This window comes from Eucalyptus grandis, chromosome 6 (assembly GCF_016545825.1).
Source record: "Eucalyptus grandis isolate ANBG69807.140 chromosome 6, ASM1654582v1, whole genome shotgun sequence".
Taxonomy (NCBI): Eukaryota; Viridiplantae; Streptophyta; class Magnoliopsida; order Myrtales; family Myrtaceae; genus Eucalyptus; species Eucalyptus grandis.
Window position 1 is genome coordinate 30,010,343 of NC_052617.1, and position 72,089 is coordinate 30,082,431.

General features: G+C 39.3%; 3 protein-coding genes, 1 long non-coding RNA gene, 1 other non-coding gene and 1 pseudogene across 5 annotated transcripts; 2 read left to right on the forward strand and 4 right to left on the reverse strand.

Annotated features, from left to right (window-relative positions):
• Positions 1-9,052: 9,052 nt before the first annotated feature.
• LOC104442156 (mitochondrial adenine nucleotide transporter ADNT1) lies at positions 9,053-13,801 on the forward strand. Its single transcript, XM_010055488.3, has 8 exons — positions 9,053-9,469; positions 10,600-10,648; positions 10,735-10,898; positions 11,201-11,238; positions 11,982-12,094; positions 12,304-12,417; positions 12,935-13,279; positions 13,446-13,801. Exons 1-8 carry the CDS (start codon positions 9,312-9,314, stop codon positions 13,527-13,529), a joined length of 1,065 nt encoding a protein of 354 aa, XP_010053790.2. The 5' UTR covers positions 9,053-9,311; the 3' UTR covers positions 13,530-13,801.
• A 477-nt stretch (positions 13,802-14,278) lies between these two features.
• LOC104442157 lies at positions 14,279-16,880 on the reverse strand. Its single transcript, XR_001986750.2, has 2 exons — positions 14,919-16,880; positions 14,279-14,430 (listed from the first exon to the last, which is right to left on the reverse strand). It is a non-coding gene; the product is annotated as a probable serine/threonine protein kinase IRE3 (transcript).
• Positions 16,881-27,334: 10,454 nt separating this feature from the next.
• On the reverse strand, positions 27,335-32,688 carry LOC120294419 (mitochondrial carrier protein MTM1-like). The gene is made up of 11 exons (XM_039314490.1): positions 32,227-32,688; positions 31,740-31,865; positions 31,239-31,313; positions 30,995-31,120; positions 30,154-30,213; positions 29,899-30,069; positions 29,517-29,616; positions 29,219-29,314; positions 28,973-29,121; positions 28,704-28,762; positions 27,335-27,953 (listed from the first exon to the last, which is right to left on the reverse strand). Exons 1-11 carry the CDS (start codon positions 32,686-32,688, stop codon positions 27,809-27,811), a joined length of 1,569 nt encoding a protein of 522 aa, XP_039170424.1. The 3' UTR covers positions 27,335-27,808.
• Positions 32,689-33,766: 1,078 nt separating this feature from the next.
• On the reverse strand, positions 33,767-35,369 carry LOC120294717. The gene is made up of 2 exons (XM_039315150.1): positions 34,955-35,369; positions 33,767-34,446 (listed from the first exon to the last, which is right to left on the reverse strand). The coding sequence occupies exons 1-2, from the start codon at positions 35,105-35,107 to the stop codon at positions 33,955-33,957; spliced, it is 645 nt and encodes a 214-aa protein (XP_039171084.1). The 5' UTR covers positions 35,108-35,369; the 3' UTR covers positions 33,767-33,954.
• A 12,484-nt stretch (positions 35,370-47,853) lies between these two features.
• On the reverse strand, positions 47,854-49,150 carry LOC120294745. The gene is made up of 2 exons (XR_005552037.1): positions 49,069-49,150; positions 47,854-48,209 (listed from the first exon to the last, which is right to left on the reverse strand). It is a non-coding gene; the product is annotated as an uncharacterized LOC120294745 (long non-coding RNA).
• Positions 49,151-65,991: 16,841 nt separating this feature from the next.
• LOC120294420 lies at positions 65,992-68,894 on the forward strand (annotated as a pseudogene).
• Positions 68,895-72,089: the final 3,195 nt, after the last annotated feature.

Genomic DNA, 72,089 nt, shown 5'->3' on the forward strand with positions numbered 1-72,089 from the left:
ATGCATAATTCATATACACGATGATGCACCCGACATCAAATCCTTGTTCTAAAAATTCCAAGAACCGCCCATAGAAAATGAGAAACAAAGAGAATGTAAAACTAGCAGAGATAATGAAGAAAGAAAGTATTTTTTTTTTTTTTTTAATGTTGTTTTTGGTCTAACGGATGACGAAAAACAGGTTGATACTGAAACATTGGTTGACCGAAAGCTAGAAATGTCGGGTTACGGTAGAGAATTAATGTAAACGCGATGAACAATCTGCATATTAACTATCAGAACAGCAAGTTTGACTGAGGGTCAAGATATGAGGTAAGCTCAGTACATTTTTCTTCTTGTTGTTGATTTTAGCGAACCCATTAATCAAGCGAACGAGAAAAAGTTTCTCCAATAATGTGGTATAAGGAAAAATAAGTTCTCAAAATACTTTATTGCAAAACTCCTTCAATTTTAATAAAAATTTTGATGAAAGGAGAACCGGAAATAGCCAACCAAAAAACAAAGTAAATGAGGAAGTGAAGTAATTATTACCTTGATTAAAATTGTATCTTTAGGCTTCATTTATTTCACGAAAAATATGATCCTTCTAAAAAATGTTTCCTGAAAAGTCATTTTTCAGGAAAATGATAATATTTTCTTGTGTTTGGCTAAATTCTAAAAATGAAATGGAAAACATTTTTGTCATTTGGTAAAAAAAAATTATTTTATTTCCTTTACTCATTCCATTGCTTTCTTGTACGCTTAAATACTCCAAACCAAAACTCATCAAAACTCCAGACCCAAAGCTCGATGCTAGCAAAATAGTTGTTTGTATTTACATGGATTGAAGAACGAAGCTCACGTACATAAGAACCATATATGCGCCCTTCACGCTGAGAACGATGCCATTACAGAATTTCCATCATCAATTGCCAACCATCACGTATACATGACCAAAGTCAATATGAGAGCTCATAATATAAAAGTGGAAAGGGAATCAAAGCAAAGAGAAATCATAGCAAATTCGAATATCGAAACTAACAATTTGGACACTGTTCAGGAGATTCTGCAAGCTATGATACACAAATTTTATATCCTACATTTAGTCAACAAATGGCATGAATCATCAAATTTATTCAGGCAATGAGAGACTATAATCCAAAGGTGTGAATCAACTAAATCGAATGATAAACTTAAACTTGCCCAATCGATTGCTTCAACACTACAAATGAGGAGCAAGAAGGTAGGGGAGAAGGAGAAACTCTAGAGTTAAAGAGAGATGAAAATCAAGTAGGCAAAGAGGAGGAGGAGTTCTGGAGACGAAGAGGCGGAGGAGGAGGAAGAGAACTCTGGAGGTCGACAGAGATGAGGAGCAAGTAGGCGAGACGAGGAAGACGAAGGAGCAATGACTTGCACAATACGAATGAGAATTTGCTAGGTTTTGCGTGAAAGAAAGCGGAAAGAAAATGATTTATTTCTTCTTCTTCTTCTCTCTCTCTAAAATGATTTCTTTCTTCTTCTTTTCTCTCTCTCTCTCTCTTTTCTTTTCTCGAAAAGAGTCATTTTTCCCATTTTGATGGTATTTTTTTCATTGATCAAAAATACATTTTTAACAAATTTATTTTCTACTCACCAAACATAAAAAAATCTAGAAAACATTTTTCAGAAAATTATTTTCCACAAACAGATGAAAGCTCAATCTCTCACGAATCTCAACCTAAATGTTCTGGAAGGGTTTGATGCATGAGAAGACATATATCTATATCCATGACGGTGGTACCTAATGTCGAATCATAACCTAATGCATTTGCATACTACCTCACATCATGGGGATTCAAGAGAGGAGCTCAAATCGGAGCCCTAAAATATTTGAGGCCATTAATAGGTTTAGACAAACTCGATTTCACCCCCAAAGTGAACAACTAAACATGTAAGTCCAAATCACTTAAGTTAATTTAATATGAAATTGTTGTCTCCCTAATAACAATAGGTCCAAGAGTTAGAAAAAGAAAGGGACGGATTGATGAATATGTGTGTAGCACTCATTATAATTCACAACACATGGTTTTCTTCTATGCTAGAGCACAACAACAATAAAGACACGCAAAACAGACTATGTAACCATTTGTTTATGGGATGAGACGAAAGGACGTGTCTGTCGCGCCGCTTCGCCAATCATGGATCAGTAGCCTCGCCAGCCAGATTCGGTCGGCCTCATCTTTCTGTTGTCGCCATGGCTCTAGATCTGGTTTGCGAGATTAGAAAGGAAGGGCAGGGAAGGAACTCACCGTCGGGTGCGGCGGCCACGGTGGGGCAATGGGCTTAAGGATGGAGATTGTGGCTACTTGGGTGGTGGAGACGATCAAGCTATATTCTCGAGTCAATGGATGGCTGCACGGGGTGGCGGCCGCGGAAGGCGGAAGAGGAAGAGAGAAAAACCAAAATTTTAATTTCTTTTATTTTAAGTCAATTTCCCTATGTCAAGGTGTAATGTGATATAAGTAAGTAAACGCTTGTCAGCCGATGTGGTACTATGAACCATGAAATACACAAGCGCTTCGGAAATGGCTGGCTTAATTTTGTCAAACCTATATAAGCTAAGATGAATAGGTTATCATATTCATAAAATCATAATGCAACTCGTGCTTACAAATGTTTCATTTGAAATCTAGTAGAGTCGAGCTGAATATGAACCTACAAAATGAATTGTGAAGATAGACAAGGACAATGGACGATGCATCCCTAACTTAATGTGATTGATCAGGTCTGTTCAGCTAATCGCTTCGGACACGTTTCCCTTGCAAAATCAACCCGCTCAGCAAGTCATTCGGGCTAGATCCATTTGAGGATTCGGGCTGGAAACGTTCAATGCATTTGAATGGCAAACTGTTGCGCGACAAACTCGTGCGCCATGCATGCTTAGGCAGGTGCGCACACACACGGTTTCGAAACAAGTGCACAAATTATTAGCGGAGTTGCGATGTCCTGCTGCTCGTGGTCCTAGCGTTCCATCCATCACATTTTGAGATAGTTGAATCGATTTTTTTCGTCCAGAATTGGGACGGATAGAAAGAAAAGGATCGAGAGTGATTCGATTGATTAAAAGGGAGAGATATCGATTAGATTTCTATTTGATTATCGAAGTCTAGATACATGCGAATATATCATAAAACAATGTCATCCGAATAATACCCATGTAATAATGGTTTGTGTTAACACCTGGGCACATGCATAATTCATACACGCGATAATGCAGCCGACGTCATATCCTTGTTCCGAAAATTCCAAGCCCCGAAGATAGAAAATGAGAATCGAAGAGAGATGCAAAATCAGCAAAGAGAACGAGAGAATGGGTTCTTTTCTATCTTGTTTTTGGTGTAATATAATGACGAAGAACAAGCAAACCGTTGATCGAAAGCCAGAAATATTGGGCTATGGCTGAGAACTGACATAAAAGCGACAAATAATCAACATATTAACTATCTAAATAGCTAGTTTGACTAAGAGTCAAATTATGAAAAAACGTGCCTAAGCCCAACACATTTTTCTTGTTGTTACCGGTTAGTAGAGCGAACAAGAGAGAGAGTTTCTCGAGTAATGTGAGATAAGGTCAAACAAGTTTTTTGAAATACTTTCTTGCAAAACTCCTCTTATTCTAATGAGGAAGTGGGGGTAATTATTACAATGATTTCAATTGTATTTGCAATGTCTCAAGAATCTCAACCTAAATATTCTAAAAATGACATATTTGATATATATAAGAGATAGATATCAGTATCTATAAATGCCGTATTTAATACTGAATCGTAATTTAAACGCACTCATATATTTCCTCACATCATGAAAATTCGGGAGAGGAGTTCAAATTGGAGCCCTAATAAATTCAAGGCCATTAACAAGTTGAGTCGAACTCGATTTCACCCGCAAAATTCTAATTTGTCGGTGTGAAACAGCTAAACATGCGCGTAAAATGGAGGTTATGGCCACTTGGGCAGTGGACACGGCCGAGCTGGATTATCGAGTTAATGGATGGCCGAGCGAGCCATGGCTGTGGAAGGAGGAGGAAAGAGAGAGAAGCCAAAATTTTAATCTCTTCTATTTCAAAGTCAATATCCATATGTCTAGCTGCAATGCGCCACGAGTGTAAATAACGGCCCGTCACATCAGCTACTGACATGATATTATAAACAATGAAACATTTTCACATTTCGAAAAGCACTTCCTCGATGTCATCAAACTATCTAAGGTGAAACTCTCATCTCTAGTCGGGCTATAAACACTTTAATCTCGGAGACTCGGGTTCGAGATGTAAATGAGTTCGGCAACGCACGAGCTATTAAAACTAATTCTTAAACTAGTTTAGCTGGATTCTTTTCTTTTACTTGTTAGAAGATGAGTTTTAGATATTATGAAGGTTTTATTGATGCATTATTCACCTTGTGACTTAGCCAGATATTTGGCATATTATGTGTATCTTATACATGGTTCGATTTGTATCTAAATTTGCGATATGGTATTTTAGACTGTATTTTTTCTGGTTCGATTTGAGCCTTATGAAATGGCCGTAGTTGTACTATCAAAATTAAGCAAATCCAATCGTACATTCCTCTCATTTTCTCAATTAGATCGAAATTAAAGGTCTACTTTTCTTTTCTTTTCTTTTCTTTTTCATTAATATCGAGGTGATTTTGAACTAAGAGAGTACTAGATGAGAATGAAAGAGCACGCTTAATACTTTTGTGGCAACTTGCAAACTTAATAAAGTGAATCGATTATAAATAATAACACAACTCGTGCTTAAATTTAATATTAGTTTGAGAATTACAAAAAAGTTTCATTTGAAATCTTAATAGAGTCGAGATGAATATGAACCAATAAAAGGGATAATGACACGAATAATCCATGTATGTTGATTTAATATGCAATGTGATATCTGAATTTTCAATTTATTTAATGTGCTCCTTAGACTTTTTGTACATATTTAATTTAGTTCATGAAGTATATGAAAATATTTAATATCGTCAAGCACATTATACATTCCACACTGTACATTGGGCCTAAATTCAGTAATTATTTACGTTATTTTGTCCCCACAAAATGAGTCTTGCAGATAGACGCGGAACTTAATATGGTCGGATCGGGTCTACTCACCTAATCTCTCCAGCCCCATTTCTCTTACAAAAGCAACCTGCCGACCAAGTTATTCGGGCTTGACCCATTTGACTATCCGGACCGGAAATGTTCAATGCATCTGCTTTTAAGCTGGCCCATCATAACTTTAGCCGAAAATTGAATGTGAAAAGATTGCACGGCAGCCGCGTGCGCCATCACAAAATATCACGTGCATACATAGTCATACGAATGTGTTTGACACACGGTCTTAGGGTTCCACTATCAGCTTTGCCATAGTTGTATCGAATTTTCTACTGTACAATTGCGGATTGGCAAAAAAAATTCAAGTTTGATCATAGTTCGATGGGTCAAAGGAGAGTGATGTTGGCTAAATTTTTAACTGATTATCTAAATCCATATGTTAAGAGCATGTCATAAAATAGTATCGTCCGAACGGTGTCCATAGCAATGGAAACATGCCTAATTCACAAATACAAGTAATGTCCCCTACATTAGAAGGACCCAAACCAACTCGTATACCACCTCATGGAGACTCGAGAGATGACATCCAATCCGAGCCCTAACAAATCTGAGGCCATTAACAAGTCTGGTCAAACTTGATCCCCCAAAGCCCAAAGTTCTAGTTCCTCAATTATGGATGACCAAACATGTAAGTCCAACTTGGATAAGTCAATACCGATATATCTACTTAGCGACATCAGATATAAGAGTTAGAAAAAGAAAGGGACGGAATAATGAATATTTGTGCACCACTCAACCTAATATTTTCTTCTATTCTAGAACACGACCGACACTAAAGACGCGGAGAACAGACTGCGCGAAACGTCTGTCCATAGGACGAAACGAAGGGACGCCGCATGATGCATCGCCCCACGTAGACATCCTCATTAGACCAAAGCAAACACTGATTAAACTACGTGTAATAATGCACTTCTGCCTTCGCGCATGCGTGCCTGCTGTTCTTTTCGCTTATTATAATGTCGTTAGTGCAGTCCAGTGAGGTCTTACGCAACGCCCAAGTCGTGAAGCTTTGCGCTAGTTAAATGAAGGAAATGGAGGAGGAGAGCTGGAAAGGCTTCGATTGCTCGTTGAAGTTGCGCTTCGGGAGTGCATGTTCTTCGTCAGCAAATGACTGAGAATTCAAGGGATTGAAAATTGGGCCTTTGAGTTCGAGTTTTTTGAAGTTGGGTGGGGGTGGTGATGCAATCGCCATTGTCTTTGTTGTGGCCCATGATGGACAATTTATAATTTGTTTAAAGGGTCGTTTTCCAGTTTGCTGCCCATCTAGGGGTTTCGGCATCTTGGGTCTTGGGGGGGACTGGCCTCCTCTTCTTCGTTTTTCGAGCTCATAATTTTATTGGCTGCAATAAGATCTCCAAGCATACACAGCCCCTGCGAAATTCATTTGCTAGTCTATGGACTACTGTGTTATAGAGCAAGGTTAAATTAGGGTTTCTGGTGATATGTGTGATCGGTGCTTTGCAAATTTTTATATCATACATTGTTAAGAGTGTGATTCCACATTAATATGTATGTATTGCCTATTGAGAGAGAAAGAGAGAGAGACAGAGAGAGGTAGAGAGGGAGGGGGGTTTATTATCTTGATGAAAATGATTTTTATGACAAATTGAAATGACAACTCAACTTCTTTGCTGCAATTCGTTCAGAATAAGCAAACTTCTTCGCTGCTGTTGAAAAGTAGAGGGTCTTTTAAAGCATGATAAGAACATGAATCCATGTGGTTGGTTGGTTGACTTTGGATAAGAAGGGTGACCTAATTCTCCCGGTGCAAAAACACCTAAGCAATCGCATTAAATCCTATACGTTTGATTCCATGCATTGACAGATAGTGTGTTAATTATTGGGAAAATTGCACAATAAAAGGAAGATGTTTTGCCACATTTTCAGATTAAGGAATTCATTTTTCCTAACTTTAAGCATATTTGTTTTTTCTAGCTATAAATGATTTCGTGTTGACCGATTGCTTGCAACAAACCAAACACATAAAAAATCTAGAAAACTAATTTGCAGAAAATCCCATCATTCAAAGAAACATACTTGCATAATCTTATTTCAAAATTTCTTAAAAATAATTACTCACGTACTTTAATAATTAGTCAATAGAAAATAATTTCATTATCGATAATAATTTAAATATAATTATTTTTATAAACGATCATTCATTCATCTTTATATATAATATAAGCTCTCGATTTTTAAAAATATTTACAAATTATTGTAAATTAATACAAATTATTCTTTTAAGTTGGACAAAGTGATGAAATTTCGAGGGAGGAAGAGATGGTTTGAAGAGTAGGGCGCACCGATAGATGGACCTACCCACTCCACGTGGCGATGGCTGCTGGGACCCACCGGGCCCGAACCCCAACCCCGCCAATTGAAAAATAATTGAGGGCGTGGGGGCCGGACGGGGACCCCTGCGGACGCCGTTAGACGCCAGCTCCTAGGTTTCCGTCTGTTCTCCTGGTAGCCCCGGCGGCGGCGGGTCGCCGCCGCCGTGCCGGCTGTTGCCGTTTCGGGTAACCGTAAACCGCTTGCTTCCCACCCCACGCCTTCCTTTTTTGTTTCGAAACGCCACCGAATTTGTAGTCCCCAGAAGGGGAAGCGGAGGACCCTCCCGTAATTTCGCATGCTAACCTACAAAATGCGACCGCTGCAGCAAATTTCAATTTACTTTGCTCAGGAAAAGGATTAAAAAAAAAAAAAAGAGGACCATGTTACCTGCAATAATTGGTACTTAATTCGGACCGGCCGACGCAACCGGAATTTTGGTTAATTGATCCTGACCCATATATCAATTGATATCAAGATTCGATTTCGACTTATCGTGATTGGAAAATTCATTACGTTTCTTTTCTCATGATCTATATCATGAATTCTATATTGAGCGGAGAAAAAAAAACATTCTCCTTTAATTATGAAAATTTTCTTATAATTTGATTATTATTATTATTATTATTATTTCGTATAAATGCCCATGATTTTTGGAAACCGATCCATACGCGTTTTTAAGTTGATTCAAATTTATTTTCTTTTCCTTTAAAAGCTAAAGTGAGGAAAAATACTTTTCTTTCTTTCTTTTTTTCTTTTAAAGGGATAAAAATCTAGATAATATGATTTTGAACTCATATCAATATGTGATTTTAACATTCATTATTATATATTTCTTGCAATCTATTTCATGAATCCTATATTGAGTGGAGAAAAAAAACATTCTACTTTAACTTTGAAAATTTTCTTATAATTCGGTTATTATTTCATATGAACGCCCATAATTATAGGGAAAATCGATCGACATGTGCATTTAAGTCGATTCAAAACAGTGTTTTTCGAAAGCTAAAGTCAGGAAACTACTGGGATTCACCTCAGTGGCCACATTTCCAACATGGAATGAGGAGGTGAGGGGTTTAAATCTCCACATTCTCAGGGGGATGGGGTGGGAACGAGTATGTTTCAGAAGTAGGTTTCGACCCCACGCCCTGCAAGAAGCAGGAAAAAGTCTGAGAGTGAGTGTAGAGTAGGTATAGAGTATGACTGATAAAAAAAAGAAGAAGCTAAAGCCAGGAAAAAGACTTTTTCTTTTCGTTTCTTTTTTATTTCGAGTAGAAAAAAAATCGAAACGATATAATTTCGTGGCACAAGCTTTCTCTACAGTTCCCTTTCAGTACTGGAAGGTGGGAGGGATTTCCTCGTCAAAAACAGCGACCAAATAATTAAATTCCTCTTTGCAGCATCTTTTTTTTTGGGTCCCCCTCCCCCGCCCCCAAAAAGAGGGAAAAAAGAGGGCTTCACGTTCCACGTGGCAGCCACGGAGGCGCGAGTAGCGATCACGCCCGTCCACGCGCGCGCGTATGCAGAACGAGACAGAAGAAAAAGTCATCCCTCCCTTCTCTCTTCTATAAAAGCTAACGGCGTCAACACTCCCAGTCGCGCACACACACCGAGCTCGAAAAGCTGTTTGCTGTTGAGGCCTCGCTTTCGCCGCCGCCGCCGCCGCCGCCGCCGCCGCCGGATCCTCTAACTGATGCGGCCGCGCCGCCCTCAGTGATCGCCCGGAGATCCCCGATCCAGATCGTTCAGTTCCCCCGGAGCCGCGTTCCCTTTTTCTCCGTTCGGCAGGGCGTTTCTAGAGCGTTCTTTTGCCCCGGTCGGGTGCGTCGGGGTTCCGGTGAATTCAAATGGCTTCCGAGGACGTGAAGGCGAGCGAGAAGGCGGTGTCGACGATCGTGAACCTCGCGGAGGAGGCGAAGCTGGCCAGGGAAGGCGTGAAGGCCCCCAGCTACGCCGTCCTCAGCATCTGCAAGTCCCTCGTCGCCGGTGGCGTCGCCGGAGGAGTGTAAGCACCGCATTCCCCTTCCGAAGAAATGCGAAATCGCGGATGAGAGATTGAGAGCTGCGGGATTCCTCTCATTTCTCTTTGTTTCTTTCGAGTTTCTGGAGTGACTGCGTTTTTACATAAGAATGCTCACCAACGGAGAAGTTTTTTTTTTTTTTTTTTTTTTTGGCGACTGGGCGGTTACCTCTCCTGAGCCTGCTTGCCAGTGTGAGATTTTTTTGGGCAAATTGGAATGGCAATTTGTCGATTTTGCGTTAATCATGCGTTAGAAAGTAGGTGATTCGTGCGGAATGCGATGTTTCCAGTCTTTCGGAGATGGAAGATTGAATTTACGCCCTTAATTTTCTTTTTCCCCTCTTTTGCTTGTCTTGGAGGAAGTGGGCAATTTGAAAGGATTTACCGTTGTACTCTCCTGCTCATTTCTAGTTTACTTTGATGATTTTAGCGTCTGAGGATAGGAAAGGATTAGAATTGAAACCGCGTGCTAATTCTTTGCCTAGAGAAAGGAGCCATGTTAAGTTTAGTTTTACAGGGGGGAGGCTGAGCTAGAGTCATGTGACCTTAGTTTTAAGTTTCCCCGGTCAGCCTTTCGCCGGCCGGGCCTTTGGCAAATGAAGCTCTGGTCTTTCTACTGAGAATCGATTATTCACGTCACCTATCACGTCACTCTCTATTTTATAATTCTGTACTCATGAACCTTGTAAAACTCTAAACTTAGATTTTTGATTGATCCCCGATTTCTTGTACAAGTTTAAGCAAGTTTGTCTTGTACATCCTCCACTGACTTTTCTTGGAAATAGACCTGATGTTGTGTGATAGCATTTTTTTCTACGTCCATGAGATAAAGGCTGAACAACTGTCTGGGCTATGAGAATGGCTTTGCTTGGTATAAACGATAGGAAAAAAAGACGAGAACAAATCTTTATTTATTCTGAGACATATGAACTGAATGTGGTCTAATATTGGTCTAGTTGCTGCTATCCTTGAGTTATATAGAACCTCTCATGGAGGTTTGATGCCACCGTGCTGCCCTTCAGTCCTCAGTTTGTATTTTGTTTGTTCATTTCCATTGACCGAGATGTGGTTTGTGGTCATTGTGGCTGACCTAGAGTATATGCATGGTTGTATAGGTCACGCACTGCCGTTGCTCCATTAGAAAGGTTGAAGATATTGCTGCAGGTTAGTCATCCAGCTTTCCCCAACTGTCTTTCATCGTCGTACCGATCCCTGCAGCAATGGTGATGCACGGATCACATGACATGCAGGTTCAAAATCCCCATAGCATAAAGTACAATGGTACAGTTCAAGGCTTAAAATATATATGGAGAACTGAGGGCTTCCGTGGACTGTTCAAAGGCAATGGTACCAATTGTGCTCGTATTGTTCCAAACTCTGCAGTCAAGTTCTTCAGCTATGAGCAAGCTTCCAAGTATGACTGGCAAAATTCTAGCAACTCTTAACTTTGATTTCTGGTGTCAAATTGTCATTGCTAGTCTTTTCTTCCTGGGATTTCATGTTATAATTGCATAGGATGCATATCAATAGGGAAAGACATGTTTTCTCCAAATTCCTGCCCAATCTAACTATTAATAGCTTTTAGATGGCTTCTCTGGTCATTGGTTTCCTGTTTACCATTTCCACCATTTTGGCCCCTCTTCATATGCTTAAATACCTGGAATATTTGCCCCTTTATTTCTTCTGCTGATATTTCTGCCTCTTCCTTATCATCAGGGGAATATTGTTGTTGTATCAGCAGCAGACTGGCAATGGTATGTCCATCCTCGTTGCCTTATTGTTGATTTTGCATTTTTGTGTTGCTTGATTAAATACTTGTGATGCTTGTGCGCTAGCAATTTTATTGTCTTATATGCGCTTTACCCTTTTGCTGGTTAGACGTTTGCTTTACATTGGAACTTGATCGCTGGCTGAATCAGATGACTAGGGGAAATATTACTGTTGAACATAAACCAACAACTTAATAATTGTTAAAGTGGCTAAGGCTGAGTGCTTCCCTCTTAAGTAATGGGGTGGCGTGGTATTCCACAGAGAGAGGTTTTATTTTACTCGTGGCGCACTTATGTGTGTTGGGGTGCATATTGTTGATGGGCCTCCAAGGCCGCTCTGCTGGCCTAGTTGTTGCTGTCAGAGTCAGTGGTTTTGCCCTAAATTTATCTCCTCTCTCTCTCTCTCTCTCTCTCTCTCTCTCTCTATAAAAATGTACAGAAAGATGTTCTAATAATCATCAAAAGAAACATGCTGCAATGCTCTCCATGTGTTTGGGACACAATCCTAAAAATCTTTTGGTATTCTTGTATATTGATTTTTTAATATCTTTGGAAATATCTGAGAGTGACCTACCGATCAAGAAATGTAGAGTATATTCAAGAACATTGCTTAAGTCGCATCAATTATTTGAGTGTCACAAAAACTGTATACAGTAAAGTTTTGGCAATGCAATGGAAATGTTGTGCACGATTGTCTCATTCTCTCTTTTATTGTTTGTTTCCTACAGAAGATGCTCAACTCACTCCCCTTCTACGTCTTGGGGCTGGGGCATGCGCTGGAATAATTGCAATGTCTGCCACTTACCCCATGGACTTGGTACGAGGCAGGCTAACTGTACAGGTACATTTCTTAGTCTTTTCAGGCTGATTTTTAGCATTGTTCTGATATCTTCTTGGAGGCACGGTCGACCTCGTTGGGGGAATTTTTCTGTTGATAACAATTTAGTCAGACTAGCTAATGTAAACAATCTAAACGAGAATATATGCTTTCTGCCTTTTCGACTATTTTTGTGCTTTGGGCATTTAGAATTTCCCTGCTCATACCTGCAGACAGAGAACTCCCCTTATCAGTATAGAGGAATGTTTCATGCACTGTCATCAGTGCTCCGTGAAGAAGGTCCGCGGGCCTTATACAAGGGGTGGCTGCCTTCTGTCATTGGAGTGGTAAGTGACTCTCTATTTGCTTTTCATGACTGCTATCACATCTTCTCTACTAGTCGGAGTATGTGCACATGCATGTGCTTTCCACTTCTCCTGACCCTCTCTATGTTAAAATTTTGCATTTCCACAATGCATTCATGAAATAAACCTTCCTTGCCCCTGCTTCCTCCCATCCATTGTGACATTGTCGCGTTCAACAAATACTGGTTGATGATGCCTTTTTTCTGTGAGAGATCCTCCGTGCTTAAAGTCCTTCAAAATGTGTATATCCTAAAAGGCATGCTTAGGTTGCTATAGCATCTCTGCTTCCGTATGTTCACTGAGATTGTGAGTGAATTCTACCGGAGGAAGCAGCATCATGCATAGCCCTAGTGCTTGAGGGCATGCGAGACTCATAATATTTCGTCAGAACTGTCTAAGAGCTTTTCTTTCCTTTTCCAGTGGGCAATATTGCTTGCATACACGTGTTGTTCCTTTTCTTGCTTTGAAGAAATAATGATGATTCTCTTCTTTTCTGCAGATTCCTTACGTAGGTCTCAACTTTGCTGTATACGAATCTCTGAAGGAATGGTTAATAAAGAACAGACCATTTGGACTAATGGAGGACTCTGAGTTGAGTGTCACTACAAGGCTTGCCTGTGGAGCTGTTGCAGGAACTGTTGGTCAAACAGTGGCTTACCCTCTGGATGTGATACGCAGAAGAATGCAAATGGTGGGGTGGAATAATGCTTCTTCCATAGTAACAGGTGACGGAAGAGCTAAGGCTGCTCTTGAATACAATGGCATGGTTGATGCATTCAGGAAAACTGTGAAGTATGAGGGCTTTGGAGCATTGTATAAGGGTTTGGTTCCAAATTCTGTCAAGGTCAGTTATATCTTTAGTTAAAACTTGCCCTTTTAGAGGTTTTAATAGTGTAAGGCCTAGGGAGCATTGTTAACTTAGCAGTAGACACAATTTTGTCAATGCATTTGCTAGTCTTTGCTTAAACACTCTGTTTTACATTTCTGAAAATTGCTGCTTTCATCCTCAGGTAGTTCCATCCATCGCCATCGCATTTGTGACGTATGAGATGGTCAAGGATATATTAGGAGTTGAAATCAGAATATCAGATTGAACTTTGGAGCATTCTCTGGTGTCCGTCAAAAGTGTGGTATTTTTGTAGGGCAGGGTTAGAAAAAAGGGTGGAGGTTGCTCTATTCTTCTCTCTAAAAGTAAGTCTAGAATATGTAATCCAGCTCTGATAATTGCTCCCCCTTTGTTCTCGTATTGATGTCTTGTTGTGAACTTGCTGTAGCTGTTGGCTTCTCATTCATGTGTTGTGTCAATAAGTATGTAGGAGGAATAAGGCAAGAAATACAGTTCAATGGCTTTTGATGCTGTGTGAAAGCTATTTTTTTTCCCTTCTGAGATTATACTGGAGGGCTGTTCACTGCACTTTTCATTTTTTAATAACTCACTGGATGCAGTTTAATATAAGAAGAAAGAGTCCAATCACTGTCGCAGTATATTTACTTGCTAATTTACATTTTAAATACAGATTATACTGTGTAGGTGATGGATACTCTTTGCACCTTGTTTTTAGACCACAAATCAGGCTAGCCTTCGCGTAGTGTGGAATATCCTTGAACAATTGAAACGATGATTTTTCACTTTATGTAAATCCGATTGTACTACAGTGGAGACAGGACTCCCTCGTATGGGAATCTCATCATCACGCCAAACATTCCATTCACTTCATGGTCAAAAGCTGCTTTAATCTACCATGCTGAGTTGAACACTTTGAAACGCTTGTTGTACAAATGAATTTGTAGTGCCCAGTCGGTGAAGTGCTTTAGAGCAGACGACCTGGGTTGAGAATAAGGCTTATTCAGAAAGCTCTCAATCCGATGAATTACCAGACGATGACCTCTTCATCTTTGGACTCATCTGCAGCAGCTGACTCTCTGAATTCATTCTAATGCTTCGCCCGGTTGGAGTAATCTGCGGAGGTCGGTGTGACCGCCCTCTTGGTGTCCCTGCAATGTCAATAGAGATTCAAAAACAATATATTCAGAAAGAGAGCTGAATATTTTCCTTTCCTACCATGTGATCTCAATTGAAGCATAAGGAACCTTAACGAGATGGAAATGGTCGTTCCGCTTCTCGAAGATGCAATTGACCTGTATGTAAAAGATGGTGTGTGACAGTAATTACACGGGTCTCTTTCTTCTCAGGAATGAGGAGAGAGACGGGAACACCGTTGCAGGGTGGCAGTTAAATTCTGTGATTTTATGGTGGAACTGGGAACTGAAAGTGAATGCACAGAGCACATGGAATGTATGATAGTCCTTGCCCTGATAAACTCGTTGATGCATTGAGATTTGCATACCGGCAGCCATGATACAAACAGCACATACCAATATATAAATTTTCCGATTTTGTAACTTACAGCCAGAGAGATGAGTATTAATCTTAAAATGTAAGTACTGCCAAGTAGAATCCCCAAACGAGATGAAAATCTCACCAGGTTGTCTGTTTTGTTTGACGTCCGTTAGTCTTTTCAACGATGTCAAGTTCTTGCTCGAAGTTTCAGGAGAAAGCGATAGTTTCGTCTCAGCTGCTGACGGGAGAGGATCGTCCAAACTGGTCGTGACTTCATCCCCACAGACGGAAGCTCCCTCGCTACCCGATTCGGAGTTGTTCTCTTTAAGACAGGCACCTGATTTCTCCCTCTCCGCTACTCTGTAAGCGAACATCTGAAATGGTACGTCCGATACCGGCAATTGGTTGGGGCTCTCCCAAGATGGAAATTTCTTCAGTAGCCTCGATTCGATATCGTGGTAGTCCACAGATGGCATCGGCTGGTCTGGCTGGCTACCGCAATCAGGATTCATTGCGAGAAAGCGCTTCACGTAGCGAAGGATCCTACAAATGGAAGAGAAGCTCGGCCGTTGATTCGGATCGATATGCCAACATCTCTTCGTCAAGTTGGTCAAGTATTTCGGCGAATGGAATGGGAACAAGGGCCTCTCTCCTGCCCTGATGTTCCTGCTCATTTTGTCCCCTTGAAGATGCGCATCCTCAAAGGGTACTTTTCCAGTTAGAAGTTCAAAGCAAATCATCCCGAAACTGTAGACGTCAGACTTCTCCGTGTGTTTCGTGTCTCTGGTACTTCCCGTCTCTTCATTCTCGGCTAGAACTTCGGGAGAGTGCCAAATGATTCCATCTTGACTTAAAGATGTCTTTTGGGAGGAATTTTTACAGGAAGACAGGCCGAATCCTGAGACCTTGGCTTGCAGGTATCCTTCTCCTGAACTACCTCTTGCCCTCAAGAGAACGCGAGAAGGATTGAGATCTCCATGGTAGATTTTCTTAGAGTGGAGATACTCCATCCCTCTAGCAATCTGAAACATCAAGTCGATGGCCACGGGAAGAGAGAAAGGAATCCGTTTTCGCGGTCCGCAGATTTCCTTGATGTAGCTGCCTAGGTCTCTGTTCATCAGCTCCGTGACCACGAAACACTCTTTCTTTTCCTCGTCGAGGAAGCTACAAAGAAAATGCAGTATATTGGGGTGGGAAAGAGTATGTATCAACGAAATCTCAGGAACTAAGGTCTCCGTGTTCCCGAAAAGATGTCGCAAAGCAAAGGTTTCGCCCAACCAAAGTATCTCCTTGTATTGGCTTCCACTGCCTAGCCTCCGCCTCACCTGGTAGTCCTTTGACCCGACTAAGATCGAACACGGCAAGAGTTTCCAATTGGAAGGTTCCCACAAATCCAAGTTCCTTAACAGCAGATCGTTAAGTCGCTGCTCATACTTTATTGCTGAGCCTGAAATACTCTTCTCCCGGATGTTATTCATAAGAAGCCATCTATCTTCCTTCCACACTTGCTCTAACCGGTGGCAGAAATCTTGAGTCACAAGGTATTGTCTGCCGAATTTCCATTGGAAGAGCTTCGGGTCCTTCCATTCTTTTTGGTACTTTTTCGAGTACACCAATCTCCTCTTTTGCATCTCATCATGATCCCAACCGGAAATTTCTCCGGCGATCTCGATCGCTTCAATGACGACTGGCATGCAACTTAACAGGTTGTGGATGTGAAGGTCAATGCAATCTGTGTTTTGATATAGGATCATGGTTTTCGCCCACCAGTCCTTGCTATCCAAGCAGAGCCTGATATAGATCTCTCCTTCCTTGAATACTCTGAGGAGCTCTTTCAATGGCTGTTCCAGGATTCTCCATTTCGCGTGCTTCTCTTCAAACCGCAGGTTCTGTTTCATCTCGTCAGCCACGACTTCGTAAGCGCAGCTCAACATGTCCAGCAACAAACAACATTGGTGCCCGTTGATTTGTATATTGCTGCGGAACACCATTAAGGCCTTCAGGCTTCCTAATACTTCTCCTATCTGCCGAAACTGTTCCATCCTCAGCTTGCACAACCAGTACCCAATACAACACACGGTAGGTCTGCGGGTTCAATCAGACACGGCAGTGCTGATCCTAGAAAGCGGACACGCTCATCTTCTCAGAGAAGATTGCAGAGAACTTTGAGCATGGAGAGGCCTAGAACACCTTGTTCCAATGGGGCAGGTCTCTAGATTTCATGCATTTCCACCAGGTTCATTGAATGAATCTGATGGAAACGCAAAAAAAACCACCTTAGACCCTCAACGAATCGCCTGGAATTGGAAACAGATAGCAGACATGGAAAGCATGGAAGAAGAAGAGAGGACAAACAAAGATGGAAGCACCTGAAATTTCTCTTAGGTCACCTCCAGGTACCTCAACTTAGATACGTTCTATGGGAAAAAAAGAAGGCAAAAGAAATTGATAATCTCGCCTAAATAAAACCTATCTCGAAAGATACGATCATTTGAGGGGAAAATTTGTATTTTTAGTCCTGTCAAGGGTCAACTTCGTTATGGGCGGATGGCCTATTTTATGAGCCGTGAATTTAGGTGATTTAGCTTTGACTGAAGAAACAATTTCATTCCATTGACAGGCAGTCACAGTACAGATTGGAACAGTGAGATCATGAGTAGGAAGGTTGACCATTAGCTGATTCTGTTGATTTTACGATATTATTATTAATATTCTTTTCGAAAAAAATGTATTACGCCGTGAGTCATAATCTGAGTGATCTCATTAACAAAGTTGATCATGAGATGAAGGTTAATATAAGAGTACCATAAAGTTGAGGGGATCAAAGATAATGAATCATATCGTAACAGCGGTGTTTCATTTTACTATATTTTTTTTTTTTTTCCAGCGGTGTTTCATTTTACTGTGGCCTTTATAAATATATATATTTGGTATGAGAGAGGGACTCTCAACCAACACCGAACGGCCCCGAGGCCGGGCCTCTATACTTCGGAGGAGACTAGTCCAGCAACCCACCACCAGGGCCTTTCACTTAAATCGCTAGTAACTGTGGGTTTTGAACTCCCATTTGCAATGAGGAATTGACTCTCAATCAACACAGCTACTCATGAATGGGTATCATTTTATTATATTGTTCCTTAAAGATTTCATTAATGAACAAGAATATATATATTTTCGATCTTTTTGTAATATATCTTAGTCTATATTCATCTTATCAAAGTTTTCTAGTGAAAGAGTAGCTTATGCATGCGGTGCATACAAAATAAGATTATAATATAACAAGAAGCTTAACTATTGTACTAATAGAGTAATGCTAGACTTACCAAGAATGGTTTACAAAATTTATTTATTAAGTGATGTGTCAGACTGTGAATGATATAAACAAGCATGCACATATAAAAATTGATAATAGCCCAACATATCACTTAAGAAAACCACTTTCATAAATTAGTCTTAACAAATCTAGCATTTTCCGTGATTTTAATTAGGTCCATCGATGTTTGCACATTCACCATTGGATGATTGATAAATGGAAGATTTCAAGTACAAAATTAACATCGAACAAATAAGTCACTCATCCAACAATAGGTGTATTCACTATTTGTTTATTTATTTATAAATTAGGATGTTCATATAATAAATTATACATATTTTAAGCAAAAAGCTTTGTTAGTATTAGTTTTACTAGTCAACATGGTACGGAGCTTTTTGTTGAAAGTGATCCCTCTTTCTAATTTGCGTGTTAGTATTATAGCTAGTGAACTTTTCTTGGTCATTAAGACCAAAAAAAAAAAAAAAAAAAACTTTTTCTTGTCATTAAGACCAAAAAAAAAAAACTTTTTCTTGGTCATTAGTTATTTTTCATATTAAAGAAGACGGTTTAACTTTCAAATTTTTCAATCTGTTGGCAACTAGTAATATTATATTGCATTTCTTGATTATTGAGAAAATTAGAGATATTTGAATTTAGAAGCCAATGTGGATAGATCTTCTATAATTTCTCTATCGTTGATAAATCTATTTGGGAACTGACACCAAACTCAACTGATCCCTATGATTACAATATACTATCATGTGCTTAGTTTTGTTTTTTGTGCGAATACAATTTCCAATAGAATATGCAAAACATTTAGAATTTCATACTTTTGAAATAAAAGAAAATCGTGTGAACTTAGGTTGCAATTCGAAAGAAAAATTCTGAGGATTTTAACGTAAATTAAGGAAGATATCGAATAAAACTCTTCAACGTTAACTATTCTCTTCACAGCAATTAAGAGGTATTTTGAGGATCGTATAAATTACCGGCAGCATCACACGCCAGCCATGCAATCTGATTCTCCGTCCCGTCCTCTTCTTTTCCTTTTCTTGGTCGAGATCCTCTCTTCCTTTTCGCCTTTCCGAAGAGTAGCCTTCAACCATCTCCTTCCTCGGCGGCGACCGCCGTCGCTCGTGATCGGTGTCCCCAATTGCAGTAGGCGGTGCCGTGCCACCAGCAGCTTCTTCTGCAATTCGTGCCGGAGTTACTTGTCGGTGGTGAGGCAGAAGAAGTTGCTGGCAGCACGGGGCCGCGGACCGCTCCGTGGCTACTCCTCAAACGAAGATCCATCCTTTTCCCCCTTTTCCCCTCTTTTCTTTCTGCCTTTTCTTTTGTTTTCACTTCTTGATTTGTTGTTACCTGCATCTTATTCTTCTACGGCATGTATATATATATATCATGATATGTGCACAGATCTTTGGGTCTTTTTTCCCTTTTTGGTTGATCGTAGGTACGAACTGATAATCGTTTTCACAAACACTTACGCTCTCTTATGTTTCTTTTAGCAAGGTTAGTTTTTCTTTGACCTTAGTTATGAAAATAATTGTCCTTTCAGCAAAGATCTTCTTTTCATTCTGTAGCAACGATGGCGGCAGTTTCTTTCCTTATAATTTACAGGCTCTTTTTTCTTTTGCCTTCTGGATATCATTGAAGCTGAAGACCGCCTCTGACATTAGGTTAAATTTTTTATTTTCTTTCTGACCTAGGTACATGTTCATGCTCTACGCCTCTGATATGTTCTTTTTCTAAATTTAGATATTTTATCTTATTCGAGTCGATGAAGACCTCGGTAACAGGACTACTCGCTGATGGCTCGGTTTCAAATTGTCCAATTTGTTCCCGATATTTTCCCCCTATTCAGGTACTTCTTTATACATTCTCAATGGTAATTTGATGATAGGGGAGTTAGAAATATTCTCCGATCAAAAACAACACATAAAGAAGAAGGTGTATCGTGAGGGTCTCAACTGTAAGCAGTTTGCCAGCAACTTCCCAAGAATTGCAGCACCTCCTTTGACAGCTAAATCTGTTTTTTAAAGTTAATTCAATCTTTTGAAAATTCCAAAAGATAGATATATGCTTTTCATTCCACATTCACATCACATAATTTCTGTTCTGTTTTCTTTTGCAATATTATTTGAAACTTACCAATTTTTCTAGAAGTTTTCCAAACACGTATTTTTTTTTTTTTTTTTTCCAAACAGAGCTAAAATCATTCCGACAAAAAAAAAGGTGGTAAATTCTTTTTGGCAAATAAATGAAAAGAAAAAAGACTTCATAAATTTTCCTTCCTGAGTTAGTCTTTTGAACTAGCTTGAGAAATAAATGGAGCCGTTTTTGTTGAAGATGAGGTGTTGCACTTGATATTTACAATCGTATTCTCCTTATATAACTGGACGATACAGGGGTTGCAAGCTTGTTATAGCAGTAGAAGTGAGGAAGAAAAAAATAATAAAAACAAAAAGAAGGTTTATATCATGAAAAATATCAAACTAGTACATCTATGATAAATTTACTCAAAATTAATTTTTGATCACAAAAATAATAAATTGGTACGGTTGTAATAAATGTACATTCTGTTAGTTTTCATTAAATTTTACTGTTAAGGGCGCATTTGGTAACGTTTTTATTCAAAAATTGTTCTAGGGAATAGAAATAGAAAAATCTATTTTTGTTCCCTATAAAAAAATTTGAATGGAAGAACGTGTTTGGGAATTGCACAAAATTTCCATTCTGGAATAGAAAAATAACGAAACACGTTTGGTAAACTTATATAATTTTTTTTTTCCTTTTTTTTTTTTTTTCTTTTGGCTGGCGACCGGCTAACGAGGGCCGACGACCTCACCGACTCTGGGCAAGCTCGAGCTCGCCTAGCCAAGGCAAGGCCAAGCCTTGCTGGCCAGCACGAGGTCGGCCTCGCCGGTGGCTGGGCAAGCTTGACCTCGCTAAGAGCCGGCGACACTCCGGCGAGGTTGCCGGCCAAAAAAAAAAAAGAAGAAAAGAAAGAGAAGGAAAAAATAGGAAAAAAAAATTGTTTCTTGAAGGTGTTCCGGGAACAAAAGTGTAAACAAACATCTATGTTCTATTTTTGTTCCCTGGAACAAAAAAAAAAAAAAAAATTGTGTTCTAGGAAACAGAAACAAAACCCAAACAAACATGCCCTAAATTGCTTAATTGGATGACACGTGATAGTTTGTGATGTACCATTTGTCATAGGTGTATCAATTTGTGATTTTTCATAATATTAATTTAATTTAATGTAAACTAATAGATGGTAAAATTATTGTAAATATATCAGTTTGTGATTTTTGATTTTCAAAAAATTAATTTAGTGTAAATTTATTATATTTATACTAGTTTAAGGTTTTTTGTAGTATCAACCAAAAAGCACCAAGAGATACTCAAATAATATTGTGCCAAAGAACTTGATTGATTAGAAATAACCATGACTAGATATGTAATTTAACTTTATTATATATAAATTATAAATAATTACACTACAAAAAAAAAATTAATATGGCTACATCAGTAAAAACTAGAGTTGCTTTGCAGTGACCCAAAAAACAGAAGTTCTTCATAACTTGCCCGCGCAATCTGCAGAACAAATTGTCTTCCACCTCCACCAAAGACATAAAAGAGACTTCAACGTGATTGAATTAGTTAGGAGCCAAAATTGACTCAAGTTCCAGATAACGGTTTATGCAAGACTGCAGGATGCACATAGAAGCTAGTTGTTGTAATTATGGTTATGATTATGGTTAATGGATCAACGGAAGCCAATAAATTAAGATACGTTTTTTCTGTTCACGTATCTCTTTTGGATTCATGAATTTCCTATACTTTTATGTTCACGTATCTATTGAATTCATGAATTTCCTAGATTCATGTATCGTTTAGTTCATGTATTTATTGAGTTCATGAATCTCTTGAATTCACGTATCTTTGGATACCTGAATCTCTTAGATTCACGTATCTCTTTATTCATGAATGTAGTGGATACACGCATCTATTAATTCATGTATCTCTTTAGTACATGAACTAAAAATCGCTATATATAGATAGGTACATAGAGCTTCATGGGTTTTGGTTTTTGGTTTTGGTTTTTCTAAATCCATTCCAAAAAGACTTTGATATACTTTTATACTCTTTTGTTTTTCCTGAGTGTGTTGGTTCAATTGAACGGTTCGATTGAGTCATGTTTGCATAGTGCTAATCCAAACAGGTTCGAGGTGTTGTATCTTGGGAGGCATAGTTTATGAATCTGCGGAGCACCTTTGGCAGGAACTAATCGCCTTAAGGAGATTTGGTTATCCGTACCTCACCTCCAATTTTATGTTATTTTTCAATGATATCTTATTTTATTCTTCTCCAAGAGTTGTAAGTTTACATAAAAAGAAGGATATTATATAGCTGTTATTGTTTTCTTTACATTGATGTTCTGATTACAACAAACAGTTTGTGTATTCTATGGTTTAATTTCCAACAATCTTAAGGCGATTAAGTCACTCACTGTTTGTTGTTCTTGTGAGATTATTAAGATGGCTGAAAATAATCAAGTGACATTCAATGTCCCGAATGTTCATTAAGAAACCCCAATTAATTTCATTACACATGTATTAAAATTCATTTCCAAAGGAAAAGCGAATGGGAGAGACGGCTCCGTCAGTCTAGTCAAAGTGACAGTGACGGAGTCGTCGTCACATTCCCATTTTCTCCATTTTGAGAAAAGATGAGGTGATGGTTCCTGGAAACCTCTTAGACCAGGAGTTTGCTTTTTGACTTCTTTTTTTTAAAGTACGGTTATCATATTTTTTGCAAAAAAAAAAAAAAAAAAAAAACCTAATATCGTAATTTTGCCTAAATTTCCTTGACTATTAATAATAATTGAGATGAAATTCCTCAATTAGGTGGAGCTTTTGGTTACAAACACCATGGATCCCAAGTTGAATGAACTACTTATATCTTATGATAGGACTGTTTAGAGTTTACGATTTTTCCCAAATTGAATTGATCAATACGGTGACCTCAACATAATATGGGGTTCTTGATTTAGTAGATCCTAGCAAGTGTTAAATTTATTTTATTTTCATTAGATGTTGGACTGAAGAGGGGCCTAAACCATAGTGGCGATGCATCCCAAACGGGCCAAATATCATGATATTTTTATTTTATTTTATTCTTTTGTAAAATATTCGCAATTAGTTATTACTTGAATGGTTGGCTAAACGGAAAGCTGTTATTTAGATAACCATATTTTTCTAAGTATAGGCAGAGCAGTCCTAAACCACATTGAGAGTAAATCGTGAAATCGCCACGAATCTGCAAGTTAGCTAACTACAAAGGCAGAGCCATTAGGCCTTTCAGAAATTTCTGTGGTACTACTAATTTAAGATAAAATGAACGTGATTGCGAAGGGGATCAGTCATTTCATGTTACATTTTGGTTTATTGTTAAGCCTCAGGCCATTTTTCCGCTACTAATAGTTGTCTACGTTGCGTGAATGACGGGCACCATAATTGCTTCAAGCTAAGAAGTATCAAATGCTAGTTGAAAAAGAGAGCCTGAAAAGAAAGCATAAAAGTAATGCCTTGAGCTCGACTACTCCTTGGTGCTTAGGTGATGATAATTTGGGCATGTCCTGTCCCGGGCCGGAGCGTGCCCAAGGTCAGGCCTAATTCTTGCCCAAACCTATCTATTGTAGAATTTGTGTACGTAAATCTTGAGGTTGGATCGAGATTTTTCACCTTATGCTCATGCCCAAGCCCGTCAAAAAAATTCTCGTGTCCTTGTGGCTCAGCCCTGACTTCTGTGTTGCTAGGCCCTTGATAAGATTTGCTGCTTGGATCAACCATGGTCAATACAATTGTATCATGTGACTGCACTGGTCACTTCAAGCTAAAGTGATATAAATGGAAAATAATCTTAAACATTTTGACCAATTGAGTTAATCTAATCAATTTTAGTAGAAAATTGCTAACGTGGACACCAGACATCTTATGTGACATGACTAGCTTTAACGTGTATAATTTTTAGTAATATTTTTGAATTATTTATTTATGTATTTATTCTTTTTATTCTTTTTTTTTTTTAATACGACTAGCGAGGGCCACAACTCCCTTGCTAGTTGCAAGCGAGGGTCATGACCCTTGCATGGCTCACTAGATCTAGTTAAAGCCATCATGGCAGCAAACAAATGATAGCAGGCGAGTCTATCTCTCTCGCAGTCATGACCCTATCACTTATTGGTCTTGTCTCAAGAAAGAAAGAAATAGGTGCAACAACAAGGGCTCGGTGTGGTTGTGGTAAGTTCACCGAAAACTAGAAAGCATTGGGAAGACCTAAAAGGTGTCGGTGAGGCTGCTTTTAGGAGTGAAGTAGTTCCAAATTCCTTACAGGTTCCACCTAAAACCTGAAACCTACCATCAAGTATAGGTTCCTCATTTTTTGGAACCTGAAACCTACCGATTAAAATTTGGAACTTGAAACCTACCCTATCACAGGTTCCAAGGTCAGTTCTAAGGTCAATAAAATGAACACAACAATAATAAACAAGCTTGTCATTTGTTAAAGAAAATATAAAATGAACAAAACTATTAATAGGGGAAAAGGAATCCTTGGCAAGGAATTCAACTAGATAAAAGAAGAGTGAGCGATTTCAAGTTCCGTACAAATTCAATCTGGAACTTGGAACCTACCCATTAGAATATGTTCCTCATTTTTTGGAACCTAAAACCTATCTTACATACCCTAAAACCTGGAATCTACCCTGTCACAGGCTCTAGGATCTACTCAGGTTCCACCTATATTATTATTTGAATGATTACCATAACTTATATTTAGACACATGAAAAATATAAACATTAATAAAGTAAAAAACTTAACCATAAAATGGAAAGTCGAACTAGTACTTTTGGATCATACACTCATCATTAAATGACATGAAATATCAAGAAACCTACGCGTCAACTAGGGGTGAACATGGAGACATTGACCAAGAAAAACATTAAAACTTGTTGTGGGTTTTAGGTTACAGGTTATAAGTTCCAAAACAAAGAACCCGAAACCTACCCGTTGAAACATGTTTCTTATTTTTTGAAACTTAGAATCTACCCTACATACTTTGGAACTGAAATCTACGCGTCCCCACTAGTCCGATTCTCGGGTTCCAGGTTCTACCCCGAAACCATGTTCACCCCTAGTTGCTTTAACACGATTAAAGCTCACCCTAATTGCTTGGATATTCTTTAATTGTTGTTATTCACAAAGAAACTTAGGGCTGTGGCCACAGGCAAGATAGACTCAACCAAATCTAGGCAAGGGCCCAACGACCCTTGCCTACCATTGTTAAAATAATAATAATAATAATAAAAGGAAAAGTAGAAAAAGGAAAAATAAAATAAAATGGGTAATATAAAAATTCAAAAACATATTAAGATATTATTAAAAATTATCCACATCAACAATTTCTAATTAAAATTATTTGAATAGACTCAATTGACAAAATGTAAAAAGATTTATGACTCAATGGACAAATGAAATGTTTAGGACTGAATTGACAAAAGTATAATAGCAATATGACTTTTAGACAATTTTTTCTAATAGACACAATTAGAACTTCGTGTAAGTGGAAGAGCTTAATCTAAAGTAGTATGAAGTGGGCCGTGCGAATTAAAGCAAAAATGCTCAAAACTGTTTAACTTTTCTTGTTAGCTCCAATCCCATAAGTTTCCTAGCCCAAGTCAAACTCGCATGTGAGATAATTTGAGTTTTCACAGGAAAAGATGATCATCTTTAGAGAGGAATTTCAGAGATTGATTTTAAAGAAGAAGTAATAAATAATCGGTGAAAAGGGGATTTCCTAGCCCAAGTCACGCTCCGAATCCTAGTTGGATAACCATATAAATTGGTTGAGCTAGCTTGAAATTCAAATTTTTATAACCTTTATCCGATATGAAAAGGTCATCTATTTTACAAGAAGATGTTCATTATAAATCTTAAGACTTATTGTGAAAGTATAATTAAATTTTAAAACTTGTAAAAAGTGCAATTAAATTTTAAAATTTATCAAATTGAAGCAATCAAATCATTTCATTAACATCGTTAATTTGAATAACAAAAAATGATGACGTGACATTTTTAAATTAATTTTTAATTCCTACATGGCATTTTTAATTATTTTTATTCAATTATTATTTAAATTAGATTAAAAACTAAAAAAGAAAACCAAAAATCTGATTAAAAACAAATTGAAAAAAAAAAAAAGAGAGAAAGAAATGGAGGGCTAGCCAGTGGAGCTTCAGCCACCACTCATAGCTCATTACCGGAAGAGTCAGTGACCTCCACCAACACTAGGTAGGGGTGGTCGACCCTTTGCTCGGCTAGGGCAAGGCATTGCCAGCCCCCATGAGCATGCCTTGGGTAAGGCCTCGCCAGCGTTGGCTCAGGGTTGGCAAGCCTCATCGACCCCCCGCAAAGTCCCACGAGGCCTCACAAACGTCAAGTGAGATCGTTAGCATTGCTCAGATATGGGCGCCCTTGCCTACCATCTCTTTTGAGGACGGGCAACGATGGCTAAAGCTCCATCGACCAACGCTCTACTCTCTCTCTCTTCAATTTTTAATCAAATTTTAAGTTTTCTTCTCTAGTTTTTAATCTAATTTAATATAGGAATTTAATAAGAATAATTTAAAAATGCCATGACGACATTAGTCAAATTATTTGTTAGTCAAATTAACGGTATTAACGAAAAAAATTTAATTGTATTGATTTGACAAGTTTTTAGATTTGATTGCACTTTTTATAAGTTTTTAAACTCAATTGTACTTTCATGATAAGTTTTAAAATTTCTAATTCTAATAAACATATTCTTATTAAGTTTTTAAACTCAATTACACTTTCGTGATTAGTTTTAAAATTTTAAAACTTATAAATCTAATAAACATATCCTTATTGCACTTTCAGTTTCACTTTGATTTCCTTCAATCTCGCGTTCCTTAGCTCTGATTTTGATTAACTCCAGCGATGTCCCTTAAATTTTTTTGAAAAAATTTCAGTCTTTGCCCTCATCTCTACAAGCAATTAACTTTCTTCGTCATTTGGAGAGAAGCTATTCACATCTAGCTTCTCCAGAGTCGGTACGCCTTTTCATCACACACATCACTTGATCCATCTTTGAAAAAGTTGCTTTACGGAAAATTCGATACTTTTTGCAGCAGGCGTGTCAAAAAAATTCAAATTCCAAATTGAACCGAACCGAACCGAAAATTTGAGAGTTTTTCGATCAACCTGCTTCTCTCCACATTACACATGTAATAATGAGTATACTCCTTTCTTTAAAAGAATAGAAGCTAAATGCTAGAAGATGCAATTTACCTAAACCTTTGGATAATCCAAAAAGAATTATAAAAATAAATAAGTAAAGGAACTTCAATTCTCCGACCACAATTTGCCATACGCCATCAAGCGATAGCGTACTTCGACATTACCGAAAGGAATTATTAGATACACCGGGTTTGCATGGGACATAAACATCCACCAGGCGATGAAGCAACGAAGCAAAATGTGCAATTTTTGCACGCGTGCTGACGATCAATCCACTCTTGTATTATGCTCTTAGTCCTCTTCCGGTTGTCGGATGCAGTGTCCATCCTATATCAATGGCCGAGGTTGAACAAAACTAGTCTCTGCATGAACGATAAAAGGACCCGCAGGAGTACCTATCCCCTTACACCATCTTTAATGTGTCTGTGATGTAAACAATACTTGACGACCTCATAGAACGACACAACTATTCCAACCGATGGACCAGCGCGACCAACTCGAGGTCCCACTCCGGCAAACAGTCCTTTCATTCCACCATCCCTGTTCCAAGCAAAAAAGCTAAGTCCATTAATGTGCCCGCAGAGAAATAGAACCATCACAGCACAGATTCATTTGATTCCGTAGAGTTTCCATGCAACAGAATCCAAATTCGTAAATTAGCGACATCTACACGCAGCTTTTAACTTATACTCCAGGCAGGCTCAGAAGGAAAAACTATAGCCCTGAAGAATTGGGATTTGTTGAAAGTGCCGATCCTTTACCCAGGAGGAAGATTCTACATTCCATCAAAACAGTGCATCCTTTGAAGCACGAATCGACAAATGGTTACCAGATTCCCTTCGAATATTCTCCCTCAAATACAGGATTACTGAACTTACAGGTAGTACTCAATAGCCATCCATTTGCACGGTTGTACACTTGTCTTATGTTAAATGCACATGTGGTAGAAAACAACAAACTCACTTTCCACATGTATCCGGGGACCAAACTTAAGTAAGGTATCTGCACATGTTTGATTAGAACGATGAGACGTGAAGTCTAATCCTAAATAAACAGAAAGACACAGAACACATGAAGCTTAACCAGCCCAAACTGCAGCTTATATACACAACTTACGTGGATGTCTCTACTCTATCCACCTTAATGACAGGGCTCTTTGTTTTTGGAGTTTTATCATGTGATATTCATTGCAATTTGTTAAAAAACAAAAGAATGATGCGTTTTCCCTATCTTCACAATGTGGGAAGTAAATTACAACCTACAGGTACACATACATCAAATCAACATTACCTCCATATTTCAGCTAAAGTCTGTCTTGTTGTCATGTTCAATGCCCTTGTTGGATCCTTCTGTAAGGACACAAAAAGTAAGCAATGAGAACGATTATCCCAGTTCGATAAGGCTTATCGTAACGACCTCATTCAAAACCTATCTACTTAATGAATTCCAATCTGTCAATCTCTCAAATGGTATCTCCTGATTAAAACGCCTTAAGATGGAACATGGACGTGCATGCTTATTATTTATAATATACATTTGAAGCTCGACATCAAAGCTACCTCAATCTGTCGCCTTGTCTTTGCCACATCCAGCGGACAAGTTGCAGCAGCTGCAATTGTTCCGGCCACAAAACCAGCAGAAAAATTTGCTCCAAGGACAATCGCTGCAGTGGATTCCTCTCCAACCAAATCAAAATTTTCTGCCTGATCTGTACAAAAGGCAAGGACATTGATCTACGTATAAAATGCAAAATTATCTAAGCAAAGATCAATTTTTTATTGAGACTAAAAGCAGAAGGCCAAAACTTGCCGGCTCAAGAGTTGACCAGCAGATTGCAGAAAAAGGAACATCACGTGCGAGTTGTGCTCCAAGACCAGTCCACAGAATGCGGTAGGTGTGTACTGTACCATGATGTTCATCATTTTAATATGCTTATATAAATAAAATGATAATGGAATAATGAATTTCCGCCAGTAATAGTTTTCTGATCACTACAGTAATTCATTCATGAGGAGAGCCATCCCCTTCATGAAAAAATGAGAGAGAGAGAGAGAGAGAGAGAGAGAGAGAGAGAAAGAGAACAAAAGTCAAAACAATACTTACAATTTTGAAGGCTGTTTGTGCTTCCGACAGGGTTAATGACCCGAAGCAATGTCTTCCAAACTCCTGGAGGTTTTGGACCATTTTTCATTTCTTTGAATGCCTATCAGTCAACAAAAGTGTTCATAGCTGTTAAAGCTTCAGTTGGCTCTGGTTGCCAATGAAACTAGCTTGACTTAGGAACACACTTGAAGAGAAGAAGCAATCAGTTCTTCCTACTTCTATCCTTTCACTAGGTTAAGAGAAAATTTGTTTGGAAAAACAAAATAAGGGCATTCAAAGGAAGTCATCAATAATGGATTGTCTCTCTCCACCCAAAGAAGAATTCAATGAAATAAGAGCGTTGACTCTTGAAAAAGCTGTTGATACAAGGTAAAAAGTGCACCTGCATCCGCGTTCTTGCCAATTCCACAGGATAACAAGAAATACAGGCTAATGATCTAGCAACTGAGCCTGCAAGCAATGGAACGTATGGTGTCAAGCCTGGCATGTTCTCTGTTGTATAACCTTCCATTGCATTGCGCAAGATATCATAGCACGGCAAATAGATCCCCACCTGATTAATAACAGTGAGGAGTTTCCATCAGCAAGTATTTCTCAAGAAAGATTTCGCACAATTCTTGACATATAGAAGTCTTACAGTTGGAACCGCCAAAGCCAAGCTTGCGTTTGTGCCTCTCCACAGCCTTGCAAATCCCTCCTGTAGCCCAAGAAAAGAAAAATATGGAAACTCCCAATCATGACAAGCGAAGCAAACTGCGAAATTAATTTCTCATGCAAAGTACACTGAATTATTTGGTTTTCCCCATGATGGCAATTGCTCACATATTAATTGTTTATTGGTGATAACACAGGAAGTAACAAAATTCCTAGCTCAGTTGTTATGAATAGGCAGAGCCTTGATCTTTTTGCTGGATCCTGAAAAGAATGAGGCTGAAGTCACAAATGCCTCAGTTCAGTTTCCAATCCTAAATCTCCTCAAGCACCTTTCTATTGATAAGAATTACAGATGAGTCCATTATCTACCAACTATGCATCCAGTCATGGTGATTAGAGCATTCCAAAAGTGGTGGGTTTAAAGCAACAAATTCTTAGAGCAATTGATTTCTGTAATTAGTTCTTTGAGAAGCTACAAGAAATCCAAAATTCATATCTGAGCAACTAAAAGCAGGAACTCAGATCTTGGCAGTATCCATAAGGCTGATTGCTCAAATGCATTCTGAAGCTACAGAGTTTTGCACCCATTTGGATGTTCAAGCTCTGTAGCAAAACATATCATGCAATACAGGTTCTCAATTGTCTTGCCAGAAAATCGAGAATATTGAGAGGCATAAGCAAGTAGTATCATCATCCAAAGATTTATACAAAATCCTAAGTCAGAATCAAACAGTGAAGCACCGTAAGTACGAGCTTTTGCTTTAGTTTTTTCTGCCTCATATACAGCTTCCAATATATGCTCCACAACAGTAAAGCAAACTAACCTGGCGTATAACTTTGTAGAAGACATCCAGAGTCCCTTTATACCGGCCACATTCGGGAGGACACACTGGTACATTGTCAAATATGGAACGTGTGCATGACGTATAACTTCTTAAGTCTGGAAGCATCTAAATCGCAACGCAACATAAATACATGGTTAATATCCCCTCACACCTGGGAGAAATCAGAATGCTAATGAAATTCTCTGATGAGGCTCTAGGAAAAATATAATAGACAGACGCATACCGCATTAGAATCAAATGAGGACATGTGACACAGCCCCTTAGAAGGGACTTCAGCAGCCTGAGCTTGCAACCTTGTCTGCAATTTTACATAATAGATAAGTCGAACATCGAGTATCCACAGAAAAAGATTCTCGCATCTTTAGGAATATAAGTTTAAGACATGACGATAATACCAGTACGATCCAATTCTTCACCATCATATAGCTCCATTACAAACAAATAAATAGCAGTAGTATGAATGGCCTGATGATGGCCTAGTAGTGATGAACAAACAAATATCCTTGAAAAACAATGTGAACAAGAAAATCAATAATTTGACAAGCTCCGTAATTGGTATCTCAAGAAGATAAGATCAGTCGGCTAAAACAGCAGTAAAAATCAAGAACCTCGAAATGAGAACAAAAGGGTGCACAAAGGTTCGGCCCACCGAAATGAAAGGTTCTATAACACACCCAGAAATTGATTAAAGCTTCCGGAATGATTTTCGAGCGAAATTCGATACCTTGGCGACATCGAGAGGGTTGACGATGATTGCGGAGATGACGGCAGCGCCAGCGGCAGAGAAAGCCCTCTCCAAAACCCAACTCCCCGTTCGAAGCGCCTTTCTTCTCCGACAAGTTTTCTTTGCCTTCTCCGACCATCGTGTCCGAAACAGAGGAAACCTTACCCTCAAAATCAACTCTTGTCGTCGCAGCGCCTAACCATGAAGACGACGAAGGCACGCCTGGTCTTGATCCGACCATAATACCCACCTCCAGTTTCGTAACCTCCCGTCTCTCTCTCTCTCTCTCTCTCTCTCTCCCCCTCAATTCATTCCTACCCTCGCTCTCAAAGAAACAGGCGAGAATTCGTTGTCAGAAGAGGATATACTCCGTAAAGTCTCGATTTTTATTGAAAAGAAAAGGGTTAGGCCGTCTTCGTCTCCCCAGGGCAACTCAATGGAAGATGAAAAGGAAACTTCCGGATAAATAACGGCTCGAGTAATTGACCTGAATGTCTTTTGCGGTCGCGAAATACAATTTGGGTAAAAGAGGTTCAGGGGCCTTTTCCAAGGCATCAACTAATGTCGGGCAAGAATAGGAGATTCTGATTCGTTGCGTGAAGCAGAGAGCGCCAAACAATTTTTGTAATTGGAATAGGAATCGGGGATTGGCGTTTGAAGAGAAGTGCGTGGCGAGCTGTGGGTCACTGGCCTCGGCAGGTGGCTGCTTCCTGGCGTCCCAGCTCAGCACCCTGTCAGCATCAGCGGGGAGCTCAGCTAAAAGAGGTTGGCTTCGGGAGCCACTTTTTCGTGCCCAAAATTTCTGGGGAAGACGGAATTCTAGGCCGTTCGTCGAGGAGAGCGAGGAGGTTGCGTGGCGACGAGGGCAGACTGATACGTGGTGCGCAATGAAAGGAGATGGCGTGGCTGACTCGGACTCCGTGGCAGAAAAAAAGACCCTCATTGTCATTGTCCAATGATCCACCGCTCCCAGCTCATCTGAATGTGTGAAAAAAAAAAAAAAATTGCAGAGAGAAACAGAGCAACTTGAGTTTTGCCTCTGATTATGGGCTGGATCGGGTCAAGCCCATTTGCCTAAAATGATCGAATCCCAACCACGGAGAACCGTCTGATCTTACAGCATAGTGGAAAGCATCCGATAGAACATTTGAGGTCTACAGCCTCATTCTCTCAAGAAGTTCATAGAAACCAAAGCCATGACACCAAAAAGAAGAGAAGCAACAAGCCACATTTTTTCATGATGGTCCTTCCGAGAGCTTGATGGCTTGTGTGGGCTTGTATTGTCTGTTGGGCTCACGTTGGACCTTGACGGGCAGTATCAGATTTAGGGTGAATTTAGTTCAACTTTAGAAATAGGCTTTGGATGTAATATAAATATCGAAAGCTAAAATCTTTTAGAGAAATGCAAATTATGTTTGATAAAAACTTATTTGCAAAAATAACTTTGGGTAAAGTAGCATTTGGTTAAAAAAAAATTGCAAAGGGCTTTCATTGTAATTTTCTTTTGTTTGTTATTAAAAGAAATCAAACCCTTTCACCAACTTTGACAAAGGGTTCAGATCGTTGGCTAGGGGTTTAAGCCCATGAGCATCGACAGTCGAGGTCACACGACCGTGGGCCACCCCAAGTGACTATCACCCAGGCTGTCATGTGACCTCAAGTAGCCATTGTGTGGGTCGTGCAACCTTGTCGACCCTTCGACAATCAGAATTGACCTCATCGACTCTGTTCAATTGCGCTTACAAAGAGAATGAGCAATAGCAACGAGGGGCAAAATTGAAAAATTGAAGAATTGGTAATAGTAGCTTTGGAAGAAAAAAAAAAATTCATTTAACTCTAATTATAGTATTTCGCAAATGGTACTCTAACGGAGTACTCTCTACTTGTTTTGGGTTTACAAAATTTGCAAGATCAGCATTTGGTCAAAAGTTACTTCGAAAAGGCTTTTACATTCTCAACTAAAAAGCCATTGAAAAAACTGAACCAAATATATCCTAAATCCACCCATTTCTCTGGTTTTGAGGAAATAAAGCGGAAAAAAAAAATCTGTTTATTTCATAAAGGATTCTTGCCCCGGTATTTTATACAACAGAGTATCATTATCAGATCACACACCATGCATCCTTGAAAACTGTAGAAAAGATATTTTCTAGGACAAAAACAGAAGCTATAAGCTCGATGCATTCAATGAATTAATGAATTAGTAGCCACGCAGTCATCCCCTGCCACTCAAAACATGCAGAGGCCTCTTTGAAATGCCTACCAAACTGCCATCTTTCCCTCCTTCTGTTGGGTCCCTCAGTGACACAAATTCTTTACTGGAACTCCATTTCTGCTGCTTGCAACTTATGAAAGACATCGTTGACGAAATGCTAGCGGAGACAACGACTAGTTTCACTGCAATCCCGACGGCCTCATGCCATTTCCATGGACTGAGCAGTAGCTTAAAGCAACAGGCGATGAAGCCTAGTCCCGGCCTTTTGTGAGGCTTGAGGTCGGCCGGATTGTCGTTTCTTTTCTCCTTTTGATCTCTCGATTTGATCTTGTTGAACACCATTTTTCGGTCGCTGAAACACGCGTTTAATTCTCGCACCACGTCGAGAGGCCTTCCTTGATATTGGCTCACATTTTCAAGGAGGACCGATCTGCTATCTTCCAACCTTGCAAGCGCCGCATGTCGTTCCAAGTGCTGCCAGCTCCGTAGCCTCTGCATGAAATTGCTCTTTGTTGTGAACTTTCTCAAGCTATACATGATTGTGTAGGTAACATTGAAATGCTAAGAGGAGAAAAATTCAGTTGAGCAATCAGAAACTCTTTCTTTGAATAAATGTTGTGACTATGATTCCACCATCAGTCTCATGTCCTATTCCAACAGAAATTGCCTCGATCCCACGATATTAAATCTGTAATCGTTTACAAAAAACTCTCTAGCTGTCGTATGATTAGAGGCAAATTGAAGAAGAACGAACATATGCAGCTTAATCATGCAACATCGACAGCCAGTTTACACAGATCTTCCATGATTGCAAGATCACATGTACTCTGATATCTCGCACATGCTCCACCAATAAATCTAAGATGCCTGCTCTGTTACCACAGCTAGATGAACATGAACTCAAAAAAGATCAATTTGCTCGAACGAAGATTGTCAGAGTTCTTTCAATTGATTAAAACTGGAAGAAATAAGAGCAGATCCGAACCGAAACGAACTGCACCTGCAAGTACATGAGCATGGATTCCACATTCTTCAATGAATCTCTTATGGCAGAGAGCCTCTCTCTCCTTATATGCCGTCCCTGCAATGTCGCAGTTGTGGCCATGTCGCGAGCAGAAGCTGCAATACCCGAAACTGTTGTTGATTTCGCCATCGATGGCGTCTTTCAGCGCCCAAGCCCTCTCGATGAGACCCTGCAGGTCTCCATTCAACTCCATCAAAACCAAAAGCCACTCATTGCCCGGCTCGACGCACCGGCTTTATTTCCTTTCTGTCTCTCTGTCGCAAATGACTTCTTCCGCAATATTCCAGAATGAAGGAGCCCTCTTTTTCAGATTTTGTCAGGCCCTTTGGTTTTTTCCTTTTCCTTTTCTTCTCATTATTTGCTGCGGTGGAAGCGTGAGGCGCTTTGGATGGAATGTAAGGTAGACATAATCCCGCTTTTGGTGCGGTTCATTCATGTCGGCGTGTGCCACCAAATCATTCCGGGTCCAACTTGTTACCACCTTTTTTTCTTTTCTTTAGGTGTGCATTATTATGTGGGTTTGCTTTGAAGGGAAGTTCTGCTCCCCAGCCGATTCGCCTTAGCTAATTCATGCTCCCCCACCCGATCCCTCGCTTTCCCACGGAATCGTGACCCCCGAGCGCATTCGCCCGTCGTGACCCGCTTATCTGAAAAGGACAGTCGCGCGAGGTTGGATGAGCGTGAGTAGCATTCGATGACCGCACGAGGAATCCTGTGAACTCAATGACTTGACCAGGCAAATGACTTGGTAATTCAAAATGGTGGTCAGCGTGCTTTCGAGCGTCAGGGCCACAAACGTGCCATCCACTTTCGTCATGTGCTGACTACTGACACGGTCATGAGCCTTCCCGGGGAATAAAAGAGGAGTATTCAGCGATAGACCTGAGCGTTCACACGAATTGTTAAGCATTAAAGACGAGGATTCTGCTGAATACATTCTGTATCTGCACGTTGTTGCTCGCGTGGAGGCTGACGGTATGAAAAAGATCTGATGCGCGCAAGCCTGCTGTAAAAAGGACCGTAGGCGGCAAGTTTCAGGGACGGTCAGCTGCCCCAAGAAGTCCTAAAACTCAATTCCAGTGATAGGCTCGGTGGTAACAGAGGTGCTGTTTGGTAACGTTCCGGAACACCTCCTTTTGTTCTTTTTGTTTCCGGAAATAAAATAAAATAAAATAAACGCGTTTAGTAATTTTTTTTGGAAACAATTTGTTGCGAGAATAGATTTAGAACGAAACAAAGAAAAAAATCGTTTCTTATTCGGAAACAACTCAAAAATAAGTTTTTGTTTCTTTTATTTCCTTCCTTTTCTTTTCTTTCTTTTTCTCTTCTTTTCTTCTTCCATAGCTGGTCTTTGGCCCAAAGCAATGGCCGACGACCGGCCGGACAAGGCCCGGCAACCTCGTCGGCCCAGCAAGGTTGCCCCGAGCTCGCTAGCCACCAGCAAGGCTTAGGGAGCCTCACCGTGGCCGGGCGAGGCTTGACCTTGCCTAGATCGACGAGGCCGAGCCACCGTGAGGCCCGTCGCCTAGCCTCATAGTGGCCGAGCGAGGCCGAGCCTCACCGAACCACGGTGAGGCTCGGGGACCTCGCCGAGAATATAAATTTTTTTATAATTACCAAATGCTTTAAAATACTTGAAAATTGTCCCGAAGATAACTACTTTTAAACATAATTGTTATTAAACGCTTCCAGAATTTTCAGATTTGAAGCCCATCCTAAGCCCACACACCCCCTTACAAGTTCAGCCCATATCTCTCTCTCTCTCTGCCGCGTCATCACGGGCATCCTTAGATCTGATGCGCTCGAGCCCCATATATACCTTCAATTCCAAACATAAAATAAAAGTAAACCCATAATGAGTGAGTCAGCGCGAGAATCGAACTTGGATATCCAACGACAATGCCTATAAACTGTCATGAAATCCAGAGTATTACACCTTGAATGTGCACAATTAACATACTTCAGTTGAATATTGGAATTTTCCTTGAATAAACTAAGTTGCCATTAATCACTATTTTACTCACTGAATTTGAATCTTCATTGAGCAAATTATAAAAGAGTTGAGGAAATGGGAATGCCGCCATTCTAGGTAGGGGTGCAGCGGTCTAGGGTTGACCACTGGACCAACCCTGGACCGGCCCAACCCGCTTGGTCTGGTCCGGTTCCCAAGGGGGACGGGTCCTTGGTCGAAATACCAAGACCAACATCACATGGGTTGGCCCCTGGCCCTAAGAAGTTTTGGTCCAATGCTGGACCAACCTTGTATATTATATTATATTATTTATAATTCTTTTATATATTCAAACCTAAGTAAAATGTTTGTTATATTATATTATATTGAGATGTTCTATCAATAGCACTAATAGTAATTTCAATTTAAAACTTTTGTTGAGTATTAATTATGTGTCGTTTGTTTTGTTTTTAGGTTTTTAGAAGTTCAAGTGAATTAACAAGATGTGAAGTTATATATTCATGGTTTATATTAAGTATTTTGAACTTTTTATGGTTTAATTGTATTTTACTAATGAATTTCAGCTGCATTTTGTTTTTCAATTTGTGTCAAATGGTAGAAGTTTTTAAAGAATAGAGTAGTCTTGATTGCTACGGTGATTTGCTAGTCAAGTGGTGTGAAGCTCATTTTTTTGGTTGAGTGGACTTTACATGATCAAATGCAGTAAAACACTATTGCATATGGTGTTATGAATATTTAAGATAGATGCTTACAAGAACTTTCCATCTTGTCCCATATCTCGATAAGTGGTTAGCAAGTACGAAATTTCTATTATTGTGTAATCTTAAATTTGCTAAATATGTATTTTTATTTATAGTTTAGTTGCACAATGCCGCATTGTCGATGGATGTGTAATTTGAATATGTAGGTTTGCTTTTTATGAAGTATAAAAATAAGACGAAAAAATTATCGATCGGTCTGGGTTGACCTTGGAACCGAACCGAACCCATTGGGTCGGTCCGGTCCTCGGTCCTAGGCTCAATAAATTCGGTCCTCGGTCCTAAAAATTGAGGACCGACACCGCACGGATTGGTCCTAGGGTTAGGGGTGGCCCCGGACCAACCCGGACCATGCTCACCCCTAATTCTAGGAGATGCAATTTGGTTTTAGTATGCATCTCATTGTTATGATTTTCAACGTCCTTTATTTTGTCGGTTAAACATCCGGTAGATATGCCTTCAAAAAAAAAAAAAAAAAAAAAAAAAAAACATCCGGTAGATATGTAATCATCCTTACCCAATCAATCAATGTGATAGATCCTATTAAAAGTACGGAGGTTACTCTAAGGGCTGTTTGTTTACTTTTATTTCTGTTTTTTGAAATAAAAATTTTTGTTCTTTTGTTCTGGATAACAAAAAAAGAACAAAAAAAAACAAAAACGCGTTTGTTTACACTTTTGTTCCTGAGAACAAAAAATTTATTATTTTGTTACTGAAACAAATTTGAAACGAAACAAGAAAAAGAATGTTCCTAGGAACACTTCCGATAAACAATTTTTATCTCTCATATTTTTTCCTTCTCTTTCTTTTCTTCTTCTTTTTTCTTAGGCCAGTCGCTAGCCTCGGCCATGACCGACGACTGGCTATTGAGGGCCGGCAACCTCATCGGAGCGTCACCGACCCTTGGCAAGGCCGAGCATCGCCGGCCGCCAGCCAAAAGTTACCAAACGCATTCTTCTGTTAAAAAATTATTCCTCGGAACAGAAATAATTTTTTCTATTTCTGTTTCAGAGAACAATTTTTGAACAAAAACGTCACCAAACGTACCCTAAGTATAATTGTATTTTACAAAATTGAGATTGAATTGTATGATGAATTAAGTTAAATTTCACATCTTCAATGTGAACAATACGTTCTTATTGCCATGCAATTTGGTTCTTAGTATGCATCACACCTCTTTTGTCATTGTTCTGATTTTCAACATCCTTTATTTTGTCAGTTAAACGTCCAGTAGATATGTAATCATCCTTACCCAATCAATCAATGTGACAAATCCTATTAAAAGCACGGAGGTCACTTTAAATGTAATTATATTTGACAAAATTTAGATTAAATTGTATGATAAATTAAGTTAAATTTCACATCTTCAATGTGAAATATACATTCTTATTGCCATGCTTTCATGGTCAAGAACTTATGACTTATCAGTAAAATGCAATTTATGCACCATATAAGCTCCGTAATGTGAAGATGGCCTCGAGAATGGGCTCAAATAATTGAGAGCTACACTTTTAACCCAAATGCAATAATGACGCTTGATTAATATATGCTCTAAGTAAGTTCATCAGAAGATGACCGGCTGAGCTTCAGCTCGTATTTTGCCAAATCAAATGGACGCACTCTGAGGTGGTCGATTCTTACAAAAGTATCTCACTAAGGAAATGTTAAAGGTTATTTCTGCAAATGTCTAATGCTTTTGCATGATGGTTGTTCTTCAGTTGCTTTGAACTCTTTGAAAACATCAAGAACCCTAATACGCCTCACAAGTATAGTGAAGAAGAAGGCAAAAGCCAGACATGTGGAGCACATGCAAAACTTCTCTTGAATTTCTGCTCCTCCTCGATTCTCACCAGCCAAGCCAGCCCACCAATCAAAAACAATTCTTTTATCTTTCTTTTGTTTTAGGCTTTGTTAAATTTTCTGGGCATGAGATGGGCATAACGAAAGTTAAAGAAAGCGAGGGGAAAGTACCAAGATTTGGCTCTTCGTTTCATGAACAAGCCAAGAAACATGTAGGACCGAAACCTTAATCACAGTCCCGAGACGCGGCGGATGGAGAGAATCGGAATGAAATCTATGTCCCATGCTTCTCTTCTTTCTTTTTCTTCTCTTTTCTCATCTTTTCTTGCCTTGCGCTATTCTGGGTAAAATCTTATGGCCCGTGCTGGGTGTAACGAGCCTGATTGAAGCTGAAGATCCCGCTCATTTACACGCCAAATGCTATGAGCATAGGATCTGCGTCCTTGTCTTTATTCTGATCTAATTTGTGGAGATTTTCTCTTTTGCCTGTCGAGTTCATTTAGCACATTTTCTTGTGAACTAACAGTGACTCCTGCTCTGCTTTCAGTGGACAAGGAGAATTTTGGGGTGGGGGCAGGAGCAGTAGCAGCCGACACAAGCCAGACAAAATTTAAGCTGCTGAATTATTGTTCTTGCTCAGACCAAAAAAAAAAAAAAATTATTGTTCTCGCCCCTTAATCATCATCCACTAACGGAACGGGAATTTCCCTACGCCCCCTACGAAATTCTAAGGCTGCTGAGCGTTCTTCATCCCTCGTATGTGGGATTCAAGATCATGGGCTCCTTTTGTTTTTACCATGATTAGGGTTCAAGACCTCCAAAGCTCCATGAACATGTGGACTTCACCTCACAAAGTAGTTGAAAAGTCAACTCAGTTTTTAATTTTTGGTTCATTTTCTATTTGGCTTGAGCATTATAATAGATATATTAAATGGGTAAGTCGAGTTGGTGAAAATGGTCAATCCAAATAAAATCATTTAACCTATTTTGACTAATTTTCATATAATACAAATTTAGTTATTCATATTGATACAACTAAAATACTTTCATATTTAACACTCCTATTTTTTGGAGCTTTGCCATTCTAAATCCATTTATAACTCATTTACCTTCTAATTAGCCCATATAATAACTCTATCAAATACGGGTTAAAAAATTTGTCTCTAACTCATTTCGATAGGTCTATTGTACAGTCAAGCCTTTGTTTTATAGCCTCTCTATGTTCCAAGAACAATGAGATTTTCTTTTTCTGTCAAGGTGGGGTTGTATCTTGTGAGATGTGCCGGTTTTGGTATACCAGACTAAGTCTACCTTTTCAGTTTGATTGGAGGAAAGTAATCCACATCAATTTTAAGAGATTCACAGTTTGACCCAAAATAGTTGTGCCAAGTAGGAATCGAACTTGAGAATCTGGTCGATTACCACTTGTCCAATCTCTTGGGGTTAAGAAATATTGAGTGCGAAAGCGACTTACTATTATTATACTGATGTGAGTGCAATGACCTAATGAATCCAAATCCACATCAAACAATCTAGACCCTAGACTGCCTTTTCCTCATGGTGATCCCTTCATCGTTATCACATCAGTATGGCAAAGAAGGCCTTCGCAACTTGCATGCCTTTGGCAGCAGAAGCAATGTTTTCGTATTGACCAATGTAGGTGTCACTCAGTAAATTTCTCCTTGCACGGAAGGGGTGGGGGACCAAAGAAATTTAAGGATGAAGATGGATCTATACAGGCACCTTGGCAATGGAGCCCGACTTTCTGAGCACTTTGGGATCTCCTGACAGAGAAGCATTAAACCGTGTCAAAGGCTCGATACATTTTCCCCTAAACGAATCCACCTGCTAGATTTCCAATAACACGGTCAATCCATCCCATTTACAAAGCCCAGTGGCGCTCAATCACGATCCACAGTTCCGACCAGGAGACAAGCACACGCGACACGGCGATCTCTGAGTGCTCCGCCCCTCGAAAGAGTGCCTGAGTCGGGCAACTGAAAAGCGACTGCACGACGTGCTTGGAGTGTTCCTTAGGACAGAAGGCCTGACCAAAGAAGGAGCCTAGGACAGTGCTCCTAGGAACGAGTCCTTTCCTAGAAAATGCCTGCCTTGACCTCTGTACACTCTTTCTTGGAGGTTTCCTAAGGACTTGGACTGAGAAATGAGTCTTACTCTCCCCTCTTGATTCATACGTTACAGGGTCTTGGTCAAGGGTCTTGTGCTCTCTAGTCAATGTCCCTCGGAACCGCCAATTTCCCACGGCTCTTGTAAGCATTTTTCTCGTTCAAACCTGTCAGTAGTGCAATTTTTTCATGGGCCAAACGACGCACGCCTCCAATTCATGACTTCCATCCATCCCCAATGGTGTTTCTGCACTGGCGTTTCAGCAAATATTCCCTTCTTCCACTGAAAATGTAGAGGAGATTAATTTCACGCTGTTGCCATCAATACCATCTTAACATAAACTTTTATTTCGTCACGTAATCTTTGTTTCAATGATCTTGAATGGTTAGATTCTTGACTACAATCAAATTGGAAACATAAAACCAATATTAAGTCAGATTATGGATGGTGCGGATCATCACTCTCCAAGTGGGTAGTGCCCCAAAGTGGCAATAAATCATAATATAATTTCTTCACCATTTTCAACATAACGCCTTACTTTTGAAGCACAAAAGTGTCGGTTGTTATATCAATATGACCCATTCCTAGTAGTTTTCTAAAGTATATTTAATGAGACTTATATGCACATAGTTAATTTTCAATATTTTATTACCCTCATGGAGATTTTAATGGTGATGCGCCAGCTCCGGTTACTAGATCCTTCCATTTTCAACGAGATCCATAATAGACCTCTCTCAAGAAACACATGAACGCCACTCGTTCATTTCCTTTGGTGTCGAGATCGATCCATTTTGCCACATCGATGGCCCTCCCCCCTCCCTTTTCACCTACTTCTAGATGTGCATTATGATTGAAGACGGGTCGCCATGCTATGATTCGACCTGTATTAATGTAATCCATTTGCGCTGCTGACTGCGGGGGCGGAATTGTCCTAGGCTCCTGTAGCTTCATCCCTTTTCCCATTTAAGAAGGAACGGTGACGCCGAAGATAAAAATAAAATAAAAGAACTGAGAATCTTGTCATGCATGAGGTAGGATTAGGAAAGTCTTTAACAATTTCTGGGAAGTTTATCGCGCATCGACAGCTAAAGTAATCGCTTTCGTTAGTGCATGCACCGTTTTGTTAAAAAAAAACAAACAACAGTACACGACCGCATGTTACGTAACTTACAAAGGCAACCACGTGGTGCGAGGTTTCTAGGGTCTGAGCTTTTCTGGGTCCATCTCTGTTTGAACCCTCTTACCCGCTCAACCCGATAGATACTCCAAGAAGTTCCCCCATATTCTTTTTTTCCTTTTGCAAAGAAGGAAAAAGGCACCAACTGATGCAAAGGAAAGGAGGACAAAGTAGACTACAAGGGAATTAGAACGGGTCAGGTCCAAAAATGGGTGGGGAGAGCTCATGGCTGTGGAGTGTCCAGTGTGGCCAACCGTTGAACATGGGGGGTCAACTTTTTGTAACAAGTTGGCGCTTGGCAGCCTTTGGTATGTCCCACAAAAATCCAATCTTAAGCCCAAAAGAAAACACGCAAGTATCTTCTCTTCACTCCCCCCCATCCATCGTAATTGACCGGTAGATATATATACATAAAAAAAAAAAAAGTAAAAAGGAAAGGATATTTCATGGGCCACTAAAGAAAAGGAAACTACACACAATTTGCATTTCTTGAAGATTAGAGAATTCATGCACAATTTACACACTTGCATAGGACGGAACACGAAATGAGTCGGGTCACGAATGTGTACACAAAACTGCACTAGGACTCGAGCGTCCTTACGTCTGCATCAGGGTAAAGGACCAAAACGCTTGAAAGGACCTCTGCAACTTAATCTATGAACATGTAGGATTAATGTTTGTACAGTAGGAGGGCGGCCTCGGGTTGAAGCCCGAATCGAATTCGGTTTCTTCTTCACGGCTGCTTTCTTCATCCACCGGTCACAACGAAGGAATCAATGAAATCCCACTTCCGGAATTGGACATTTCAGACATCAGTGAAGCGCCAAAGGATCTTGAAAGTAATTATCCACGTCCCATTTACACGACCCGAGATCTTCTTCCAAGAACTCGAAAGCACGCCTGATCGACATCGTCTTTCAGGAACGAGTCGGCCCCGGTAATCTCTTCCAAGAAAACCGGGCCGGGACTTTCCGGGTCGAAGAAGCCCCTCAAGAAAACCGGATCCAACAGACAGCCCTCCTCCTCCGGAACCTGCTGAGCCAGTGGCCAGCCGCCCCGGCCGCCGCCCGCCTTGGACTCGGGCTCGGCTTCATAGGTCGTCTGAAACCTCAACACCGACGTCGGAGAGGAAAGGCTCCGGTTCCGGCCAACTTCACCACCGCCCTTCGCCGAGTCGGGCACCGCCGTCACGACGTTGATCATTGGCCTCGCAAAGTTGGTTTGAGCATCTGGGCCCTTGAGCCGTATGGCTTCTCGATCGTAGGCGCGGGCAGCTTCCTCCGCCGTGTCGTACGTGCCGAGCCAGACCCTCGTCCGCTTCACGGGGTCCCTGATCTCGGCCGCCCACCTCCCCCACGGCCTCTCTGCCTCACCCCTCTGTACCTCCTCCCGCCCTCCGGCACCGCCTGCTGCTGCTGCTGCTTCACTTTAGGCCTCGCCTTGCCGTTGCTGAATCTCCTCTCGCCGGTGGCTGCCCTGTTCCCGGCCCGCGGAACAGATTCGTCCTCGATTCGGATCTCGTTCACGTACTTCTTGACCCGGAAGCGCGAGGCCGGCCCACGTCCTTCCTCGTCGCTCGACGAGTCGGTGGCGTCCTCGTCGGTGAACGAGACCCTCACGATCCTAGACATGGACGGCGACGACGACGACGAGAACGCCGACGACTCTCTGACGAGCTTGTTGCTGACGGTGCGGTGCTCGGAGTAGTTGATCGAAGCAGAACAAGAACAATAAAGGAAGATGGCGGGCACAGGCACGGACACAGTAACGGCCGGTCCATGAGTGAGATGTTTCTAGAGAGAGAGAGAGAGAGAGAGGGAGGGTAGTGAAGAACGAAAACGGGCGGGTCCGGATTCAGCAACAGTCGAGAGGGAGAAGCATTAAAGGTGGAGAAGACGACCCTTTTACGTTTCTTCTCCTCCTTTAACGGAGACGGTCTTTAATGGGGATGGTGGTAACCGAAGAGAAGAGGAGGAATCAGGAGGCGCCAAGAACCAAGAAGAACACCCTCCCCTCGAGAAGAAAAAGAAACGATCTTGCCCGCGGCGGAACAGGGAGAGGGATCGTCAGCGCCACCGGGCAGGATCGACAGAGAGAGAGAGAGAAAGGAAGCGCCTTTTGGACGGAAAATGGAACAGTACAGAGACAAGGAGGAGAGAGAGGAGAGGAGATTTTTGCAGTGGGGGATTATAGAAAGAGTGAGGGGAGTCAAAGCACTGAGAATCCCTCTTTTATAGGAGGATCCTAGAAAAAACACACCCAAGAAAAATGAAATGTCTTGGTTGTTAATCTCGGGGGGAAAACCTTAATCTCGGGGGGCTTCTTCGGATCCTTAATCGAATCGAATTTAAGGAAATGAACGGGAGGATTTTTCCGCCCCTCCCTCCTTCCATTCGAAGCGCCAACGAACCGGTCGGGGGACTGTTCTGTTATACGGAGTAGGAGGGAGAAGATTCCGTTCGCGACGGGGATCCCAGACGACTCGCCGCAACATCGCCCGATGCGGCTCCCGATGGGCGACACGTGGTGCCGCACCGGCCCGGTAAACCCGTCTGGTCCCTCCGATGGGACTTGGGCTTCAAGTAACGGAACGTCGTGTACCAAGTCTCTCGCCTGCCCTGTCTCTCTCTGCTTTGGCCATCGTTTCGTCACCGGCATGTGACGCGAGCCCATCCTCCCCCCTCTTCCCACCGTGAAAAAAAAAAAAAACAGGGGGCACTTATTTTTCTCTAATTAGATAAACATTACGACCTACTGATATTGTTAATTGGTCGATTTATTTGCTTGCTCGTTAAGCATGTCAATTTGAGCCAAAAATAGAAAAAATCCAAACGTTAGCCCTCCATTTATCGCTTAATTCTCTGTTACTTTTCGGAAAAAAATAGCAACGGAAAACCTAAAATCTGCCTCACGACTCAATACTCCAATTTTTTTTTGTTATGAAAAAACTCCCGGAATTTGTACATAGTGGGACAAAATAACCTCCTCCTACTCCTACCACTAAAAGCCCTAAACTTTATCTATCGTGACATCAATGCCCCCAAATTTTCTTTTCTTGTGTTACCAATACCTCAAACTTATGCCAAGCGAGCATATCCTTGCCACATCCATGTCTTGGAAAGTCACAAAGGACTGTTTTTCGTGGTGGACAGGAGGGTATTTTGTTTTGCTCGATACAAAATTTGATGATTTTGATAACACATTTAAGAGGATTTTTGTGATATCGATAAAGTATTATTTTTCTATAATGTCATATAATAAATATATATTTTTAGTATTTATAGAAATGATTAAGATAAGCATGAGTACGAATGCATGAGTATGGCGATGACCACACTTGACAAATGATTTGGCTCCAACGATGAACAAACACACTCATGCCCCTCTTAAGCTGCAAATCTTTGTTTCTTCTCGTGACGCGCGATCATTTTGAAGGTTTAGCGTGTTAATATAGTATAATGATATTTATAAATCATCTTATTATATTATCGCCGGTTTAATTATCGTATAATTTTTTAACTTTCCAGTTTGAGCATGAAATATAAATATTTCCACGAGCCCCGAGGGAGAGAGTTCCGTGTGGTGGTGGATTAATGTCGTGTTGTTTTGTGTCGTAGATGACAGGAAAAAATATTTATATAATAACAACAACAATAATAAAAGAGGTACGGGTTGACTTTAGACAAAAAAATTGGCTCTACTAACCCGGATTAAGAAAATAATTAAGATAAGTGGAAAGATCGAGGCGAAAACGACATGCCGCTTCGTTTTTGCAGACAATGTGGGCCCCGAACGTTGTTTCGGGAGAAAGAGGGAGAATAAAATAAAATGAAATGAAATGTTAATGAAATCCTCGGAGAAGGAGAGAAGCTTGGGGACCAAGCAAGTGGCAAATAAGTTGGTCGAGAAAAGACCGCGGGAAAAAAGGGAGCCCCAAAAAAACAGTGCACGCGCACGTGTCAGGTTTTCCTCACGTGCTTTGACTCTTTCCAATAATTTTTAGAGACAACATATTTTTTATTTTAGAGACAAATTTTGAGAACACGCAATTTGCCCTTTTTGGTGGGGAGTGTCGTCGGAAATTCACCTAATTTCGCCTTTTTACAAATGATTTAGTGCTCTTTTGCCCAAAACCTAGTCAAACTTAATTTGCATCATTCCCATACGATAAAAGAAGAAAATTTTAATTTGCATCGTGACATGTCAACACCTGATCATCGTCACTTTTGACTTTCTTGTATTTTTCGAGCCTGGATTGGGAACGATCTTCTTTGAAAAGTGAACAGGGAATATCAACTCTAATGAATGAAAGATAAATGGATCGGTACTTCCGAATCGATTACGCGTGCTCAAATGTTGGTTAGGACCGGCTTGCCAATCCCTACAACTATAAATGGGACGATCGTGATGATAAGAAATCTAGGACTTGTAATGATTACATTGGAATTCTCGAACTTTCATTTCGTACATTTATGACAAAATATTTGTTCGAGACGTCATTCTAGTCCTTCTGTTGGCTCCATTAAGTTTTAGTGGATCTAATACCTACAAATCAACTTTCTTTTCTTTTTTTTGTTTATTGAACTGCTATGCGAATTGAAAATATAATCAAAAACAGACACGTGAAATTTCCCTTCCACTTGAAATTGCAGGGAGTTTTCGGAATGACTCAAGAGCATCAAAATTGCAAGTCTTATGACTTAAGTGTATAAAATGGAAGTTTTAGGACCCAAATGCATTATCACAACAAATTTTAGGACCTGCCCCATGATGGTCTACTTTAATGTCTGACTGCTCAATATCGTCTCAGTACCGACACCCATCTCTTGCATATGCATGGCCAGAACATATTCATCACTGCCTTAGCAAAGATGTACAGCACAAATATGACAAGAACATCATCTATCTTCAGAACCTGGATCAACAGATATGTCAAATCCGAGGCCCTCGAGTTTATAGCGAGTTATCAGGTTTATGCAGAGCGAACAGATCTGCAGGACTAGCCAATCACATGTTCAATGTAAATCCCCTCTACACAGCCGAAGAAAACAGCATCGACTTTACAACATTCAACTACAGTTTTGGTGGTTCAGACAGGCCGGGAAATATCCAGTGTCCTCATTTGCACGACAGACCAAACTAGACACACATATATTGCTTGCCAGTCATAATAAATTGCAGGCCTCACCTTCAACTCACACAGCGAAAGACAACAACGGACAGTTCCTTGGTAATAGGTTGCAGCAAAGTAGCCCCTAGCCCATGGCATACTTCTGGGTCAGCTCCTCGCAGTTGCCTCGTACTTGGCCGGTCGGTCTTGTACATATGAGCGATTTCTGGCACCAGGGGATGCGTCTGGGTCCGGGTCCGTCAAAGCGAACAGATTGAAAGCAAGACCTGAAAGATAAGACAAAAACCTTTCCCACCAACTTAAGAGACGCAGCCTTGTATTAACTTTTTCGACCATGCATTGCAATGCGTTAGCGACAACAAACCGAGAACCCAAAGCTATTTTAAGGATCCTCGGCCAGAAGAGATCAATCACAACAGCAGGATGCCAAAGTTCCAGAAACTAACCTGTCATTGACTCATCTTGTTTCACTTCTAAAGATGTCAAGTGCTAAATTATTTAATCTAGAATTAACAGATGAAATGCATCACCTAAGGAAAACACATCAAACCACCATAACAGAACATTACTATTCAACTAACACAAATGCTCCATGAAGACTGCCACCATTAACTACACCAAACGCAGTGTATCCATACAAAGTTCTTAAAAGAAAAATATTGCCCTTTGGAAGAAAACCATGAAAAGTTCAAAATAAAGGTTGCAAAATTTACTGCTTTCGGTCAGGTGATAGTTTCCCTCTCAGGAGTCAAGACAGACCAGTCGGCACTTGACAGCAGAGCTCTATGGCACATCCGCAAGAACACTAAAAACCAAACAATGCATTAACAATAATAGTACATAATGCCTGGTGGATATGCAATGATCAATGACATTAACAGTAAGCATACGGGTATGGGACTCAGTTGCCTTCTAACATCCATTTTCGGAAAATCATGAGAAGACTAACGTGTGAAAAAAGCAAGACCTTCTGTTTTCTGATGGGCATTGCCCTAAGCATGGCCTTGCCTCAACTGTAACTGTTCAACAGTATTAACACACATCAAGAGCAATGAGCACACAACGCCAGTGGGTTTGAAAGCCACTAGCTTTTCAGTAGCATATGTATAATGAAGAGAGCAGGACCTTGGAAATGGTTAAGGCAGGACTCCATTGCTCCTTTAGAATGTCAAGACAAATGCTGCCATTTGTTGATATTTGGGTGGAAGACCTTGGTCTAAACGCTACCTGCAAAACAGGGGTGCACACATTATCATTAGCGTCCATTTCTTGTAGCCAAAAACTACACCGATGTGAGTTAATTTTCTGGATGTCCTAGCATTAACTTTCTCGCTGAATCATTATTGAAGCTCCCTCTGTGCGTATGAAGTAAGCCAACCATACAGACATTCTGTCTAATCCAGCCAATAATGGACAGGAGATCATGTATGAACACTTGTGGACTCTGGACAATGATCACAACTTAGAAATCTAATGCCCGTGGGATATAGAGTAATATCCCAATACTCAGCTGGCCTACCTGTCCAATATCATTAGTTATTCTGGCGATGAGTTTTCTATGCATGAAATCTCAAGAAAGGTTAGCAAATGTGTTTGGAAAGGCAAAAGCTGAAACCAATCCACAACCTAAGTTGAGGCCTCTATACCACAACCTAACTCTGAAAAGCAAAAGAAGAAGAATACACTCACGGTGTTACAATCCTTCATCTATCAAATGGCTGGAAAAGGAGCTCATGATGATGTTCACCTCTTGAGGGATAACGAGAAGTAGATCCATACCTTGAGTTTAAATGGTAATCTGGAGGAAATGGATAGTTACTAGAAATAGGCATACGGACTATCCGTAGGACCCATTATTGTTGCTTTCATGGTGAACATTTCTGTCCCTCCCACAGGGCTCAGTAATTTTAAACAAGAAGACACTTAATTCACATTTTGCATCATAACTACTCTGTCTCATATGAGGAAAATTCAAACAGATTTTTTCAGCAAATGACATTTGTCTTGAGTCACCCATAGACAATTGACAGAGAACCGAAATGCCATCAGAATATTGCAACGCTCAACTGAGTTTAATTTGCTTCTGATTTTCCCACCTGATGTGTTCTGGGTATCCACAGTCTAGGTTAGGTTAGCAAGATCTTCATAATCAGAACATCCTCTACTAATAACACGCACTACCCCAGTCTCTTGGCAAAAAAGCACTTTAGATGATCAAGGCACGGAGTAGAATAAAAAGAACCAGAATAACTTACCATCTAACATACTTGGTCCAAGACTTGTAAACAATGGAAAGAACAAAATTATGCAGTTTCACTTGTCGCCAAGCAACTATCATTCGCAGAGGGGCTAATCCAATGTGCCTTAAGGTATATGCTCAAAAAAATGCTTTAAGATACAATGGTAGATGTCAAAAAGGATTTTACAGCCCCAAAACCAGGTCAAACCATTAGAAACTTGAGTCTTCATTATCCAAATCTCAGTGCCACCTCATCCATTACATCAACCTTCATTATGAGCGATAAAGAAAATCAGCGGGGAAAGTTTTGACCTTCAACCCCGCCAAACAGAAAACCTGAAAAAGCTCATGATGAAATTTCTTCTCTTAATCCAGGACCATCTTGAAGAGATACTTCAATGGTCTTCTTCCCAACGTTAGATATCCCACCCATCCACTTCAAAGCCAATAATACATCATACATACATATCATAAACTCAAGCCCCAACAGTAACAAAAACAACCTTAAGAAGAAAAGGGCAGCAAAAACTCAGAAACCCGAAGCTCCAGAGTGGATTAATCTCAGAGCAGAAAAAGATCTAACAAAGAAGGATACCACGAAAAATTACTGCAAAAAAAAAAAAAAAAAAAATTGGCGAGACAAGAAGAAGAAGAAGAATGAATGAAGTACCGGCACTGCAGGACGTAGGAGGGTCTTTCTGGAGATCTTTGAGCTCCTTCAGGATTCGCTTGGAAGCCATCGACGCAGCTCCGATCCAGAGAAGAGAGGGAGAGAGAGGGCGAGAGAGGAATTCCAGAGAGAAAAATGGAAGCTTGACGAAATCAACAAGGAAGAAGAAAACAACGGCGACAAGTTCACGGAGCCTTTAAAACGATTAAAAAAAAAAAAATGAACCCCAACCGTATTTGAAAAAAAAAAAGAAAAAAAAGAAAGAGAGAGAGAGAGAGAGAGAGAGAGAAAATGTGAAAAGAATCTGTTCAACGCGGAGAGATTTTGGGACCCTGTGGCTTGCGTTTTGGTTCTTGCAATGATTTTGCAAATTTACTTTTTTTTTCTTTTTTTTTCCCAAGGAAGGACACGCGATCAACTTCACAAATAAATTTGCCCTTGCTTTTGGAGAAATGCGAATGGGGAGGCTAATGGATCTTCGGCCAATCGATTCGTGGTTGGTGTTCCTCGGGGCCCGGTCGCCATACTTGTCCTTTTCCATTCTAGATGATACTTCTACCGGGGAAAATATAAGCAATTTCCAAAAAATTTCACCGTATCAAAATCAATCAAGCAATTTTGAAAAATATCCAAAAATTCTAAACATATTACATTTTTACCAATTCAATTCTAAACATTTTCACTTCTTATCAATTAAATCTATCCAGCCAATTTTTGATATGAAAATATTTACATGGACGTCGCCGATGCTACTTAAGACCATTTGAAGTAAATAATTTTAATAATTTTCTTTTTCTTTTTTCTTTTCTTCATGGCTTTCTTCTTTAACTTTTCTAGTGACGATCAATCTTGCTCGCCACAAGCAAGGCTAAAGAAAGAGCTCACTTCCAGGGGCAAGGGCAAGCCTCAACACCGGGAGCCTTCGCTGCCAGGGGGCCAGCCCCCACCCAAGCTAGGCTGCCTCACTAAGCATCAGTTGGGTGACGGCAACACCGAGCAAGGCTACCTTTCCTTTGGGTGAGGGCCAGCCTTACCAAATCTAGTTTGGATGAGGCCAACCTCGCCTAGGCGACTCGCTAAACATGGTCTCAGGCGAGCCTCGCGTGAGGCCTCACTAGATCTCGGCAAGGCTAGCCCTCACCTAGGCTAGGGCGACCTCATCGAGGCATCGGCCACGAGGAGGCCACCTTGCCTTGGGTGAGGTCGACCTCACCAAATCTAGCTTAGGCAAGGCCAACCCTCACCGGGCCATGTCTAAGCGTGGCCTGCTAAATCACCTCGTCGGGGCCTCGGGCGCGGGCAAGCCGGCTGTCGTTGTGGCTCGGTGCCACCGTGCGAAAAGGAAAAGAAAGAAGCCAAAAAAGGAAAAGAACGTAAAAGAAAAAAACTAATAAAAATTCAACAAATATTAAAATATTATTAAAAATTATCTAAACGTCAACACCTAGTGATGATACGCTAACAATCCTAAGTACATTCACACGGCAGTCATATCAACAATTTTAGGTCAAAATTAATCGAATTGACTTATTTGGCAAGAAGTGAAATGCTTCTTCAAACTAAACGTTAAAATTAAAAAAAGTTTTTTTATTATTAAAAGTATAATAAGTTTAGGACTTTTGGACAATTTTCCAAACACTTCCTATATTCATGGCAAGTGCAACAAGAGTTTCAATATTGACAATTCAATTTATCTTTATTTATATAGAAGATTTTATCTTTCCATCTACAAAGGTCATAGCCAGAGTTGTTGTATTACAATTATTCCAGCTTATTTTCTTCTATAAATTACCTTTGTACTTTAAATATGCAAGTATTAATAATAGCATATTGTTCAATTCTTCATGGTAAGTGAGTCTAACGCTCACGTAAAAGCATCGTTCAATTTTCCAATGATAGAAAAATCTTCAAACACAGATTCTCCTATGATAGTCACTAGCCCTCTTCAAATAATGCCACCACACTTGTGTCAATTAATTCAATTGTTCAACTACCCCCCTCAAGTTAACATCAATGCATTATCCCTCCTAGTTGGCTCAATTTAATTCTCTTCTCTCTTGAATTTAAAATTTGATGAGTATGTCTGTCTAACACTTTTACTATTGAGGGCAAAACTACTATCAATTCATCTTTATTCTCATTCTGTACATCAAGATCAACGGTTAACTTCCACTTCACACTCAATCGTGCCTCTCGTTACCTCTACCAAAACAACACATGAGACTTGAATAAACTTTCACATCTCTTGCCAACAAGACATGTTCACACATCATGAGTCTTAGGGCATTTAATGCTCTATAAAACATGACACTTTCGGCTAATAGTTGAGTATTTACAAGTCTGAAGGTGCCGATGAACTTGCCATCATCAACTCTCGTATTAGTGATGCTTTAATATTACATGTTCTAAATGGTCTCGGCTCCAAATTCAAGCAAATTTTTGTTGCCATTAAAGCACATGGATCACTCATTTCCTTTAAGGAACTCCACGATGAACTTGTTGACTTTGAGCAATATATAAAAAGGAAAAGAGTGAAGGTGAATCAACTTTTGTCATTGCAAATATTGCCAAGAGAGTCTCTCAGGAACACCAACCAACACCCAATTTCAAATGGAGGCTCAAACTTCTTTCAGTCCAACTCAACAATCTTATTAGCGAATGGCAACAATTATGGTTGTAACTAGCGCATTCAAAAGCACAAGTCATGTGCCAAACTATGTAAATGGGGGCTGGCCATTCAACCAAGCAATGCTATCAGGCCAAATAGTATTTCTCCTCTCCTCTATGCAAATAGCACAGTATGTTATCTCACCAAGTCAAGTGAGGATGGCTCATGGATTCTAGGGCATTTCAACATGTCACTTGAGTTTGGAAAATCTCTCTCCATTCTAATTATGAAGGCGCAAATGAAACTATTATAATGATGGCTCACGTTTGCAAATAAAGCACACAAAGTTCCACTAAACTTTCCTCCTTGCTATTTCATATTCATTGTCGGATTTTTTGTGTCATTTCAGTTTGATATTAGTAAAAACTTGATATCTATTTCCAATTTTTTTGCAAAAGTAACCAAATGCTATGGATTTGTTTCCAACCATTTTTTAATGAAATATCTACTCACGAAGGCAACTCTCACACAAGGCTTGAATAATAATGCTTATTATGAACTTTCATCTTCACTCCACGTGACTTGTCCACTACCCTCCACTATGATCGAGGTGGCATGTATCCTCTAGTGATTGGCATCTACATCCTGGTCATCCCTCCCATGATATTAGAATTTCTTTTTAAAATCAAAGTCGGTTTCTTCTATTTCCAAGTGCATTCTAGATTTTTGTGCTAATTGTGTAAATGTAATGAAAGTCATAGACTTACACTTGGTGCTTTTACTTTGTCTAGCCAATGACCTCTTAAATTCATTTTATAGTGATATTTGGGTCCTAATCTAATGAAATCAATAGATGGCTTTTCATATTATATTATTTTTTATGATCACTACACCAAATACATCTGGTTGTATCCAATCAAACAAAATCAAACAATTTTACTCTACTTCCAAAATTCAAGCTAGTGGAAAAACTCCTTTTGAGAATCCATATTATAAGTGTACATTGATGGTGGAGAGAATATCATAAACTAATAAGATTTTCTTGTCTCATGGGGTTACACATTTACAAACACTCCATACACACACACCCCAACATAAGGGGATTTGTAGCGGAGTTATGGGCATGTTGTCGAAACAAAGTCTTACATTGCTTCATTAAGCATCTCTTTCATCTTATTTTAGTCATTGCATTTCAAGCCACTACATTTTAAATAAATTGTCTACCTACATTGTTCTTAGGACTCAAATCTCCTTTTGAGACTCTCTTCGAATCTGTCGAAATTACTCAAAATTTTGAGTTTTTTGATTACCCATGTTATCCTTGGCTTAAACCATATGGCAAGCACAAGTTTGAATATTGATCAAAACCTTGTATATTTTCTTGGTTACTCTTTTAATTAAAGTTCTCATAGAAGTTACAATCCCCAACAAAACACAGTCTTTATCTCATGATCATATAATGTAATGGTAAGTCATTTTTCCTTACTCTAAACATGCTCAATTGCTTCATCGTACTAGTTTTCCCAATCCCTATCTCTACCACCTCAAAAGTATTTGTGCACCCTCTCATTTTAATAAAGAATTTAGGCACCTCTTCCAATACAAGACAACTAAGTCATACCATGCCCGGTTAAATAAGTCTTTTAAGTTCACTTAATGGAGAAGTTCGACATCACCATTTGAAAGGCCTTACAACTTTGGTGGAGAACACCAATTTAACGTTCCCTAATGCAGATCCATCATCAACCATTGAAACTCTATTTATACCTCACATACTCAAATACTTCATTTGGTCCATACACCACAGTTCCATCAATACCCCACATTTTCATCCAATGATCATTCACTCTTAAAATAACATTTGCAAACCTAAACAGATACATTTAACCACCACATATCCTTAACCACCCTTATTTGAACTAATGTGTGTTTCCCAAACTCCAAGATCCAAAGTAGCGCATTGTTGTGTTAAAAGAATTTAATGTCAATTATCTGAAATGGTATATGAAAGTTTATACCCTTAAGCCTCATCATAATATTATTAGCTAACAAATGGATATTTTGAGTCAAGTAAAACTCATATGATAGCATAACTAGGTACAAGACACAACTTATCACTAAGGGATTCTACTAACGACTATGCTCATATGTTCAATCGAGTTGTTAAACCCATACAATACAAGTTGTTTTTTTTCTAGTCTTATCAAAGGGTTAGCCTCTTCATGCTTTCTTACATGGTAAACTCATGGAGAAGTCTATATGCATCAACCACTAGGATTTGTTGATCAATTATATCCAAATCATATAGGTTGATTGAAGAAGGCTATTTTACAGTCTTAAATGAGCCTCTTATGCGTGGTATCAAGCACTTAGTTCTTCTATCATTTGTTTGGATTCATCCAATCCAAATAAGATTTTCAAGCTCTTTATATACAAATATGATGACATCATTACTTATTTCTTGATTCATAAATGATATGATCCTAGCTAGAAGTCATATAAAATTTACAAAAGTTTGTGAGAGTTCTTGTAGGTAAATTCTCATAAATGGATCTTAAATATCTACATTACTTCTTGAGAGTTGAGATGATGCGAACAAAGTTTGGTCTTTCTCACACAACACAAGTATATAGGAACATTCCCGGTCAAGCAGAATGTTAGGAGCTAAGGAGATTACCACCCTAATAGCTACCTTCAGCTCTCTTACTCTTGTTAATGGTTTGCCTCATACCGATTAACTAAATTCAAGAAGATTATTGGTGCTCTTCACTATCTTGCATTCACAAGGCCTAATATTACTTTTATTTCAGCAAGTTCCTTAGTTTATGCATCAACGAATAGAGTTACATTAGACTCTGTTATTAAACATGTTTTACATTATCTCAAATGGACTTTTAATCTTAGCCTACACTTGCAAAATAGTTCTTCTCCATTGCTTCATGCATTCTCTCATGCTAATTGAGTAGGCAATCGGATGAGTAAGTCTATAATGCCTACATAGTTTATATTGACCAAAATCCTATATCATATTGTCTTAAAAACCACGATATGTTACTCGTTCATCGATTGAAATCAAGTATGGTGTTGTTGTTGCAGCAATTTCTAAGCTTATATGAATTCAATTTTCTCCTATATGAACTTGGAGTATCTCCTTCACCACCTAGCTTCTATTATGATAACATTGGTCCTACGCATATGTGTGCTAATTCAATTTTCACTCAAGATGAAACATATTGCCATTGATTATTATTTTGTTTGCGACATAGTTAACAATGGCTTGTTTTGGAGATAGTCATATGTTCACTTATGATCAACTCGGGATGCACTAACAAAACCCCTCATACAACAATGATTTCTTCATTTACGATCCCAAGATGGGCATTCGCAATGGAATGCCTCTCTTACTTGATGGCATATTGAGAAAATATCTCTCAACAATAAATGAATTTCAAAAGTTGCTTCCAATTAGATTAGATTACTCAAGCAATTCGTATACTCTTGGACAAGTACAACAAGATATTCCAAAGCTAACAAATTCAATTTATCTTTCTTTTGTATAGAGAATTTATCTTTTCATGTATAAAGATCAAGGCTATGAAAGTTATTATATTACAACTATTTCAAACAAAAGTGCTATAAGTTGTATACATCAGCTCACTTTAATACTAAAAATTTTCATTGGCTCACTTATGGCTTGTTTGATAACTATTTTATTCTCGGAATAATTTTTATTTTAGAAATAATTCTTTTTATTTTCTATTCTCTGGATAGTAATGTGTTTAGTAAGATCTCAAATTTTTGTGAATTGAATTATTTTTTAAAAGGTTTTAGTAATTTTATTATATTTTTCACTCTTCTTTTTTTTCTCTTTCTTCCTTTGGCGGTCGCCGGCCTCAAGCTTGGCTAGGCCAACAATCGGCCAAAGGAATAAGGAGAAGAAGAAAAGAAAAAAAGGAAAAAAAGAAAAGAGACTTAATTTTGGAGTTGTTCTTGGCAACAAATAAATAATTTTTTCTACTTTTTGATTATATTCCAAAGTCTATTCTCGAAAATAAACAAAAAAATTTACCAAACGAGTTTCTATTCTTTTTTTATTCCGAATAACAAAAGAATATAATCATACTATTTAGTCGATTACCAAATAAGCCCTAAATGCCAAAATTGAAGAAAACAATCATTCAAATGTCAAATCTGCGAGATATTCAGTGAAAATGGTTACGTAGCCTTTATAATTAAAAAATAAACTTAGTTGGATTTTTTACTGAAAATTCTAGTTCTAGTGGACTAGCAAAATGTCAGCTTAGTCCAACTTGGCTGATATGAATTAAGCGACATTGCACAACGTCATTGCCTAAAAGAAACAATGCTACAGTTTTGCAAAAATGACACCATACCATCCTTTTGCCTAAAAGGACGCACATTTGATGAATAGAAAGTTACAGCTTTGATCATATTTGTCTCATTGTTGATCACTCTCTCTCTCAACATTGCTTGTTGTCACTCGCTCAATTGTTGTCGCTCGTTGTCCGTCCATCGCTACTTGTAAGGTCTCTCACTCACTACCTCATTTCTTTCAGTCCGTTAGGTTAGTCATAATGATCTCTTTGAGTTACTCAATTGAAGGAAAAAAAATAGGGCTCGAGCGATGAGGGAAAAATTAGAGTTGTTAGTGTTAAAGAAGAATTCTTTTATACAAAAACTGACAATATGTGGACCTCGATTTATTTTATCAACCAATATGCTTTGTTATTAATGTTTGTCTAGTAGAAAACAATGCCCAAGTAATTCTTTATTCAACTACGTGTCTTTGTGGGACCTTCATGTTAAAATGTTGTTTGTCTTTTTTGTGTTGTGATCCCAAAGCTAATATTTTCTTAAATGCAATATCGACATGGGAGACAATAATATTATAGGTGTCATTATCAAAATGGTGAGGAATTCGTCATTGGCACCAATTGATGGAAATATGCAGGTGGAAACAACATTACCATCTATGTTGATGTAAGTAGACCATCATATATTGATTTCGTAAGGAAAGTAGTGTATCGGTTATGATATAAAATAGAAAAATTGCACTCTTGTGTTATTGGAAAAGACTTGAAGGATGGTTTGAAAATCTTGATAATGACAATGGCATGAAAGATATTGTCTACCACTATTTTCATGGCAAGGAAGCTATGGTGTCTATTGAGTATTCTGTGATGATGAAGATGATGAAGATGATAAAGATAATAAGAGCAATCAAGTAGAAAGAATTAGGGAGGTAGTATAGGAGAATCCACTACTCATATTGGTGTAAATCTATTTAGATGAATGACAACAAGAGAGATATAAAAAGGAGAGGAGGCAAAGCATATAGCACAATTAAAAGAGTCTTCAATAAAGACAGGTGATGAAGAATTGATTGATTAAAGTGGAAAGTTGCTATATCTAATGATTCGATAATGAACTCTCTTGCTATATAGGAGAATTCACTACTCATATTGGGTGTAGATTTATTTTTGATGAATGACAACAAGAGAGATATAAAAGGAGGAGAGGGAGGCAAAGCATATAGCACAATTAAAAAGAGTCTTCAATAAAGACAGGTGATGAAGAATTGATTGGATTAAAGTGAAAGTTGCTGCTATCTAATGAATCGGATAATGAACTCTTGCTATATGTGAATGACCCGAGTGATGAGGAGGAGGAATATGCATAGGTAAGGTACAAGTAAAGGGAGTTTCAAAGAAATAAAATTGGAATGTTTGAAGAATCGCATGAATCTTAGCCTATAAATAGGGATGAAGGAGCTCTAGTTGATGGTAATGAAACTGATTATGAAGAAAGTAGTGATGATGAGAGTTATAGATCAAAGGATGAAGATGTTGAAAGAGCTGTGTATAAAAGGAAGAATAAGCATCATTATTATGATCCTACTGTTGCATGTCATGTTTTGTTCATTGATATGAAATTCGATAATGCAAAACAATTTTAAAGTTTAAACCTATTATCATATTCAATTGTTAAACAGAGGAGTGTTGAATTTGTTAGAAATTCCAGAATTTGTAGAGCAAAGTACTCACAATCAAATTGTTCATAGAAAATATATAAAGTGCCCTTTAAATAAGAAGCGTGAATTATTCCAGCTTAGGTCATTACAAGAGGACATACTTGTTCCATTGTATTGGATAACAAATTGTTAACAAGTGCATGGTTATCAAAATACTTATTCAGCACTATCAAAGTGATGCTTGAAATTAAGAGTCATCAATTCAAACAATTAATGAAGAAATAGGTAAGAGTAAATGTGTCTATGAATCAATACCAAAAGAGTGAAATAAAGGTGATGCATATATTGATGGAAATGAAAATATACTCAGCTTTTGGGATTATGTTGACAAGTGTAGGCTTCAGCCCATCAAATAGAATATATGTAAAAGTTACATGGAAATGTCTCTAACCATAGGACTAAGTTTGATAGGATTTATATTTGCTTTGGTACATGCAAGCGAGCATTTTTGGCTAATTGCAGAAGAGTCACAGAGTTGGATAAATGTTTTCTAAAAGATTTATGGTAATAATAGTTGTTAACTATTGTTGGGAAAGATGTTAATAACAAGAATTTTCTAGTAACTTCTGGGTTGTTGTGAAAGTAAATAACAATGACACTTGGTCCTAATTCCTAAAAATATAATGGCCGGCTTAGACATCAGTAATAGGGAAGGGTTAGGCATTCATAAGTGGTCAACAAAATGTAATGCGTTGTCAATCATTTGTTTTCATATTATTCACATATCTTAACACAAGTAATTGTTTTGGAATTATTATACGGACTTATTCCAATGTTAGTTGAATTGATGTCATATGTTAAATATAGAATGTATGCAAAGGCATATTTATGCAAACGACAAAAAACTATAAAAGAGATAAACTGCACAGCCGATTTTCACTTATAATAATGAGCGCTAATATAATTAATTTTATAATACATAAACAAGAGTTACCTGAGTCAATGAAGGAGGATTTAAAGCACTATTCCAAACTAAACCTAAACATTGGTGTGAGGCATTTTTTAAAAAAAAAATTAAATGTGATTTCATTGATTACAATCTTGATGAAGTATTCAATTGAAGAATCTTAGAGGTTAAGTACAAACTACTTATCAACATGTTTGAAGATATAAGAATAATAGTCATGACTAGACTTCAAAAGGTAGAGGAATAAGGCTAGAAAGCGGACTAGAGAGTGGTCTTAAGATTGCAAAAGATTAGAGGAGAAACATGGCTGTTAGTAGGTTCATCATCCAATCTAGAATAGAGATGATGGGTATGAGATAATGCATAATACTAATATGTATGTTGTCTAACTTGAGGAGAAAGCATTTATGTCATGGTTGATAATTGACTAGAATTCCATGTGCATATGTCATTTTGTGCCATCCTTCCAATGGACTACCTACATGATTGCTAAAAAGCAGCACATATGTTGTTTCGTACTAGTACATGTTGCATCTAGTTGAAGCATCAAATTTTTGGGAAGCCACAAATCATGAAGCCCCTCGGTCTTTGCCCCTAAAAGGCAAATCCGTAGGCCAAAAAAGAGATAAAAAATGCACGAGGGAAAGATCTCAAATAAGAGGACCAGCTAGATACGTAAAGATAAAATACTTTGTATTATCATAAGGAAATGACACGATAAACCGATTGTGATTTTAAGAAGCTACACCAACAATAACAACTATTTACAGTGGGTTAATGAATGATCAACTGAAAGGGCAATTGAAGAGCTAGTTTGAAGAGCCAACCGAAAGGCAACTAGAAGGCCCTGGCGAAAGGGCAACTAAATGGTTAGTTGAAGGGACAGCTGAAGTGTTAGCTAAAGGCCATTGAACCCTGAATTGACTAGTGCACAAACAATGAGCAAATATCTTATAAGTAATACAATTTATATTTGTGTGTGTTATGTTGTTTTCTAAATAGATCTTAGCAAATTTAAAATTTTGCTCTTTTCCTTCTTAGGTGAGAAGATGAGAAGCTGCCCAAGTTGCTCAAGTTGTTGAAAGAGGTAGCACTTCGAACAAGAGGAGCTCTTGGGAAAAGTATTAGACAATATGGTTATGATATTTATATAGGCTTCAATAACTTGAATAATTATTTTGAAAGTAAGTTTTGTAATTATCATGCATTTAATTTATGGTATTAAATTTGTTTATCACATAGTTATATTGTTGTAGCTTAGGAGCTTTAAAAAGTGCTCATCTCTCAAGGTATTTAAGTTAAGAGTCAAGGGGTTGCACCAATAGAAGAACCCAACCAAGGTTAATTGGAGGACAATCGGTAAGAAAAGTGTTTCAAAACAAAAAACACGAGTGGCAAATCCAATGGCAAGAGCACAATCAAGTAACAAGAGTGCTCCAAAATTAACGACACAAGCGTGCTCCAAAATAACCAAAAAAAGAGTTGACACTAGTTTAATGGGGCCCAAAACAGCCGACGACATCACTACTAAGAGCATAGAAGCTACTAGAAGAAAAAACATAAGAAAAAAATCAGTACAACAAATTTCCAAGTCCAATTCCACTTAGAAAGAGTACAATGATCCAAGCCAAGCAATCTATCACTTAAAAATGGACCGGAAGGGTTCTGCAAATTGACTAATGATGGGAGGTTGGCTTATATGGACATGGTTGTATTTTGGGCTAAGTCTTTGCAGAAGTCCTAAAAAACTTGTTGCAAAAATGCATTTGAGTCTAAACTTGCAAAGTGTAATTAAGTCCTAAAACTTATCAAAATGTTTCAATCGAAGTCCTAAAGTGACACTTTAAGATTTTTTCGTTAAAAAATGCCACGTACATTTTAAATGATTTTTTCTATTTTCTGTGTGGATTTTTTAATTATTTTTTATTCATTTTTTTTTCACAAAAATAGATTTATTCATTTTATTTTATTTTCACCAAAAAAAGAAAAAAGAAAAAAAGAAAAAAATTATTTTAAAAAATTGTTTTAAAAATCGGTGTCTCCTCTCCTCCACCGCCGCCGCCTATTGCCGAAGGGGAGCCGATCAGTGGTGGCTGGCCCGCCCAGCTAAGGTAGGGCTCGCCCGAGGCGGGCTTCAACCGTCGCCCGCCTAGGCCTCGTTGGCCCTCACTTGGGGCCGGCGGAGCCTCGCCTCCGAGCGAGGGGACCAAGCTTTGCCCGGAGGCCAGTGGCCCGACTCACCACAGGGCGGGCGTGACGGCCGCCAACCCCGCGAGGGCTGGTGAGCCCAAATCAGGGTGCCCCACTCAAGCTCAAGTGAGGTTTGGGTGGGGCTCGCCAACCTCCAACGATGGGGCGCGGCAGCGGGAGAGGAGCCACTATTTTTTTTTTAAGAAATATTTTAACTTTTCTTTTTGTAGTTTTTATGAAAATAAAATAAAATGAATAAATTTAATGGTTTATTTTTAAATCTATTTTTTAAAATGAATAAAAAAATTAAAGAATCCACCAAATGGAAAATAAAATATAATAATTTAAAATGCCAAATCCACATTTTGGATTTACGGAAAAAAGCTAAAGGGTTGATTTTAGGACTCAATTGAAACATTTGACAAGTTTTATGAATTGTTTTGCACTTTTGTAAGTTTTAGGATTTAATGTATTTTCATGACAAGTTTTAGGACTTTACCCATTGCGTATCCTTTCTCTTTTTTTGGGAGGTTGTGCATATTAATTAATGGGAGTTGTACATTTAGCTTTGATTATTCCAGATTGCAAAATGTAGTCAGACTATATTCATCTTGATGGACCGATATTTATTTTGTCTATGTTTTTTCATTTACATAACTTGCTTTTGTTTGTGCTGGCATGTTAATTCTACTAGTTGTGGTGCTTTGCTGGTGTGGTTGGATGTGCTTATTTGTTTGTGGTTATACTTGATGTTAATGTTAAAGTATTTTAGTGTTGATGCAGGGCTTGAACCAACATTATATATCAGTAGTGCTGGCATAATATTATGTTTGCACTGGCAACTTGTGTGGATAAAGTGTGCTAGTGCAAGCACAAGATGCACCACTAGCCAAGGTTTATGGTCAAGAGAGTGTGCTTAATTTACATGGTCCCCAATCACCTTGCCTTGCATATGTGTCCATACGTTTCTTACGTTGTGCCAATGCACGACATGACCAAGGATCGTGGACGAGTCGTCTCATTACTGTGGCTGAGCACCAAATGCACTATGGGTGCAATGATTTGGTACAAATGAAGAAAGAAAAGTGAAACAACATATTCATTTCTTAAAACTTACACGGCATGAGTGATCACTTTTTTACCACTACTAACACTTAAGTGATCATTTTTTTACCACAACTGACACTTAAGTAATCACTTTCAACTAAAACTTGGTAATCAAATGATCTGCTTACAAATTATGACATTGAAATAAGCACTCAGAGAATTTACCACTTCTTAATTTGACCATATTTACAATAAAAAGAGCAGCAAACCAGCAAACCATTACCAGCAAGCATTACGGTAAACCACTACTAGCAAACATTTGTGCAAACCAAACGTCTCAAGTAAAAACTAAACAAACCAAAATTGGATACAAAATGAAGCAAGAGACTTATAAGTTCTCAAAAACAATATTCCAACCCTTCATTTTCACCAAAATTGCAGCCGACCAACAATTTTACCCAATATAAGTACATATTTCATTGATCTTAACTATGGTAGATGGAGAAATTGATTCTTTGCCGCTCACTTTACATTTGGCCATAAAATAGGCTACACAAGTAAACAAAAATATAATCAACTCAATAGCACTTTCTTTCAATTTTAATCTTTGAAACTTCCTTCTTCAAATGGTTGACGTAGATTTTAAAACATTTATTTGAGCTCGCATTGAGTTGACATCCTCCAACTTGCCCATCATTGCAAATGGAGGTTCATGCTGTCGTTCAAGTAGCTCCAAGATCTCTCCCTCAACTAGAAATTTCGTATCACCCATTTGAAATATTTTCACTTCAAGCCTTCTCTCTATTCTGACATATCCATGGAATCTTCTTCCAAGATTCAATCGAGTCCCAAAATGTTCTTATTGGACTCTAAACCCATAATAACAGTAATACTCACCTACTTCCGCGCTTTGTTGAAATGAATTGAGCGTTACTAAAGTTCATGCCCTCCATTTACGAGATCAAGTTGTTAATTTTGGGCAAATCAAATTAGGGTGTGCTTTGGTTAAATGACCGGTTAGGTTCCTCTTTCAATTTCGGCCTTCGGTAAGTGAGCCATGTCGACTTAGGAAATTAATAAAACAAAAGGCCACATTGATTTCCGGGCAAGCAGACCAAAGTTGGTAGTGAAAGATCGTTTTCCGAAAATACACTTAAAAGCGAGTTAAAGAAAATTTTGGGTACTAAAGTGAGCGTTGTCTCAACTAATAACATTTTCTTGTGTCTTACGCCCAACTATTCCAATTGGCGTTTTTTCTATAAATGATGGCTGCCTTTTACTTTAAATAAATGCAAGTAATAAATTTAAGAGCACCCTGTCCAATTCTTTAAGTCATCCTTTTTCCTTTTTTTTTTTTTTTTTTATTGGTAACAGGATGCATGTTTGGATATCGTTCTAAAAATTAGCCCCTTTTGTCCCCGTGCCTAACATGAGCCTAGCATCCAACGTTCTCAATTTTATAATTTAGTGCGTTGTCAAATTGTAAGTGACTTCAACTTTGTAACTCAATAAGTGAGTTTGATTCCGTCATTCCAGTCGGTGGGGTGATCGAAAGAATCTGATTTAGTCTGAAGATTTGATTCAACAAATCATAGATAACGAGATATGATTTACTTTAGGAAAATTAATATTGTGTAAATATTTTCTGATTATTACAAATATAGTCATATACCTGTACATTGAAGGTAGAGAAATACGGAATACAAAAGTTCCTCTCCATTTTTACGATTCTTGTCATCCATCGATAAAGGCCTCACAGTTTAGACCATTTTCATTAAACCAGATGGATCCAATCGATGTCACGTTGGAAAAACGACGTGACCACCCTCCTTTTCCTCAGCGTGACAGAGACGGTACCAGTCTGTTCTACTAGTATGAACGCACCGAGGATGTCCAGTGTCTTCTTGTCGTACTGCACACAAGATCTGTCACTGATTGAACCGCATCCTCTATCATTTTGGACCTCTCCTTTCAACGCCAGGACAGTAACCTTCGTTGCTTCGTCTCCGCTGTTCAAGTTTGTTTCGTCACACCACTCTGCTTGGCCATATCCGCCGATGATCGCCAGTTACCGCTTTTTTGTTACTCTACGTGGCAAGATCCTAGATCATTGTATTCACTGCTTCTAAACAGATTATGATATCTCTGCTCTGTCACAGGACATCTGTGGCCTCAACTAATCATGCATTACAATTTAAGGCCCTTCCATAAGCTGTCTCTATTACTTCACCTTTTTTGTATCAGAAAAGCCATAGCTTCTTTCCATTTTGAGCGACCGAGAGTTCAACACATCGTTTCAGTTTTGTTTCTGTAGAGCAGAAGTGGGAAATGGGGTATGGATCTTGAAAGCATGGGGCCATTTTCAGGCAATTCTGGTGGTGGTGTTGGTGATGATGGGAATGCAGAGCTTTTCATGCTACTCCGAGTGAAGTTTAAGGCAATATTCAATCTGGCGACTCGAACACCGACACAGGCAGGGTTCTATGCGGCTTTCCCAGGGGCAAACTGGGCCCTTTGGGATGACCTCATTTTGGCGGCCTTCGGGCCGGCATCAGATGGAAGGCTCATCGTTGACTTCTTGGGTAATGTTGGATGAGACTCACCCAGATGTTCTAGTAGTTCTCTTGGATAGTTTTGACTTGGAAATTCCTATAGCTACATGGTTATGCTTTTCTTATAGTCTATCGATCAGTATGTCAGTCTCTTCTTTATTTGCCTGAGAGATGCAAAATGCCATGCAGTTGTTAGTAGATGCGGAAGTCATTGAAAAGGGAATCACAATTTAAACGCTATCCTTTGGCATATCTTCCCAGAATCCACTGTTTCTGTTCTTGATAAAAATAACCGAAACAGTTAAAAAGAAGATGCATGGCAAAATTGAGGTTGTGTAGAAAATGTAAGTACTCAGCATATGTCACGTTCCATCTTAACCGATCCTGCACAGCTCCTCAGTGCTGTAATTACTTTCCAAAATGAGAAAAGGCCAACACTGCTGGTGTTGGTTTTCTCATATCATCATTGATGATGAATACCTGAAGAAATTTTTTGTTTTGGCCAAGTTTCCTTATTTCCTTCTTTTTCCTTGTCTTTTTGGTTGCAGAAGTTGTCAGGATTCTCTGCATTTGCCCTGGAAATAGGCTCTATAGATAAATTTCACTAACATAGGTATTTGGTCTTCGATCAATCACAGTTCATGAAATGGTGACATGGGATGGGATCCGTATTAATACCATCGACCATGAGCTCTGTGTGTTTGGCTCTATGATGTTTCCTTACAGCCTTAATGCGGAAACTAATCTCTAGAATGTTTTCCCAGTTAAATCACAGGAAAGTGAAATTCATAAGCTAAAGTTAAGGTAATATCTTTCTTCGATGTGGCAACACAAGCTCTAGGACTGCCATTTCTGAGTCCATATCTGCAATCAATCAGGTCTGACTTTACAGACATGGGGCCAACTATGCAACGCTAACATCAATGCTCCTGCCATAAACACGTCCTTATTTGTATCTGGGCTCAGTCCTTTTGCTCTTCCCATTCAGCTCAGCAAATGAGAAGGCATTCAAGGCCGTCGATGAATATCACTCATCCGGCAGAAGGTATGGCATAAACTGGCAAAATTAGTTGATTGATAGCTTTACAAATTGAGCATGATAGTTTTTGACATGATGTGTTTTCTATAACATTGATTGTCAGAACAAATCTACCTTCACCAGATATATTTGATCCATTTACACATTTACATTGGTCAGAATGACTTCACATCAATTCCAGCATCTGCTGGTATTGGTGGGTGCAGCAGTATCTTCCTCAAGTTGTGGCCCAGACTGCTGCAACTATCAAGGTGAGTGTACTCTGTTTGGCCTGACAACTTTCTTCTTACTTTTCCCACTTTCAACATGTATAATTATCAACTTATTGAAGCTCAAGCATGACCAAGAAACATATATACTGAAAAACAAAAACAGACTGGAGCTTATAGAAGATGGGCTATTTCAATCTATCAAATCCAGTGTGGAAGTGGGGCGCTACTGATTAATGTCTATATCATGCCTATAGCAAAATGATCTGCAAGTGGGTCAGATCAAGATGAAGCCCCGGAAGGACCTTATGTAAATTGTCGAAATTAAGCTCTGTTGATCAAAGTCTAATGAATTAGATGGCCCATACTTGAAAGATTTGTACAGACAGCTTATTCAGTTGTTCCTTGTCCGTCCAAGCGCAAGAATAAGGATAAGCATAATAGTACACTAGCAAAAAGTGGTACTCTCTGTCAATCTACCTTGTCTAGGTCTTACAGTATCACATGGGTTCAGTTTACTTCACAACCTGCATATAAGTGTCGATTTGAACAATATGCGGTCATAAGCAGACATATATGGATCTTCTATGTCAATTATAAAACAGATTACCCAGTAAATGCTTTCAAATTAATGTAAAAATCATCTCTTTTGCAAATTTCTTGCTTTTGTAGGAGCTATATGCAGCCAGGGGCGTACATTTTGGTGCTAAAACTAGCTTTTCCGATCGGCTTTATCCCATCCTTTCTGGTGGAGCTCCTCACAGCAGTTCAGATCTTGACATGTATGGATGCATGATTTCTTACAACAACGCAGTGGTTAGTACAACAAATTGTTAGAAGGCACGCTGAGCTCAAACCAGAGCTTCTCTTGCTAATGCTAGCCTCATTTTTATGTCGACACCTCGTTTTACTAGAGCTATTTCAGCATCCCACGTATCACGGTAGCTTCTGTCACTTCTTAAATAACTCTTCTTCGACCTTTTAGGGAAAATTGAGATATGATACCCATCATCGATCATCGAGCTGAGTTCATTTTTACTAGCAGAAAGCACTGGAGCTTAACCTCCTGCTGCTAAGTGCCAGATTAATCAATAGAGGACATGAATTATGAACTATTAATAAATCGAAAGGACATCTAACTTAACTGCGTCAGCCTGCGAATCTATCAGCTGTTCTAACAAGCTAACAACCAAAATTTATAACACCATTTCATGGATACAGCCAACATTTCCCAATTTATTTATTCAATGGATTAGGTCTTGTTGAATCATGGTATATATATCTTTTCCCTCTCGAAATCTGCAGGTCATAAATTATTTGAGTTTATATTATTTGATATGGTTTGGATCCAATTCAGGACTCAAATATGGTACCAGGGCGTGCTGTGGATATGGGGGCGGCGGATACAACTTCGATCCTCAGTCTACTGCGGCAGTAGCAAAGAGATAAATGGCTGCTAACTGCTTCCCGCTTGCAATAGCCCCTCCTGCACGTAAGCTGGGATGGATACACATGCCTTACCAGGCTGCTAACAAGCTAATTACAGGCCATCTTAAAGTGGATCCGCCCGATCGCCACCATTTTCGCTCAAGCAGCAGCATTGCGATCTCTCAACCTATAGAGTTAATTCTAAGTAACCTACAGTCGTAGGCACCGCTACTCTTACAGCAATGACCCATTAACTGTAATAAAACTTTAATCTTTTTCCTTTGGAATTTCAAATTACAAGTTAGGGCCTTGAAAAATCCTAAATTTCGCAAAGAGATGGCATGAATTAATAGTCAAACGCCAACAAAAGTTATGTGGGGTTATCAGCTGCAATATCCACTCCACCAGACCCTGGCTACTTAGAACGAACGTGTATCCTCACAGCACGTTGGACTGGTCGATAATCCGCCACCTGATTCACCATATGCAGGATCAAATTTCTTCTTTGATTACAGCTGCAACTAATACTTAATACACTCTGAAGAGTTTCATGTTACGTGATAGCTCAGCGATGCCTATATATCTAGAAATTGTTTGCTGTAGAGGACGAAGGATGTGTCGAGTATAAAACAAGAAATAGGCGTGGATAAGGCGTCTCCCTGAAACCCTGCTGGTTCACAGGGCGGTCCTCGTTTGCCTCGCCCTGTGGTTTTATATGGAAGCAGGATCATGCCATGGAAACGTACCCAGGGGAAATTGCAAATCTTGGCCGGCTTCCAATACGCCTCTGAGTCATAAGTACTACCACGTGTCCCTGACAGGGAAACAAACACAGTCACACCACGTGAAATTTTTTAATCCCGTTGATTAGTCTCTTTCCATGAATAATCACTAGTCAAATGAATCCACCAATCGAAGTGTAAACATGTAGCAAAACCGTTTAAAAAGAAAAAAGAAAAGAAAAAGCAAAACCAATATGTCTATTTCCTTCCTATCTTCACAACTGGTAGTGCAGAAGTTTTCCTAAGGAAATTTCCTGAGGTATCGTTCGCATTGAAGTTCTGTGCAAGGTGTCTTTTCCTCGCGCATCTCGAGAAGAGCAGAGAAAGGACTAGTTATGGAAACAATCAATTGGAGAACCAATCTGTAGAGTCATGGAACGTGCTCGTTAGCCTCAGAGAATCGGCTGGGTTCTGATCGTCGATCAAAGGCATTTTGCTACTCCTGTCCAGACCGTATCAAAGGGGCCTTCTGGACTCTTTCTCCATTTCCTTGATCCTCTGTCTCTTCACTGCCTTGTAGCTCCGAACACAATTAAACTCCACAGAAACTAAACCATGAACCCGCCTGTGAACCCTATAACTTACCATTTCCAAAACCTTGTACTATTTCTTCTGTGGTGGAGCTAGAGCCGGAATTACAAGTGCCAAATGACCTTGACTTCATGCAGCATCCATTCAGTGAGTCATGTTGCTAAAACTGACCGACCCATGAGGCCGAACTCGACGCATCATGGACAATTTTGATGTCCAGGCTCCAGCTCAGCTGAGAGAAACTCACCAAAATGGGGTTGCCATTCGCTCTCAAATTGAGCTGCTGGTTGCAATTCCATGAATTGGAAGCATCTAACACCATGAACTGACAGGACTGACCAGCCTATAACCAGGGACTTGATAGTAATTAGAAGACCAATTCTTGAGTTCTCAGACAGTATGGCTAGCCTCTTCGAAAAGGCATAAGGAATGATCCTTGGTGGGATCTGGAAGGCGTCAGTTTGACCCTCTGACCCAGCTCGGGCTCTGGGCCTGAATTCGAGACTTTAGTCCCAGAGAAGTTGGTCGGAGGAGATGTCTAACCAACGCCTGTTCTTGGATCCAGTGTTTTGTTGGCATATTCGTGCATTCATCTAAGAGCTTTCAGGGTCATCGCCTCAGGCTCTTGGGCGTGGATGAGAATGACCCAAAGGAAAGCCTACCGCAGGTGAAAATAGAGGCCCTCTTTGCATCTGTCATTTCAAAAGGACCAGAACAAAAGCACAAAAGAAGGTTCTTGATCATGAACGAATGACTACCCGTTTACAGCAGATGCAATAAACATTCAAGACATCAACTTTCGAGGGAAGTAAGGCTTTACCTGAAGCTTTCTTTCTGTTCTCATAGAAGAAAATGCCATCAACCTCGACGCCAGATTCAATTCCTTCTTTAAGGCGGTTCTTGCCCTCCTCAAACGTCTCAATCTCAAGCCCCAAGAGCAAGCTGCATCAAGTTGGAACCGTCGTACGCTCAGATGCCCTTGTGACATGGAGACGACGAAGGAGGACTCAAAAGGCTTCGGAAGCTCTTCCAAACTCAGTCCCATATTCGTCATACAATGTATCATGGTCTCTAAGAACCAGAGGCTTGAGCCATCTTATCATTATGGTTAGAGAGGATATGCAGCAAATGACTTTATATAGGGGTTAGTACATGGATCTTATCATTCATCCATGCAAATTACCTGAGCGCACCACACGAAAGGAAGGCTGAGAGGCAGAGAGTCAATGCAAGTTTCACCCTTCTAGTTGTCAGCACTTTCCATTTCATTTTTGTTTAAAATGTAGATGTTTTCGCATTGGAACCCATACTTTTTCATGAGAGCTTGGTCAGTCGTGACAGATGGTTCAACGAGGCGGCAGATAAGCCACACGAGAAGAGGAGAAACCAGGGTCTCACTCCCTCCCAAAAACAATACATGCCTTAATTTAGCCTTTTAGGTACGTCTTTAGGAGAATACATCTTTGCTAACTTCCAGTATCAGTCAGTATGAACATATTTATAAATTAGATTTAATTAGACAATTGATATGCAGGATGGGTAATAGCATATTTGGTCTAGACATTTTCTATGATTTCAATAAGGAATCTCAATGAACGACAGTATCATAAACTAAAGGTAATAGCCTAATTTAATTGAAGGTAAACAAGTAGGATATATCATCTCTTTCATCAATGTATAACAAATTAAGGCCATGGTAAAATTGCTTTCACACTAGATAGAACGATGCAATTATCGAGTGTGCACTCTACAATTGAGCTACTGACTCATCGTGCGGTCCTCCCGCAGAGCCTGCCGTGTCAAACGCAAGAGAAATCCCATTCCACTTTCCCTTCCTCTCATGTTGCAGGTGGAGGGGCGTGGAGACGTTAGAAAAGAGGATTCAGTCAATT

Bases quoted from the DNA above. Each gene is read 5' to 3' on its own strand.
- LOC104442156 (XM_010055488.3), top strand. From the start codon at position 9,312: ATGGCTTCCGAGGACGTGAAGGCGAGCGAGAAGGCGGTGTCGACGATC. The intron at 10,649-10,734 runs GTTAGTCATCCA...CATGACATGCAG, and splicing joins GGTTGAAGATATTGCTGCAG to GTTCAAAATCCCCATAGCAT. The intron at 13,280-13,445 runs GTCAGTTATATC...TTTCATCCTCAG, and splicing joins TGGTTCCAAATTCTGTCAAG to GTAGTTCCATCCATCGCCAT.
- LOC120294419 (XM_039314490.1), bottom strand. From the start codon at position 32,688: ATGACAATGAGGGTCTTTTTTTCTGCCACGGAGTCCGAGTCAGCCACG. The intron at 31,866-32,226 runs GTCAATTACTCG...TGGTCGGAGAAG, and splicing joins CGACCGCAAAAGACATTCAG to GCAAAGAAAACTTGTCGGAG. The intron at 31,121-31,238 runs GTATGCGTCTGT...GTTGCGATTTAG, and splicing joins CCTCATTTGATTCTAATGCG to ATGCTTCCAGACTTAAGAAG.
- LOC120294717 (XM_039315150.1), bottom strand. From the start codon at position 35,107: ATGGCGAAATCAACAACAGTTTCGGGTATTGCAGCTTCTGCTCGCGAC. The intron at 34,447-34,954 runs GTGCAGTTCGTT...AATTTCATGCAG, and splicing joins CCATGCTCATGTACTTGCAG to AGGCTACGGAGCTGGCAGCA.